At 37.9% G+C, this 72,089-nt stretch overlaps 2 protein-coding genes, 1 long non-coding RNA gene and 2 pseudogenes across 5 annotated transcripts; 1 reads left to right on the forward strand and 4 right to left on the reverse strand.

Annotated features, from left to right (window-relative positions):
* Window positions 1–10,750, reverse strand: part of LOC131327708 (brefeldin A-inhibited guanine nucleotide-exchange protein 5-like) — an 11,389-nt pseudogene extending 639 nt beyond the window's left edge.
* A 31-nt stretch (window positions 10,751–10,781) lies between these two features.
* LOC131326554 (uncharacterized) lies at window positions 10,782–23,722 on the reverse strand. The gene is made up of 9 exons (XR_009200048.1): window positions 23,448–23,722; window positions 22,936–23,016; window positions 21,216–21,247; window positions 19,852–20,033; window positions 17,081–18,792; window positions 14,243–15,447; window positions 11,261–11,380; window positions 11,093–11,177; window positions 10,782–10,983 (listed from the first exon to the last, which is right to left on the reverse strand). It is a non-coding gene; the product is annotated as an uncharacterized LOC131326554 (long non-coding RNA).
* Window positions 23,723–35,496: 11,774 nt separating this feature from the next.
* On the reverse strand, window positions 35,497–37,207 carry LOC131327709 (zinc finger BED domain-containing protein RICESLEEPER 2-like). Its single transcript, XM_058360849.1, has 3 exons — window positions 36,666–37,207; window positions 36,055–36,475; window positions 35,497–35,916 (listed from the first exon to the last, which is right to left on the reverse strand). The coding sequence occupies exons 1-3, from the start codon at window positions 37,205–37,207 to the stop codon at window positions 35,497–35,499; spliced, it is 1,383 nt and encodes a 460-aa protein (XP_058216832.1).
* Window positions 37,208–46,915: 9,708 nt separating this feature from the next.
* On the forward strand, window positions 46,916–55,676 carry LOC131327710 (membrane-bound O-acyltransferase gup1-like; annotated as a pseudogene).
* Window positions 55,677–60,270: 4,594 nt separating this feature from the next.
* On the reverse strand, window positions 60,271–69,995 carry LOC131326555 (flap endonuclease 1). Of its 3 annotated transcripts, XM_058359374.1 has the most exons (19): window positions 69,791–69,995; window positions 69,584–69,700; window positions 69,417–69,475; window positions 68,758–68,817; window positions 68,602–68,655; window positions 68,435–68,483; window positions 68,292–68,339; window positions 67,616–67,681; window positions 67,348–67,398; window positions 67,049–67,168; window positions 66,396–66,480; window positions 64,068–64,149; window positions 62,829–62,943; window positions 62,673–62,729; window positions 62,516–62,562; window positions 62,365–62,419; window positions 61,491–61,678; window positions 60,794–61,161; window positions 60,271–60,497 (listed from the first exon to the last, which is right to left on the reverse strand). In XM_058359374.1, the coding sequence occupies exons 1-17, from the start codon at window positions 69,800–69,802 to the stop codon at window positions 61,499–61,501; spliced, it is 1,257 nt and encodes a 418-aa protein (XP_058215357.1). In that variant the 5' UTR covers window positions 69,803–69,995; the 3' UTR covers window positions 60,271–60,497; window positions 60,794–61,161; window positions 61,491–61,498. The 3 variants fall into 3 exon arrangements, with proteins under 3 accessions (XP_058215357.1, XP_058215358.1, XP_058215359.1); XM_058359375.1 differs by lacking the exon at window positions 61,491–61,678 and having other exon boundaries at window positions 61,031–61,161; XM_058359376.1 differs by lacking the exon at window positions 61,491–61,678.
* Window positions 69,996–72,089: the final 2,094 nt, after the last annotated feature.

Consider the following 72,089-nt stretch of genomic DNA (forward strand, 5'->3'; position numbering starts at 1 on the left):
ACTTTAGATTTTATCATCTGCAAGCAAATGATTTTTCCCAGGGAAAACTAGAACTTCACACGGGAACGAGTACCTCAGCGAGCCGATACTCACATATGCGCAGGAGAGCAATAGCCTTCAGGCTTATCCGGTGGGAACTTTTATTGTTGGCAAACCCAATAAGACAATTGACACAATCCATAAAGCAGTCCCCAACGACCTGCTCAAAATGTTCCAAGATAACTGCATAGTTTTTTGGCAATTAGTAGTTGTTGAAGTGACAAGAGGAAGGAAAACACCAAATTCATAAAAAGATTAAGGTCTCAATCTCCTATTAAAGATACTCATTTTCGAGCCTCCATGACTTACCAACCAAATGACACTCTTAAACGATAGCTAGAAACTCTCAAGGAGGACAAAGTTAAAGAAGAAAACTTGGTTCTCACCCAGTTCAACATTTTCAAATGCGCTTTCCACAATTGGTTCCAAGCCATCATTTGCAGCATCTGTAAAAATCATAAAAACACTTCACCAGCCTGACTTTATGCTTCCAACTTTAGATTTTATCATCTGGAATTACAGCAACAAACTTGATTTCGCAAACATCTAATGCATATGACAATTGACTACCAGCAAATCCGATCACGAGACATACTTGAATAATGCAATCAACAATCAGTTTCCGTACGGTTTCACTGCGACTACTCCGCATAAGAACGACAAATGGTTTTAGGATGTCATTTTGAAGTGTGAAATTGGCGAGTTCAGCACACTCCAAGTACGTCATACCAAGTTATCTCAGAGAATCAATAGCATACATAGCAATTTTCTCATCATGATGACTACCAGCAAAAATAAAATGATTCGCCAGGACACACCATATTCTTGCCCATACCTGAAAAGAGTATTAAGTTATTGGTAGAAAGAAACGTCAAGATTGTTAACAAGTCTATCTTTACTGCACAAGCACATCATACATGTCGTCACTTAATCAAATGCATGGGAGATAATTAATGTTGTAAACAAAGGGAACTTTCTCGGAGATCATTTACAGGTTTTCATCACTCCAATAAACAATGTCTAAACACATAAATAAAACTCAGACAAAAATCTGGCCGAACACAGCCATGCACTGACATTTTTCTTCGAATGTTCGCTTGTTGATGCAAAAGTGTTGGATTATTTTCTCTCATCAGGGAAAATTTTGGTCAAAGACAAGATACAGAACTAACAATAGATTTATATAGTGACAGCGTTACGGTAACAGTCCTAGTCTAACAATAGCGGGAGTATTGTGCGATAAGTATGCAAAAGTGGATATCAGGCAAGGCAATTTCTGAAATCATCACCAACATGTTTAAACTCAATGACACACATGTTTCAACTCTCTTAATCTTAATTTGCCACATCTTAATGCTATCTTCACATGTAGAAGCATATTTTTTACACAATGGAAGTATATTAACAAATATTAGCACTTGCATGGATATGGATATATTTTGTGAGGTCAGGAAAGCATTTAGATTATTTCTAAACATAGATCTGAAAGGATGCAACAAGTGCTTCTCCTACATCTTTTATTCAGTTATGCTTCTCTTTTGTCCTTTGCATTTGAACAAGGGGCTACCATTTGATTTTAGCACCCTCTCTTGGGATCTCACAGTGACAAGGTAGCAATTTCTCTTAGCACTCTTGTAAACTCTAACTCTATGCTTCAGTCTAAATCAGTTGGCCCTAGAAATCATTTGGCCTACCCCTCTGGAGTAGGCCTGCTGCACGAATGGAGGCCCGTACCCCAGCGTTTCCGGTAAGAATACTAAGGGACTCGACCAAGTAATAATAAATCGTCTTGTTTTTGCCAATGAAGACGGTACAAGGGCATCTACAACCCAGCTTTAACATTAAAAACCCATTGTGTCAATAACATAGACTCATCAGATTCACCACCGAATCATAAAATATTTTTGATTCGCACCATTTTGAAGGCCGAAGCAGCCCGTTCAGTGGTGATTCAACAGTCACCAAGTACACGGGGTCTCAAAACCTAATTCGAACTAGCCGACATGCACCTAATTGGCTGGTTTAAAACAATGGCAATTACTTAAGAAGCAACAAATTTGCAAAAGCTTCAAGTACTGGAAGGCAACTATTTCATATAACCATGTTATGTCCAAAATTAAACACAACATAGATGCACAAATAGCGGCATACAAAAAAGCAAACTGAAGGATCACATAATCAACAGTACCAGTTTGTTTACTTTTATTTTTTGTTGAAGTCTTTAGTCTTTTTTATGTGTTACAGCTTCTAGGGTGGGGTTGAGCTGCTTGGGGATATTTGTTTACTTTTGAAATTGTTAACAAGAAGGATAAGTAGATGGTAAGGACATGCCCCAAGAACCAAAGTCTCAAGCTCGAATCCATGTAAGGCTCAACCCAATGAATTTATCCCTGCAACCAAGCGGGCATGAGATTCGGCAACAGAGCTTCCCTATGGATAAGTAGGCCACTGTAAGAGGCCCAAACACCTCATTACCGTGTTTCAAAATAAAAAGAAATGGACAAAAAATGGAAAGAAAGGAAATAAGTTTGCCTATTAGCAAACAAAGGACACATCGGTAATCAGCTTTTCACACTAACAGATCAGTTCCATAATTGTACGGACTACAAACCTCGACTAATAGTTTTGCACATAATGAATGTTGGAAAACCAAGGCAAACCATTTTTAGAATTCAAAATTCCTTTTTTATGCCTCAAGAACACATGAGAAATACATTCATATGCTACTCCATATACTTTTTTATAGTTCTGCAAAATCAACCCCACCGTACAAAACAGGTCAACCTAGCAGACCTAAAGCTACAGTCCAACAATTAGATGCCTAATTTAGTGGAAAATTAACGCTGCACAAAGCTACTATCCAAGTAATATTATGTGTAGAACTAACTAAATGTGGACGGTAAGAAAATTACCAAGTGTATATGTGCAAGCTAAGAACACGAGCTGGAGTCTGTTTCAGTTCTTCGGCTGACAAATTACACAAAGCAGTGAAAAACTCCACTACCGCTTCACTGGGCAATTTAATACTATTCACAAACACTTGTTCTGTTGGTTTACCGGCCAACTCTCTCAGAGATTGAATAATATCATCCCTGGAGATTTGATTTGATCTTTGCACGAAAGTTCCAGTAATAGCGGGAGTTGACATGATGTATTCAAGCCGAGAATTGCACTCCAGAACTGCATTCCATGTGTCTTGAAGGGCATCAGTCTCGGAGTCACACAAAGCAAGTAGAGTCCTCAATGCTTCCACATTTTTACCACACATGTCCTTTGGTGCATGCAGGAAATTAAATCTGATATGTAAAAATCAACAGCCTGAGTGAATGTCACAGGTGGTATCACATTTAGGTAGAAAGAGAAGCAATGAACACCTTGTTCCCATGAGTTTGCTATACTTTCCAAACAAGAAAAAACAGAAAATTACTTTAACATCTTCAAGCACAAAAGAAATGTAATACAAATATCAACAACAAAACATAAGGAAATGTTATATAGTAATTTAAAGAGAGGAAACTTACCTAACTAGAGATGTTAAAAAAGTATTGCACATGGTATCCATTCTCTAAATCCTTCCATACAGAGAACTTGGCTCATTGTCTCCTTCTTCCATAGTAACAGACAAAGTTGCGAGCAAAGGCCATCCTACAGCTTCAACCATCAGCCTTACAAGTTCAATCTGATATGAAGTATGAAAGATTCCTCTCTTCATTCCTTGACTGCGAAAAATAGCCTGTGTTTGTTTAATGACAGCTTCGCTTTCAGACTTTGTGTCCATTGCTGAATTCCTCCTCGGTAGAGCCAGATTAAGAATGTTAACAAAGCGACCTCTCTTCTGCTTCTGGCTTCTGTCTACTACTTTTTCCAAGAGCAACCAAGTGATCTTTTATTTTTATCTCTTCTTCAAAACGATGGAATCATAGATGTCCTCCAGAAGTTCCATCGAAGCACACTCTTCAGCATCATTCGTGGCATTCATGCGTATCAAATCAGCCTTGGACATTTTAGCCCATACCATTGGATTATGCGCATCAGTATTCAACATTACAACTACACATATAAGGACATATGCGGTATCTGAATTCTTAAAAAGACCTGGATTATCTGCACAGTAACTGCAAGAGGTAAAATAAAGTTTATATTAAATTACTAGCTGGCAACAAGAATGGGTTTATCATGGGTTCTTCGGTAAGTACTATTTGGGGTATGAGTAAAATTTACCTACACAAGCATTCAATGGGATAAGACCTGATTCTAAAAGGTTCCCTTTTCCCTGCAATCAATATTGTCAATGAATATCAAAAGTTTATTATCCTCAGATTATGTGCATCGGTATTCAAAATTACAACTGCATATGCAAGGACATATAAGGTATCTGCATTCTTAAAAAGACCTGGATTATCTGCACAGTAACTGCAAGAGGTAAAACAAAGTTTATATTAAATTACTAGCTGACAACAAGAATGGGTTCTTCGGTAAGTACCATTTGGGGTATATTAAATTACCATTTGGGATAAGACCTGATTCCAAAAGTTTCCCTTCTCCCCGCAATCAATATTGTCAATGAATATCAAAGGTTTATTATCCTTGAATTATCAGAGCATGTAATGGCCCTGGGCCGCTAGCTATGAAATCATAGAGACAGACGAAAGTGCTTGGAACCCTACTGGTTTCCAAATAATGCACAGTAACACCAGTCAGCGAAACCCACGCCCCAGTATATATGAAGAATAGAAGCACAAAATTAAAAGGTTCTTTGGCAGGCCGCTAAACGTTAACTTAAGAAGAGTCAAAGTTTAAAAGCAAGTGTTTGGGTCTTTTATTCGTGCACCTTACATGGTCAACTGAACCATCTAGGTAGAAAGTTTTAAGTATTAAGTTAGGTTTTTAAGTGCATCTCGTAACATAAATTACTTGGTCAAACTGCATTGGTAGATCTTGACTAAAAAAAGAAGCAGCCAGAGTTCCACTTAAAAAAGAAGTGCACTTAAAAATCAAAATAGGCGAGATCTTACCACTTAGTATCAGAAATTAAAAGTCCTTACCCACTGACGGGAAAACAAAGCATATGAAGAAATAACACTTCATAGCTAATATACTTGCCACCTTCCCAAAGTCACTATAGTTATCCGTGATTTAAATTGCAGTAGGTGTCAATATATTCGTCTTTTTTGCCTTTAGGGATCTACATAATTATCTTCTCTCTTTTTCATTATTGTATTTTCTCTTCACGTCATCCGTCTTCCTTTAAAGTAGGGAATTGATAATGCCAAAATCCTTTTTGTTCCTACTAAAACTCATTCATTGCATGACTTAATTGCCCTCCATTACATCACTTATTTTACGAAAATACCCTTTAAAATCCCATAAGCGCAATGCGTTTTCCAGTTCCACGTTTCAAGCAAAAATGCAAGGATTCATGAGCAAATTCTAGAGCTAATTTTGGAAGAGAAGCAAACAAAAATTAAACATCAAGCAAAAATGCAATTCATGAGCAAAACTAGTGGTAATTTGAGAAGAGACGTAAACAAAAATAATCCTCTGGATTTGAAGGGGCATTTTCGTAAAGTAAGTGGTGTAGTGAAGGGCAATTAAGTCATGAAATAAATGAGTTTTGGCATAAACAAAAATGATTTTGGCATTATCAGCTCCCTTAAAGTAAGCTATATTTTTAAGAAATTGATTTTGCCACTCCCCTTCTATCACAAAACAAATTATCCACTAAAGAGACAAAGGGGAGTGGCAAAACCACTCCCCTATTTTTACTTCATAACTCCTTTTACTACTAAAGTTGTTGATGAGTCTAATCTTGCCAACAATAACAAATACAAGTACACAATCAAATGAGAATTAGGATGTGGCATCTATACACTTCACTACACACACAAAAATGCACCCTACAAGCGGTTGACTTGTATTACTATTGACGACGTTCACGTGAAAAGACAAGTCCAATTGCAGGAGTGACTTCACTTTCAATGTAGTAGTAGACAAGTCACAAGTGTTCATGAAATACCAAAAGCTGTATACTTAGGCCCCGTTCCGGAATGATAAATAAGTACTTATTTTTTAAGAAGGTAATTTCAAGCTCAAAAATCACGTGCTTACGCAAATAATTTTCCGATCACTATGGATCTTGTTTGATAGATCTCATTGAGATCTTTACTACGGTGCAAAAAAAAATTGAAAATTTATTTTTCATTTACATTATTTTTAAGTTTGAAAATGTGAAATAAGTACTTATTTTTTAAGAAGGTGTTCTGGAACGGGGCCTTACTTTCATCTATTATATTCCAGATATTCAAACGCATAAAAATTTCTTAATTGAGCCGTTGGTGTGCAAAGTACCAATCCATCAGAATTTTTGGGTAAATTGGGATTAAATCTATTTTTTTAGCGTGTATCCAGCCAAATGGAGCCTGCCTTCCAATAGGTGAAGGGCCCAATTAAAGCAAGGGCATAGCCGAAAGGCTTGCATCCATATGCCCACACACATGAGAACATAATTGTATACACTTACTAGTCAGCAAATTTCTCCCCGATTCGATCTTTCGTGCTTCTCCTGGAAGCCGGAATCCTCCAAGGAACTCATAGATTGCAAACTCAAACTTCATACCAGAGAACTTCATGGAATCTACATAAGCATGCATCACAGCAAGGGGAAACTCTTCATGTTGGCCCAAGTAGTCTCCAATCATAGCCTGCAAACCAAGGGGATAAAACAAATCGATTCAAACAAACTAAATTGGGAAATATACAAACACCCCCTGAGATTTCTAAAAATCCAATAACAACCATTGTTGGGTTTCTGAACTAGTGGTTCTTCAAGAGGCAAATGTTTTACCCTTTGCCATTTCTTATCATGCTTTTACAAGATTGGTTTTGGGCCTTATGGCTATTATTTTTACAAATACGATGTCAACATTTTTTTATGGGACTTTTACCACTAGGTACAGAAAATCACATCTTAATTCCCATTAAGGTAAGATGGAATACTTAATTACCACTAGGTCCACTTTTTACAAAATACATTTACCATTAATGAAAGTGCCACCCTAGGGTTTTAGGGTACCCTAGGGTTTTAGGTTTAGAATACCCTTGGGTTTAGGCCCACTTTAGGGTACCTTAGGGTTTAGGTTTAGGCGCCTTCCATAGAGCTCTAGGGTTTAGGTTTAGGCACTTTCATAGGGGTTTTAGGGTGCACTTTCCTATCATAGGTTTTTAGCGGTTTAGACACTTTAATAGGGTACCCTAGGGTTTAGACACTTTCATAAGGTTTTAGCGTTTCATTAATTGGAGGTGACTTGGTGGGAATTACTTTTTATTTTCTGTATCTACACATAAATAGCCCCATTTTTATCCGGTCAAAACTCAAACAAGATGATGTCAGCATTTACCATCCCGTTATCAGGTAAATTTTGGGGCATTACTGTAATTTTAGAAAAGTAAGGGGGGTTGGTGTAATTTATTTTTTAGCAAAACAAATAGATCAATAGAAAGAGGACTGCCTATAGAACAGATTCTCCCTTATGTTCTGCATAATTTTTGCCCACTCTTCAATTGAGGTCGTAAGCCTATGAAATTTTACTGAAAGAACAGTTCTACCTTGTCCAGACTCAGAGTATTCCTCAAAAAATGAGCAACTAAAGCAAGTGTATTTTCCACCAACCAATTTGATAACATTTGCTCTACACCTTTCGCTGGTTTCCGGTTGAACTGAAACATACTTGGCACCACACGTCAATACCTTAACACAGCCTGACATCTAGTGGATAAAGTCCTGCTTTTTAGTGCAAAACTAAAATGTTTCGTAGGAGATGCCCACATCCAAATAAGCAGGAAAAAAATCATCAGCTTCTATGTCCATTTAACAAACATAAAAAATCTGACAAACATTCTCTCCAACATCCCAAGAATAAGGGGAACTGTGATATTAGAGTTTGATAAATTACCTCAGCTATAACAGCCTCCATGGTAGACTTATGAGCCTTGGCCTTCTCTAAGTTATTGTGCAAATCTTCCCTAATTGTACTCTCATCAAATTCTCTAGATGAAACTTCTCCATCGGTAGGGTGTTTATCATAACTGGGGTTCTCTAATTCCCTCCTCATCTTCTCCCAGTCAACCAATGATTTTAGCACATTCACCAAACACTATAAAGGTCAAGGAATAGAGGTAATCATCAGTTTCTTCTAAGTTCTAGCAAAACAGTAATTCAAATTTGGAATCAGCATGACATAGCTTATGCCCATGTTGTGCAAAGAGGCAAACCAATAAATCCCATCTGGTATACAGTAACTGAGTTAGGATCAACATGTTGATTCCCATGACCTCAATAGAGTGATAGCCTGTATGAGAAGATTATGATGTAATGGAAAACAGGGAAGAACCTCAAAAGATAACAAAAGGGGAATGAAAACATTATAAAAAAAGTCATCCTAATTTGTACCATGCGTTCAAACAAGTTACGTGCCTCAAGATCACAATCATAGTTCACATACAGGTCAACAAGCATTTCAGAGTCCTTGCACACTTTCTCTACCATTCTGCAGAATAATGCGAAAGTATGGTTATAAAATAACCCGACATCCCCTAAAAAAATAAATGACCAACAGCAGTTTCACTACCATTAGCAAAAGATGAAGCAATTTAATCATAGTCAAGAGTATCGTAAACCTGTACTAGAGAGTGCTTATCTTTTGATTAAGGGAGCATTCTGAGCTATCCAATGATCGTAGAACAATCAAGGGAAAGAAAATGCCAATTTCACCCTGAAATAATTATAAGGCAGATACCACGAAGGACAGATAAAAAAAGTTTTCAACCAAAACAAATAAACTAAAGAGGAATATAGAAAAAAGAAAGAAAGCAGTACGGAAACATGGCACATACCTTGAGACTTTCCCTAAATCGCAATAAAAGCACTGAGAAGATTCCCATTCAGTACTGCCAAAAAGTAAATTAAGAATCACCATTATCAAGACCTATAGAGAAGAAGCTCATGTACGAAACAAAGGGGACCCAAAGGCATGCTACTAAACCTGGAAAATCATCAGGGAATGAGAAACTGAAGCTCGCAACAAAGCGTATGAAAGGTAAGCTTTCACCAAGTCGATAAAATGGAAGTTCTTAGTGAATGAATGACTGACCCCTTCCAACAAACCCTGGAAATACAATAGCTTGAAGTATGTCTCAAAACATCGTAGCAATCGAAAATGCTATGAAGCAAATAAGCACCAAATTTGTATAAGAAGCCAAATGAAGGAGAAACCAGTATAAAGACATTTGAAAATTAGTCATTCTTGTTTGCTCTCCGCATGCTACGAGGATGAACAATCTCTGGTACTATTATCTAATAAATAGTGGAATGAGGTTAAAAGCTTGAGATGAAGATGAAAATCTGCTATATGGTAGAAAGCAAAAAATGTCCGCAGAAAGGAAATAATCCCAAAAGCTCAATTGTTTTCTGACCAAATGAATCTGTCCATGCTCTGCAACCTTGCTAAACCATCAAGTTGAAACACAAAATGATTTCTCATATCATCTCCAATTTTTCCATGAATCACACCCTATACATGGTTTAAGATCATAGGCCAACTTCAAATACACCAATCAAAACCATAAAAATGAATTAATGCCCAACTATCTTACAACAATAGGGGTCTACTAGAAATAAGGTCTATGCAGAAATAAGGTCTATGCGGCTGAGACCAAGAAACTCATAAACTCTCTAATTAAGTTAAATTGAGCCAATGCCGATTCAAATCAAGAGGATGCATAGAGTCAGTCCATGGAATTAACCTGCAGAAGCTCGAGAGACAAAATACGGGTCTTGGATGTCACTTCATCATTGTCCTCCAAGGATGGCAATTTGAACAATGGGTACCCGAACCGTAACCGAAGTTATTCCCCGAACCATAACCGAAATTTTCCCCGCGGGTACGGGTTTGGTTGAGGCATTGGATGTCACTTCATCATTGTCCTCTAGGGATGGCAATTTGAACCATGGGTACCCGAACCGTAACCGAAGTTATTCCCCGAACCATAACCGAAATTTTCCCCACGGGTACAGGTTTGGTTGAGGCATTGAATAACCAAACAGGTATCGGTTCGGTTATGGTTTAGCTAATACCCGAACCGAACCGAAACTTGTAATTACAAAAATACCCTTCTATATATGTAGATGTGTACGGGCAGTAACTCTCTCTCTCTCTCTCTCTCAGATTTCTACCAATCATCCTCAGATCCTACGATCCCTACCAATCATCCTCACTCCTCTCGTCATTGATCATCATCACTCCAGGCACTCTCTCGCCATCCATCATCATCACTTCGAAGAGGTGAAGGAGCTGATGCTGTCTCATAGATCATCATCTCTCAGACCAAGCGTGAGAACCAAGGTCCACCGCACCAGGACTACAAAGTTCTATTTCTGTTCCATTTTGCCATCTAATATACGTTCATTTCATTTAATCGATGTTGGTGTTTGTGTTGCTCGATGAGTTGTGTTATTTACACAAATCTCTCTCTCTCTCTCTCAGAATGTTGTTTTACCTTACCATCTTTTCACCATCTTCAAGATGCACCGCCCTGTCGAGAACAGCTTCGAAGCCCTACAAAACACAAAGAAATGAAATGGCATAGCAACGCATCATAGCAAATTACACCTGCCCCAAATTGGAACCATATTAACTGGCTTGACAATGTGCATGGCATATGAATGGTGAAGAGTATCACCTTTTTATGTCAGCACCCCCAGCAAGATTCTAAAGTTCCTCCACAGAGGAAAGAGACATCGCTTTCACTTGATTCAGAGAAAGTGCATGACCCAAAGTCATTCCTCTGTCTCATCTAAAAAGCCTCTTCCACTGTTGAGTCTGAAGTATTTTCTGAAGCAGGTTCTTTATGTGGGACAGAACTAGATGTGGTAGAGACCTGAACTGCCTGAGATGAATAAGACTCTAAGAATACAGTGGAAGCAACTATAGTGTGTACATGCTCATGCATCAGACAGGAAACAAAAATAATGTAAGATATGTTTTGAATTCCCAACCAGATCAGTTTCCGTTCGCCTGAATATGATGCTGATCATTTGGGTCAACGTCGCCTTTGACGTTGCTTGGTTCACAGGACTCTTGCTAAAACCCAAAAGAGTTCCTATCAGTTTTCACATAAAGTTGACAAATTGACATTACACTAACAGTGCAAAAGTTATAACCACCACCTGTTAGGAGCAATATTATAACAAACTCTGATTACTCCTAGCAATGGTTCTCCGTGAACTGCACATCAAGAAGGTGAATAGCAAGTTAATCCTTCGTCAGTTCAATCCAGATTGTTCCTGAAATTTAATAAAACTACTGGTAAAAATAAGTTCATTATAAATCTGATTTCAGAAGCAACTGCAATGTGATTGTTTTGTCATCTTGGATTGCCCATCCGTAAGATAACTGGAAAAGTGAAGGCAGCCTAATGCAATCTATCTCACGAACCTTCCACTAGGAGGACCACACCGGAAGGAAAGGTATTTATAGTTACTTAGCCCTTTGTTGTTAAAAGCAATCTGTTGGGCTCTAGGCACAAGGAGCAAGGCAAGGAGCAAGCTTCATTGAAGCGAGTGGATCGAGTAGAGCAAAAATAGAAAATATAACATAGAGTCATAGTTAACTATAGGAAATCAGACCCAATCACCAATTCAAATGGCAATTTGCAGAGAAAAAGAAAAAAAAATCCAACAACAGTACAAAAAAGTTGACCTGAGAGGCAACAAAAGAAAACCTAGAGGCAGAGACATAAACAACAAAAAAAGGCGGAGGAGTGGACTCGATCGACCAATGTAAAACCTGTCGATTGTGACTACTAGAGACTTCAATCGAGCTTTGTCGATTGGTGGTATGGAGTCTGGATTGTACCAAAAAAAAGTTTTCGTTCTTTTTTATTATTATTTAGGGTTAAAAATTTTGCCTTTCTTTTAATTTTTTAAAGCAACTAGAAAGAGGTGTGCACCTCTTGCGCCTTACGGTAGGTTTCTTTCACGTTGCTTTGCCCCACCATCCGTAAGGCGCACAACTTGTCGAGCCTCGGGTCTAGCTGTCTAGGTGCACGCCTAGGCATGCCCTTTCTGTGGGACAAATTCTAACACTCTACATGCATGTGCGATCCCCAACCGGCAACCGCACGTAAATAGACGAACAAAAAGATCCAAAATACTGAGAGAACAACCAAATAAAGTGCACTTATGGAGGAAACAATAGGGAGCTTAATCATTAACGAAATAGAGTCTTCCCCAATAACCTTTGAATAACTAGATCTCATTCATGTTCAAACATCCAATTCTGAACCAATTAACAATGAGTAAGAGGCTGCACGTCTCACAAACTAATTTCGCGGATCATAATTAATTTCTGCAACCAACACTATTTATGGCATTGACTTCTTCTAATTGTATATAATAATGGTAAGGTGGCCCCAACTTTTAGTTACCAAGTGCTATTCATCATGAACCGAAGAAGGTAGAGGGGTCAACTTGTTCTTGACAGGAAAATAAAACTCAAATGCAGTAAAATTCTTATAAAAAGCCCCATCGTAGCGGGATAAACCGGGTTACCAAGTGCTATTCATCATTGGGAACTTCTTTAGAATTGCCAATTCTGGTAGTTTTGACAAATTTCGGTTGAACAGAGATGAGAGACAAGGTTGACTTGGCAGTGAACAAATAACAAATTACAGTACTTGAAGGTAAAGAAGAGAATAACGTGGTCAAGAGACAAGTCAACTTTGTTCTTCTACTTGTGTTTGTACACTGGTGTTTCACAAGTTACGGAATGCAACAAGAAAGCAAAAGCTTTGTGAAAAAATGTTTTCTTTTCCATTTTTGGTTTACTTGTTAGGAGTGCAATGCAATGTTTCTTTACGACAAGTTTGATGATATTGATTCTTTTTGGAATACAGTTTATCATTTTCGCAATTTATTGAGCAGAAGTTTTGGGGTCACCAGTAAACCACTAAACCTTAAGTTCTATTTGAATCAAGTAACAAACTTTATCTTATTTGGTTTTGGTTGGTTTAGAACAGTCTATCAGCAAAGCTTTTATTACTGTCTCATTTGTTAATCAAAATCATTGCAGGAACTCGGAAGAGTCTAAAACAAAAACAACAGTACCCATGTAATCCCCGATCGATGTGTGTATCGGCGGGGGACAAACCCAACCTTTGGCAAATATATGCCCAAAGTGGCTGCTCCCAAAAAGTTTTAGCAAACATCCCCCTACACCTTCAAAATCGAGGAATGGACGTTATTGCCATGGAACCATGCCCCAAATTCAAGTTGGAAGGCATTATTGAAGGCAAGCCTAGAGACCAGATTCAACTCCTGAGCTAATTACCTTGCTTCCTTCATTCAAAATCCAGAACATAGTAAATGGATATGCACTCCTCATTTTCAGTAAAAAAGTTGGATTTATGATAAATGGAAAATGTGTTTGCCCAAATCTGTCAACCATTGTCAGGTGACTCAGGTTGAACACCATTATAGGCCCTAGTTATTTACTCTTTTGGCCCTCAAATAGCCTAAGTTCCAAAAAGCCAGCTCGCAAAACCAAGCTTAACTTTTGCAATTTTTCATTATTCAGACCCAGGAATGTAACTTCTATTCAAACCCCAACTAAGAATCTATTCCTAAGACAAACCCACCACAAAGGCAAAACCCAAATTATTTGCGGTTTGGTCATTAGTTTTTCCAGAGTATCATACATGATAAACAAATTTCTTGCAAGAAGTGTGGAAAGCTTCTATGCTAATTTGCTCACAACAATAAAAAGGGAACTGTGGGGACTCAAAATTCCATAGTTAACTTCAAAAGTGAAGCACCCAAATCTCTTCCAATGAAAACCAATACCGTCAGGAAACCAACAGACTTGAATACTTCTTGAACATTATTCCAGAAAAATATTATTGTACAGGAGATGGACCACAGAGTCCTAAAGAGACAAAAACCAAAGAGTCAGCAGTTCAAAATAAAAGTAGTGAAAGCATAATGGATCCGCATCAAAATTGGCAAAACACAACATTACATCTTCCATTTCTAACAAAATATGATCTATCCCTCTAATATATAGCACATATCACAGATTTAGTTCCAAGATTAAACAGATCGCCAATAAAAAAAATGTAACAAAAAGCTATCATAACCATTGTGACATACCTCCGAACTTGGTGGACGATACAGCAGTAAGAAGCACCTTCAACACTTCATAACCAAAGGCAGTACCTGCCAGATGATGAATTCTCCACACAACTGCAAACTATGTTAAGAATGTCTATAAACAGTGGCACATTTTTACCCCCATCTAGCCCAGGATCACCCTCAAAATGGTCATATGCTATGAGTTTCTGTGCTCATGGAATTTAATCAGAATAAGTTGGACCATGAATCTGCTATATGCATTGAAAGTTTAGACAACTATAGAATGTGGTGGATCTTTGTTTTCTAATTTCTGCTGAGATTTCACAGATATGTCAACTTCCACTCTATCAACTAAAACAGATAATAACAAAGATGACTCATTAAACTAAAACTTCTCAAAATCAAGTACGCAATCAAAACAAGCACGTACATGTAGACAATCCAACACAAGCTGTGGACTTTCACATTATTGGATTCAAATCCAAGTCGGATCGGATTCAAAACAAGCTCCGTCTCAGCTCCTTCCAAAGGGTTCCCAGCATTTGCTAAGGCTGTGGTAATAGTTGCTCTTTTTCCCACTACCTTGCTAATTTGTTCTGTCTCATCAGCTGCTTGTGGAACTGTAGTTGTTTGATCCGACTCAATTCCATTCTTAACAACTACAGCATCAATTTCAGGTAAACTACCAAAATTGATTCAATAAACACCAAGAACACTTCATCAAAATTTTCAAAGAGAACTACAAACCAAAAAACACTCATCATTCAAGAACCTATCGACTAGCATTGAATTCCCATGGCTATTGGACTAGTACGGGAACTTCAGTGTGATTGTGGATTGATTCTTCAGCATCTATTTTCTGGTCCCTATTGAAGATTCAGAAGGCAAGATGGGTTAATAATTCTGTACATAAACTGGGTCATTCTCACCATTGACCATTTGGGCAAGCGGTGAGAGTTCTTGTTGTATAGATGCTTTATGTGTAAAAAGTGTAGAGTTGGAATTTGCTGCTTAATATTTTTGCCGTTGCTTGGGTCATGCTTGCCTTGGTGAAGGCTATTTTTTATTGTTGGCAAAGGATGCCAGATGAGAGGTGACTGTCAATTTTAGGACGTGATGCCACATTACGGTTTATGATCCATTTGCAATTGGTAAGAGCAGAACTGTAGATCTGTTGATGCTCCACTCTGGCCTTGAAAAGGATGCTACTCTCTACACTGTTTCTGGGGTTTAGACAACATTTTCCTTCAGTCTAAAAGTTGGGCACACGATGCATGTGCAATTTTTATTGAAGTAACACAACAATAAAATTATCTCAATCTCTTGCGCATGCAATTGGTTATGTAAAATATTTCTTCATGCCAGCGTTCTAAAAATATCACCAACACACACACACACACACACACACACACACATACTTGTATGAGTAGGACCATTCTCAACTAGAAATACTTAATATGACATGAACATAGAAGCAACTTCATTCTTAATTACAATTTCTGATAAAAAGATATGATTTCAAAAGATGTCTTGCAATGCACATCAAGACTCCATGCTACGAACCTTTTATTTGGTACCTGAAAATGGAAGGGTTGAGCAAACACATGCCCAATAAAAAAATCTCCAACAAACTCTATATGCATATCAGATGAGATGTGCTTAGGGAATCCTAACATGAGCAATGATATTTTGAGTAAAATAAGAACATACAGCACAACCATAAATTTAAAACCAAGGAACTCACACGCACACACCGTTATTTCTAAATCTCAATTTCCCATCAACCATATCCCTTTTTATCAAGGTTCCGTTTCAACACCAACACATCATGAGTGATTCCTAGCGACAAACCCGTAGGTGGGACCTAGTGATATTACATGCGTTTGGGACCATGTGCATCCCCCTTTGTCCAAAGGTTAGAGCTTGTAAAGCCCACTCCTCATCCTCTCCATGTATTGGTATCCACATTCCAATTTCTTAAAATCAACCATTATCCTTCACTTGTTCTCATTCCTCCATAAATTTATCATCTAAATCAATTTCCCCTTATAAGGGCCAATATTAACCTTCATCAATTTATCGAACCACAGCGTATCAAATATGCATTTATGAACTCAATTCCATGAATGTAATAAAATAAACAGTAAGTCTACACACACAGATATTTCGTGCACAAATCGTCCACAGATCACGGTGTAGGGCCCACTACAAGTCCCACACAGACGATCCGAGCCATTCATTAAATGTAAAACATTTCTTTCTTCAAGGGCTCCCTCAAAAAATCAGCTCAACCCAATACCTATAAGTGCTCGATCCAATCATCCAACTTTTCATTATCTGAAAATCTTAATGAAAAATTAGATGATTGGATTGAGCACCTATAGGTATCGGATTGAGCAAATTTTTCGCACGGGCCCTTGAAAAAATGTTTTACATTTTAATAAACAGCTCGGATTGATCCCACAGTGATCTGTGGACGATTTGTGCGTGAAATTTATGTGTGTGTAGACTTACTGTAAAATAAAATAAAAAATCCAAAGCCTCAATTTGCTCATGTAGTAAAAAAAAAAATCAATTTTTATCTAAACCATGGCCTTAAAATCTACAAAACTAGAAACCATGAAGAAAATGAGGAAAATAGGAAGACAACACTTTCAATAGGTTCAATTTGAAGCAAGAACACTTGGGCATTTGGGACTCCAAAACCAAAGTTTAGGGTTTATAGAAAGAAGAGAGATAGGGAATTAATTTGCTCAATCAAGGCTAGAATCAACACAATAGTCAACAAATGCAAGGAATACGAAGACGAAACACATGAACAATACATAGGCATGTAGAGAGAAGATAAATTCCCACCTCAAAGAGAAAAATCCCAAAAAACTACAAGCAAATCCTAGGTCCTCCAAGTTGATTTGGTGTAGCCCACCAAGATTACTCTTGCTCCTAGCCTTGCCACAAGATTCCCCAAGTCTAAATTGCTAAATGGGAAAGAAACGGTGTGGGGAGAGAGAGAGAGAGCGCATGCAAGACCAAAATGTGAACTCTTGTTATTTTTTCCTTACGTTTAAACTGCAAGTATTACGTTCCAGAAACCTTCTTAAAAAATAAGCAGCTTATTTCACATTTTCAAACTCAAAAATAAAGTAAATAAAAAATAATTTTTTAATTTTTTTTGCATCGTATAAAAGATCTCATCGAGATCTTCCAAACAAGATCCATATTGCATATTTTTAGATTTCAATAAGCCCATAATTTTTAAGCTAGAAATTGCCTTCTCAAAAAATAAGGACTTATTTTTGGTTCCGGGACGGAGCCTTAGGCCCTCCAAGTAGTTTGTTATATCTCCACCACCTAATATGCTATGAGCCATTACATTAACGCCCCTAAAGCTAACAAATAAAAATAATAAATTTAAAGGTTATAACAATCCCGATACAGCAATACCCGGTCCAGGCACAAACTCAAGCCCAATAAACCAAACACACTTATACAAAAAAAAATCCATTACTCACCAAATTATTTGTTATATAATAACAAGTAATCATTGTACTAAATTAATTAATTAAATTAAGCACGGGTCTCTACAATCTCTTCTCCCTGAGGAATTTCGTCCCCGAAAATTTTCCACCCACCTCAAGAAGAAAACAAGCTAGATAGTTCAAACAGAATTCAGATACCTACACTCACATGGCTTCTTTGACTCCATGACAATGCCACAAGACTTAAACAAATGAACTTTGTTGCCCAGCAAGACAAGCTCTCTAGTCTCCAGAATATTCACCAGTTGCTCTTCGTAAGAATCGTGACAAATGTCATGATCAAAATCGAGTCTGGCACAATCAAATACTCGTGAAGGATTCGTAGCGTAGGGTACAAGAAACATTGTGAACTTTCAATGACCGTGAGGCCCGTGACGGTAATGCAAGACAAACTTTACCTCCTCAATCTTCTCAAGTATCTTAAATGACCTAATGAAACGCTGTAGTAACTTTCCACTATAGCCAAACATCATCCAATCTCTTTATGGTGTAATTCTCCGAGAAATCATGGTCTCTGACATGAAACGTCAACTGCTGTCGCAAGCCAAACCCACTAGACTCTATAAAAACTCAAAAAGAGAGGGGGTTGTACACACCTCTGCTATAATTTCCAAGCCACTTCAGTGTTTTTGCATGATTTCTTTGTTCTATTTTTTCAGGTGCAAGAAAATTAAGTTTAAAGTAGGTAAAGACGTAGTCTAGACCTACACAAATTGATTTAGAAGTTCAAACACGAACTTTGGTATGCTACAGAAAAGAGAGTCACTCCCAACTGATTTACTGAAATACATACCGGAGAATTCTTCTAAGTAATTCAAGAAATCAACTTGTGTAAACAAAAATGCCCTTGTTCTAATGGTTGATAGATAAAGAAGACCCCTCTAGTCTCTTGCCTGAAGCAAGTATGAAAGAAGTCAAACGTTGATTCTTCCAGGAGTGCCCTTCAACCAAAGTCGGGAATTTAGCAAGGACCTTAATGTATTGCTGGAAAAACTCATGAACAGACATCTAAGATCCCATGATCCAAACCTGCACAAGCAACCAATCCTAATTCCTAAAGATACTGTAATGCACTGGTCTTGTCAACATAGTAACATACTACACAGATCTTAATGACCAAGTGTGCTTTAATTTTTTCCATTTTCTTTGATGAGACGATCAATCCAAATGACCAATCTGGCCACAACTTTCTCTTACAAAACATAGAATTATTGACTTCTTATCAGTATAAAATTACGATCTTCAACATACACTAATAACAAACAGAAAATTAGAAGCGTGAAGTCTAGATGTTATTCATAAATCCCTTAACAGGGTCAACCAAGATAACAATACAATTGATTCCTCTTATGTAGTGTTTAGTTAGTATTTAGTATGCACACATCTCTCTCTTCCCCCCTCCCTCTCAAACACATACACAAAAATATTGAAATCCTAAATTTGAGAGGAACACATTTTTCAAATTTATGAGCAACACATTTCTCGCAAACCAAAAATCAACAAAGAAAATTTTGACCTAAAATCCAACAATGGATCAGAAATCCTTAAATCCTTAACAGCCTAAAACATAAAACCAAAAATAAAACAAACAGAATCTTGACCAAGAGACACTAAGCACTTGTTTTCTTATTGATTCCCGGGGCGACGGGCGTTCTTGAATGAAGTCTATCCAAACCGAAGATGCACTTCTCAGATCAGGCTAGGCCTCTCAAGCTGAGCTAGACATGTAAAGACCTTATATTTTTTTCTGTCAAAACACCAAAGGAGGGCAAGTGTTTCTACAATGAGCTAAATGAGTACTGTTAATGTTTATAAGTTTTAACCAATACAAGGGCTCTCCGGCTATGGAGTGTTCAAAACTGATCCTGAGTCATCTGTACTTACCCCTCCTCATTTTGAACTCCCCTAGAATTAATATAGAGAAGAGCAAGAAACCATTAGAATAATTCATATGGGTATTCCTAAATCTTTCAAAAATCATCATAACCACCTCAAACTGCTTGTTTTGTTGCTATTTCAGAATCCGTATCAGTATTTTAAAACACTTCTACAATAATTATTTTTGAAACATGAACAGAGAAGGCTTACATGCTTTAGCTTTATTCGATCACCTTCCTATGTCATCGTCGCACCTTCCAGCATCACGGTGTATGGAGAGAAACATGGATTATGGCCGAGACCAGATCGGTTTAGGCTTGCCTTGCGATTTTCAGACACTGATTCCATCATTGCCAACACTTGAATATTGCAGAGGTGATGGATCTACAAAACTACACAAAAGACAGACACATGAAATTAAAATAAGAAGCCCAGTGCATAATAGGTTGATATTGCAAAAAGGAAAACAAAAGAACAGTACGTAACCTTTTAAGTATTATAATGTAGGTAAAGAGGAGAAGTCATATGACTGAAAGAACGATGATACTTTAGACTAGTCAAAAAGGGGTGTGAGAAAGGAAAGATAGATCTTATAGGTTAAGAAAAGTGAGATTTCTTGGTGAGAGAGCATTGGGTCTATCAACTGCAGAAGAGAGTTGTGACACATTTGTTGCCGAAAACCCAAGAACAATGATATGATGGAGAAGGCAAATAACTGCAAAAAACAATTATATGCTGCAGAAAACCCGAGCATTGGGTCTCTCTCTCTCTCTCTCAAACAACACGAACAGCCACAAGACCACATGTTTTTGTAATAATAAAAAAAATGCAATCATTACCATTCTTAATCCTACTTTCTCTCACCTTATCATGCAGTCAAATCCGTGTCTAAATTGGGTAACGAAGAAGGAAACTAGTATAGCCAAGCCTCATGCAAACTAAAATAAATTTGACTAAGCCTAAAAACAGCCAAAAATGGCGCATGAACAAAGAGGATGCTATAGAGAGATGACACGTGAACAATTAAATGTCAATCTTCGCAGGTCAATCGAGCATGTAATAAGTTTCCGTAGTTGTCACAATCTTTCCCGGTTCTTCATCAACAACTCTCACAACTTTATCAAAAACTTTTCTATGGAGATCGAAAAGAGAAAGAAAACTAAATCTGTTGAACTTTGATGGTTCCAATATTGCTGATGCTGAAATGAATCTGATCGTAGGAGGTAACGAACCCGCAAAAATCTGAAGGTAGTGGGAAATTAATAAATATTCCACAGATTCTTCAAGATGCAAGAGAAGAGTTGGCAACCGTAACACATAAAAGTATGCTCTACTGACTAAACAAAGACTAGATATGATTTGATAGCCTACAATGACGGCCCTGTTTCGCATCCACTAGATAACCAAAAAAAAAAAATCTTAACAAATTAAATTTAGCTGGTGCATCACTTAGACAAGCCAATGCAACACGCCACACTAGATCTTCGCAAAGATTGTGTTTAACCATGCTAGCAGTATCACATAAGATGTTTCAGGTACCTCCAATTAAAATAATGAAGATTACGTTGACTAACCAGCATAAAGATGTAGACATCCTCTTGAAGAACTACAAATTATAAAAGTGCACATGTTACATTAGAAAAGAAGAAAGCATAAAGGGACATAGAAATACATGAAAACCCAGGGGGGAAAGTGACTATGCATCACCTTTTAAAACAAGAATCAAAAAACCTAGAAGTGGACAAATTTGTGAAGAAAAAAAAGTATCAAAGAAACTAAAGAGAGTGATCCATTCTCAGCTCGATCCAAATCACATATATTTTTAATGTGCTTTTGCTTTTATAACAGCCCTTATTAGGCAATTTGGTATGGTCTCAACCAATAAAGAGAAACATTAAAAAAACATAAATGAGGTATCCCACGATTCTATTATGAGCACCCAAAGACACTGACATCACATAAACAATGTTTGTGAGCATGATCTATCGAGGAGTATATGCAATATATTCCCTTTCCCAACAACCCAAAGATGCACTACTGAAAGAAAACTTCAAATTTGGATACCTAGCTATAACTTGCATTTCTTACTAATGATAGTCATTGAGAAATTAGCACAAAAACTTAGATGCCTTGGACTCCATACTCACTAAGATGTCACCATTCATAGAGGATCCAAGAGAGGTTACACATGAAAAGTTATATTTCAATCAGGTTACAAGTGAACAATTAAATTTCAATCATTTTTCAAAGCCTTGTTGCATGCTCACTAAGATGTCAGCACAAGCAGCTATGCCACTAAGAAAATAGTTCAACCGATTTTCATAACAAACTTAGAGGAAAAAAAAAACTCCACAAGCAGCTGCTAAAAAACAAGGGTAATGCATTAGTAAAAGACAAAAACACTCCACAAACTATGATATGCCCAAAAGGAGAGGGAGAGAGAGAGAGGGGGGGTTAGGTTTACAGAGGGAGAAAAGGACGGTGATCGGGAAAAAGTGCTGACATAAAACAACAGAGTTTCTTCATATTCATATATTTCTTCTGATTTGGCATTGCATAGTTATGAAAAAACAAAATTAACAAGCCCATACAGCTAAAATTTTGATAGAAAGGAGCAGGGAAAACCTAAAGAGAAATAAAGTATAACCATTTTCAGTTTTTTTTTCGGTAATTTTAAACGTAAACGTTTAGTTGTTTTAGTTCTTCATGCTCGCATACACAGTGATAGATCCAAATGCCATTCACTCCAAGACCATTTTTAGCTACCCATGTCATCATGATGTCCCAATAAGTCAGATTGTGCAATGGCATTTTATCGAGCACAATGTATGCATTACCCGTGGAACCACGCTTTCACTGAAAAAAAGGGAGACGCGAAGTTGTGCTCTCCATTCTATAATACAAGAGATATCCCAATGATGGGGAACACTATTATATGATCACGAAAACAAAATAAGATCTAAAAATCGCATGTTACTTTGGAAACAAATAGAGTACAAAAAATGATATCCCTAGAAGCCTTGGCCTCTAGGTTTGCATAACTGGGCCTCAAGGAAGTATAGAATTTGACTAAACGTTTTACTGGGACAAACAGTCATTTGTATAGAAATATTAGATTTGCCAAGAATTAGAGAGTTACTGTAGCCTCACTTCCATAATACAAAAATAAAAAATAAAATTCAATAACGAAGAACGTAATACAATTCCAAATTTAACATTCTAATAGAGCCATTTGGATGAAAGGGCAGAATTGGCACATTTGGAATGAACACAGCAAGCTCAGAAAAGATTTACCATTCTAGGTGTGCCATTTGGAAGCAACTCCATAATTTGTTGCCGGAGGACCCCAACAATATCATCACCATCATTGGCTTCCTAACAACATAAAAGAGTAAAGTCGGGGAAGTTAAAAAACGGAAAAAGAAACAAATTAAGCCAGTATGGATGAAGGGTTGATCATGACTTGTGAAACTCTCTTACAACAGGAGAAAAAACGGATTGAGAACAGAAGAAATAAGAAACTTCAAAAAATAAAAAAATCAAACAGGAGCAGGAAGATTCAAAACAAACAAATCAAAATCTTCGGAAACTCAGTATGTTCAATGCTCTTCCCCTCTAATTATTTACATGTAGATACTCTCTGTTTACGCATCAAACTCCATCAAGAATTGGAATTTTAAGCAGAAAGTAAACATTCCCAAATGATTATTAGAGCAGCAGGTAATCAGGCTTTTCAAAACTAATTAAACATAAACGAAATAATATTAGCCATAATGGAACTTCTAAAATTAAAATATTCAAGGTACCGAGGGCTTTCAAAAAAAGCTTTGTATAGGCCTTTCGATCCCTTATTGTGGGCTAGCTATCAATCTAAGCATCGGCACAGAGAGCGAGAGGCGTTCTGCCTAAAAGGAAATCGCAGCGCTGGGATGTGAGAGAGGGAGGGAGCCTGATGTAGAGGAGAATGGAGAGAGAACGTAGGGGGCTAGGGTTTTCCCTGAGAGCCGAGAGGACTCGTGGAGCAGTAGTGATTTAAGTTACAGTTTCCGCAGTCAACTTGATTAGCTTCGTATTCAAGGGAAAATAGTTCGCAATGTGCTAGGGAATTTTTTGCATTTGGGGGTGAGTCTCATTTAGCAAAACTACGTCGTTTGGAAGGATTAGGGAGTCCCACCAGTCCACCACTATAGGCTCCTCGATTCTCACGTTTTCCTGAGATGGGAACTAGGACGTGCGGGAGAGAGTTAGAATGGAAGGAGGGCAGCTATTGGACCAAACCAATCTCCGACCCTCCATAAAAAACCGTTTGGCCCAAACGATCATGAAAAAATAGTACAAGAAAAAAATACAATCAGACCATAAAGTCCATGAAAAATGAAGGCAATGAGAAGAATTTTAGACGAAACCATAAGTTCATGGATTCCAACCAAATCATTTATGCATACCAACCAAGTCTTTACTAATCAGGCACTCCCAATAAAATTATACCACAAATTATGTTTATCTTATTTCAGTAAATACATGATTGGCAAACGTGAAAATTATAGAAAAATAAAATTTGGGTTGCGATTCAATGTGTTTTTTGATCCATTTTTTGTTTTTCTTCAATTTTTATGTGTGCTGGTTATGTATTTACTAAAATCCGATGACCACATTTTTTGGTGTAATATATGTTCTCGCCAAGATCTACAAAATAAACAGAACCGATCATCAAAATGAGCTCGAAAAATGGCCAAAAAATTTAAACAGAACGGAGGGGGACACCACCACCACTCCTATATCGGTATATTTAAAAGTTTCTCTGTATCACGAAGTTATGGGGACCATATCACGAAGTTATGGGGACCATATGAGGACTAGGTTGGAGACCTGGGTTTGACAATCACAAGGCCCACCAAGCCCAGAACCCCCCACGCACCCAACCGAAAACATGGAGCTTAACCCATTTTTAGCTTAGCCTAGAATAGGCCCAGCTCACATAATGGTGGAATTCTTATGGAATATTATTTTATTAGGGAAAATAACAGCTCAGAACGTGTTTTGATAATTAATACCTGCTAAGGGCATACTGAGAACATTTGTTAACACTAAAAATGTCCTTGGCAGGTATTAATTATCCAAACACGTCCTAAACCGTCATTTTCCCATATTATTATTATTGAAATTTTTTTGCGGTTATTGTGTTTTACCTTCCTGTCCAAGGAATAGTTTTTTCAAAAACTATTCATCCCCTTCATGGATCCTCTAAACCCTAGATTCATCCCCTTCATTGATCGAAACTCTAAAACTAAGAGAGAGAGAGAGATGTGCTTGAATTCAACTCATTAAAGGAAACTCAAATGGGGAAACATCAGATGCACACACCCAACCAAACAAAACCCACCTCCCCCTGGTTTCAACACCTAGGCCTTCTCCTCGGTCTGCACCTCACCCTCCCCCCAGCTTCCATTCTGTCGGCATTCTCTCATTTACCTTAACCCTAAACCCCATATCCATTTTCCCAATCCAAACGACATAACCCTTCTTTGCAGTTGGTCCTCCATTTGTTGTTTTTAGTGATTGAAAACACAAATCTGAATCAAATTGGAGACTTACCATCGCTAATTAACCTCATCCTACTTATGGATACAAAACACTTCACCCACCAAAAAGACCACAACCCTCTAAGAAGAAGAACAACAACGGGGGAAAACTAGTCGTATTGTTTGGTGGTTTGCCGCCTCTGTTCTCTCTACCTCATATCATCAACAACACCATCAACCATAGAAGAACAATGGGTTAAGCTCCATGTTCTTGGGGGGGGGGGGGGGGTGGTCTGGGGCCTTTTGATTGTCAAACCCAGGTCCCCAACCTAGTCCTCGTATGGTCCCCATAACTTCTGGATACATTCTAGAGTGTCCCGAGTTTTTGACACTCACCACTACAATATATTTGACAAAATAATACTATCACCACACACAAAAGCTAGAAAGAAGAATAAATCAATTAATAGAACTCTTGACTTCAACAAGTGATGCAGCTCCTCCTTTAGTTATGAAAAACATGCTGAGCTAGAATTTTTCCCTAAAGAGACCGACTTAATAGATGTATATTTATCTAAACGTGTATTTTCTAGGGTTGTCCACGATCTGGATTGGATCGGATTCCTATGAATCCCAATCCTAATCCGTATCTCACGGTTTTTAGAAAAATGTAATCCAATCCTAATCCAAAAGTCTCGCGGTTCGGTTCCAATCCGAACCATGAGTCACGGTTTGGTCCCGGTTTTATCCACGGATTTCCTTCCATAAAAATAAAATAACACTATTGCCAACTAAAATGCAAAGTGCAAATAATTATTAGTTACATGCCATAACATTACACTATTAGTCCAGATACCAGCGCAGTAAGGCAGCACCCAAAAAAATTTATGGCTTGTTCGGTTAGGGATAGGGATTTTGGACTCAAATTTACTACCCTACTTCAACATCCACTCATTACCCCTATCGCCAACCACTATTTTCATTTTTATCTCTATTTTTCTCCAATCATTACTCTATCTCCCTACTCTAATCATTACAAATTCAAATCCAAAATCCAATCCAAATCCAAAAACCTTCAACTGAATCTGTGTTTTACTCCAACATCCACTCATTACCTCTATCGCTAACCACTATTTTCATTTTTTCCTTTTTACAAAATACTAATAGTTTACCCCTTAAGTTTTAGATATTGTCACATTAATGTAAAATTGTTAAAAAAAATCATAACAATTAGTAAATTTATAATTATTTATAAATATTACACACACATATTTTTTATTTTTTAAATATTTCACGGTCTGGTTCGGTTAATCCATGGTTTGAAATGAAAATCCAATCCTGATCCGTATCTCACGGTTTTTTAATTTTCGAATCCGTATCCGGACCATTAATCCACGGACAAAATCCAAAAGACACGGATCAGTTCAGTCCAGATCGGTTTCACGGTTCTCGGTTTTTCTTGGACAACCTTACTATTTTCTATATCATAAAATTTCTGCTTTGCAATCTAAAACATTTGTTCTATATTGTTCTAGGATACTACAACACTCACATTCTTATTTTTTATTTGTGAAAGAAATTAAAAATGTAAAATAACTTCTTCTTTTTTTGATAACCGAGGAACAGTCCTACAACTGAGCCACAATTGGAGCAGACTGCGCAACCCAAACCTTGGGGGAACTAGCGCGGCCACACCAATCACGGCCCCCCACTTACTATAAGGGTACTCACCCAATGGGGAATCGAACCTCTAACCGAGAGGAGTACTCCCAAAGTCAGTCATTCGCCATTATTACTGGGATAACCCTTGGGTGTTAAATGTAAACAGATCAAAAACTAAAACAAAATTGTTAAGATAGTAAAAAGCTAGCTATTATACTAATACTATCAAGAATACTCAAAATTAGATCTCATATCAATCGAATTTATTTTTTCCTTTTTTTTTAATAATTCGGGGTCAACATGTACAGGTCTGCTTTTGGTTACTTTTTATTTATTTATAACTAGTGCTTACCCGTGCCTACGGCACTACCCACCCCGTCTCGTGCCTACAGCACTACCAACGATGGTGCAAATCACATAAACACCAAGTTGCATTGAAAAGATCCAAATCCAACTATTCCCTTTTTCTCTAAATAAATGTCCAGTCCGTAAACGTAGGCCCTTAATTTAAAACATGCAATTTTTTCGTTACACACCAAGTTGCATTGAAAGGATCCAAATCCAACTAATACCATGTTACATTTATAGGAGCTAGGTTCAAGCATGACACGAAAAAAAGACTCAATAAGAGGCAAACTCACACACAAATGTAACAAAAACGGGTTGTCGGAAAAAAGGCTCCATAAGAGGCAAACTCACATACAAATGTAACAAAAATGGGTTGTCTACAAAGGATGTAATCTACAAAATGATCATTGTCCCAAAAGTGTTTCCTCATTACTCTTCTAACTATCTTGAAATTTTCTTGTCATCACTCTCCCAATAGTTCGTCCTTTTTGGGAGACAAACCAGCCTTGGTGGCAGCCAAATGGAAATCCCTCGCAAGTTCATTGAACTCTGGCAAGAGGAACCCATCTTTATCTCCACTGCATCTACTGCTAGGGGAGAGACCAGCTATGGAACTATCAGGGGGAAGCCTTATGGTTAGTCCAGTCTTCCTACAGATGAGCAAAAAAGATATAGTAAGTACACACACACAATAAATTCAGCAAGATAACAATCAACTAATTCGGCTTCGTTGTGCAGGAAAAAAAAAGTGATTCAGGCTAATTAAACGTTCATTAACAGTCTTAACTAACATTCAAGCCAAGGCGCCATTGAGGAATAAAAATAGAATGAACAAAAGCAGTTAGCATCGTTTGATTAAACATTTAAACTTGCGTTCCTTAATTGTCTAATGTTAAAGCAATTCAATTGATTCAATGCTCCACGAACATTTTTGATTTTAAAGATCACAAACAGCATCGACCACTTTGATCATACATCCCAAATGGTTCGTATAGTTGCTACGGTGATACCTAAGATAAGTCGAAAAAGGTGCCTTACAGTTTTCCTCATTTTCCCATTGGAGTACTTTTGAACAAAAATTTCCCACATATATTCATACGTTCCTTCACCGTCACATGAACGGAATATATCCTACATCAGTTTCTTAAATTGCAAACTTCAACATTAATCTTGAATCGAAAATCTTAATCCCCACACTTTCTGGGCCAGCAACACCCCAAAATCAAAATGATGAATTTATGTGGATCAAAAATACAAACAGAATATTTAGCAAAACCAACAAAGTTAAACCGGAAAAAAGATAGTTCAAATATTCTATTGACTCTGCCAAGAAAATTAAAAGTCTGAATCAATCGATTATAAAAAATTAAGACAAAAATTGGAACAAAAGGGTGCTGCTACCTCTAACAAAGGGTGATCATTTCTAATCATAGTGTTTTCCCCTCCTGCATCAACTATACATGATTAATAACAAAATTAAATACCCGTAACCTAGATCAATTTTGACGACAGAGAAGATGTGATTAAATAAATAAAGCCAAATCTGGAGGAGGAGGCCATGGTGGAGATTGAGAAGGTTTGTTTATTTGTCTGGGCATTCTGTTCAAGATTCCAAGAATTAAGTGAATAAGCTCCAAATTGATTTGGCTCAATTGATAATCAAAGTAGCAACTCAATACATGCAAACAGTGTAGTGGAGAAATTAACAACTCAGGAGTAAGTGAATACTCGATGTTCAAGTTCTAGTCATATACGCCGTTCAAAATACCTCTCATAAGCAAAATAGAAGAGAGGTACGAATTTTGCCAAACACATGATGGGCAACAAAAAATACCTCTCAAAAGCAAGTTTAAGCTGCAAAATCCCAGGCACTCTTCTCCTCCACAAAGCCAATTTTTTTTTGTAAACTATTTTTGAGAGTTCATTCAATTGATCAAATCAAATACCTATGTCTCCAATCATGGAAATACGCTAATTTCCGTATGTGAAACTTTCATGCCCTTATATTTTTAAGTGTTTGTGATTTTGGTTGTGCCATAAACATGGGTGATGCTCTAGTTGAAAAAAAGAGTCTCCCTTTCCCTTTTTTTTCACGTGCAATTTTCATGTGCATGTTGACAGAAACAGACATGTTCCAAAAAAATAAAAAATAACTAACACCAAAAACTGCCAATGATGATCCCAATAGAGCATTGCCTTTGCATTCAGACACCAAAACTCCCAAAAAAAAAAAAATAGAGACAAAAAATCCAAAAAAATTTCAATCCCAATAAACTCAAAAAAATTCCAAATACCTTTGCTTTCAGGGAGCTTTCTTGGCCCACCATCCACGCAGCTCGCAGGCTTTCTTTATTCAGCTAAAATTCCAAATGGATATCGTTTCTTTGTTAGACCCCCTTTGCTGACACCAAAACTCCAAAAAAACATAGACCAAAAATGCAAAAAATTCCAAATACCTTTGCTTTTACCGTCCACGAAACTCGAAAGATTTCGTTTGTTGGGTAAGGAACTTTCCACGCAGCTTTGTTGGCCCAGATTTGAAAGATTTCGCCGGAGATTCGAAAGAGTAGTGTTGAGAGAGAAAGAGAGTTGTTGGCCTAGATTTGAAAGATTTCACCAGAGATTCGAAAGAGCCGTGTCGATCGATCGATCGATCAAGAGAGAGAGAGAGAGAGAGAGAGAGAGAGAGAGACCCAAATGCCAACAGAAGCAGGGTTTTTATTTATTTATTTATGCTTCCTGCAGAATTTGATTTGGGTAAAAAGAATCAATGGTATTTTTGTAATATATTTGTAAACGTGTGGGTATTTTCTTAAGAGAGTTGGAGAGCACACCTTAACCCTTCGATCAAATGAATCTCTACCCTTGGATCAACTTGTCTTGTGTGGAGGCCCACACCCTTGTGTTTTATTAGGTAGATTTAAGATGTTCGAGCTAGCTTACACGCCTAAACAACCCAATGGATGTGACCCAATTAAAGCACATCGAGTGGGTGGGGGTTGGGTGCAGTCATTCCTTCTTTGTATTTAGAATAGAGAAGATCATATTATGGGATCAAATTAATATCCAAAGGATGAGGATAAATAAATTAGTCTGCACAAAGATTTAATTAGTATTTTTTTTATTACCAAGATTTAACTAGTATGGTACTATTGTTTTCGGGTTTTTTTTGAAATTATACAATAATCCTGGAATTAAGTTACCCAACGATGTATATTTTTATTTACGTTCTCGTCATTTTCCTTTCATGCATGCGGTAAATTTCTTTACGATTCCGTGATCCAAATACTGACTAAGTTGATTATCGACTTTCTTAAACATCACATAAAAAATGTTGTTTGATCACTAGCCCACCAAAAAAAAACAGAGCCTTTTTCTTTAATACGCTTGCTTGTATCATTCATTCCCGGTTCCAAAATATTGAACATTATACACTAACAAAGCATTAGTCCTCCATTAGAAGGGGAAGCAAAACAATTAGCTAGCCCTGTTAATTGGGTATATATGGTAGTAAGTTTTTTTTTTTTCCCTTTGTTATACGAATACGAAAGAGAAAGGAAGCAAGTGGTATTGAATCTGAATACCTCAAAATCTACATATATTTTAGTGATAACTTGTTCCAATTAGTATTGGTTGGTTGATCTTTGGTCAGCATATATCCCAATTAAATTGTTCATTTCACTTTGAAACTTATCTTCTTGTTGGTTGTTATTTACTAGCTAACTTTACTTTTAAGACCCAAATTTGAATTGACAGAAAAAAAAAAAAACACACACACACACACACACACTCTCTCTCTCTCTCTCTCTCTCTCTCTCTCTCTCTCTCTCTCTCTCTCTCTCTCTCTCAAAAACAACGCTGGCCCAAAAATTTTATTCATCTCTTCATACATTACAGCAGCAAAAGTGATGATTGTTCATGTATAATCAATTTTCTCTTAATTATTTGATGGGTTCATTCTGAATGAATTTAACTGTATAGACTTCTACTAACAAAGACTACAATTTTTGCTCACCATTGCTCAGAGCCGGTACTGACAAGAAAACCTAACTAAGTGGTGATAAAATGCCCATAAAAATCAGAGAGCAATTTTGTTCACCCTCGTGAGGGTATGCTCATTCCGTGTTTCACTACCATAATCAAAACCGTTTCATGTAGTCTAAATTCATTTGTTAGGAGACTATGCAAAAATTCATCTTAATAGGCCGTTTGATCTACAAGTTCAATTTTCCAGTCAAAAAATTTAAAGAAAATAAATAAACTCCTAAATGAAGCACTTATCGATATTTGATTGAGTTAAATTTTGTCAAGGTATCCTAGAAAATGAATCTAAAAAAACTGCCCGATTTCAATTAGAAAAGTGAGACACAGAATGAGCATATCCTCGCTGAGGGTGAACAAATTTGCTCTCAAGTGACATATGTCTATATTCACGAGGTGGATGATCCATCTGATGATTTCTCCGTTTTGGTGAGATGGGCAGTAGGCTTATTTGTTATTCCAAACCAAAATGAAAAATCCATAAAATAAATGGCGGGAATAAAAAAGTTAGGAATCTCTACGACGTATGCAGCGGTTCCATATTCAATCACGAAGGTATTGTTGACTTGCATCACTATAAAACTTCAAAGTGGAGCCCTTAACTATATGTCAAAACTTCGCTTCACACTACATCCTTACATCATGTGTCGTGGCTACAAATTACGTGAAGAGACGGTTATTCTTTCATGTGAAAATAGATAAGTCTAAGCAATAGCTTTTCTAAACTTTGATGAAGTTCATTGCTTGCTTTCTAGTTTGGACTATTCTTATCTTAAATCTTAAGCTTACCTCGGCCGAATGTTGGTACAAAGAGCAATGTTAAAAGTTACAAAGAGAAAACTCTTTTGACTGACTTATATCCGTTTATTATTTTCATTTGGACTATGCTTTATAACATTTTTTCCGCTACAAACCAAAATGGAGTTTTACTTTATTTAAAAGTATTGGCATTTTCTAGTGTCTTGATGTGAATGGAAGTGATGCCATGAAGTGGTTTGGAATAACATTCTTTGGATTTTTTGCACCCACATTTGTTGTTGGGGATAACATTTTGATGCTCCTTGCTGCCTAGTTCCATTTTTTTTTATAACTCCGATGCAGTTTACAGCGCTACGTAGTTGATTAGATTTATGTATTTAACAGTTTGAAAGCGACATTACCAATACCAAGCCTTTGGCTCTAATTTGCATAGTGCAAGAGATCATTTTAATCGCATCTCTGAAGCGAATGGTAATGGGAGTATGCTATAGAGCCTAGGGCTGCAAATGAGCCGAGCCGAGCCGAGTTTTAGAGTGTTCGAGCTCAGCTCGCCAAAAATTTAGTTGGCTCGAGCTCGTGACGAGCTGCAGAACTCGAGCTCGAGCTCGGCTCGAGATGTATTTACAGAGCTCGAGCTCGGCTCGCTCGGCTCGTTTATGAAACAAATATATATATATATATATATATATTACTTACAGAGCTCAAGCTCGGCTCGCTCGAGCTTGTTTATGAAACATATTTTACTTACAGAGCTCGAGCTCGGCTCGTTTATGAAACAAATATATATATATATATATATATATATATATATATATATATATAATATAGTTGGGCTCGCGAGCCAATTTGAGCCGAGTTTCGACTAGCTCGAGCTCGGCTCGTTTATGAAACGAGCCGAACATTTTAGCTCGAGCTCGTTCGTTTGTGTCTCGAACCGAACCAAGCCGAGCCGAGCCGTTGTCGAGCCGCTCGCGGATCGTTTGCAGCCCTATATAGAGGTATAGTGTTTTTGGTAGAAGGTGACTCAAATATGGTTTGGATGTAGGTGACTACTCCTAACACGGTTTGGGGTTTTTTTTTTTTTTTTTTTTCCGGGGGGGGGGGGGGGGGGGGGGGGGTGACTAGACTCCTAACAAGGTTTGGGGTTTTTTTTTTTTTTCGGGGGGGGGGGGGAGGGAGATTGCACTGGGTTGCTACGAAGAGGTAGGAATGTGGAAGCAATCATGAAAAGATGGTCATTCTTGTGACGTATGCCATTGACTTTGTGGTGGAGCTACTGCATGTGGTGGTCTTGGTGGCGGAGTCTGTGGACCCTTGGGTGCTAGCTTTAATGAAGATGTTGATGTTGGGTTCTATTACAAGACCTTTATGGTGCTAGTTTAGGTTCTAGTTCTGGAGTGCAATGCATGAGCAAATACACGTTGCTTCATTTACATGTGGCATATACATACTGGATGTACAGATTCAGTGAATCAGCGATGCGGATAGATACAAAAAACAATCCACTATTTTTATCAAAAATGTAAGATAACCACTAGACAACCTCTTCTATTAGCTTTAATTGATTGCATGTAGGGGGGGGGGGGGGGGGGGGGGGGGGGGGGGGGGGGGGGGGGGGGGCGCGCTCCCTACTGATTTCAATCAAGTGGAGGCAGATCAATATTTTTGCAAACTTATTGTCAGGGTGAGCCATGCAAGATTGGTTAATGCCAGACTCTTTTGGACTTCTTACACATAAAACTATCTCATTATTTTCACTTGTTGCAACAATTGATTTGCATTTCTCTAAGTGTGAAGTATGCTTTTCACCACTTTGAAGCTCTATTTGGTGGTTTCTTCATTACTCCCAATACCAAATATATTATTTTATAGTCTATACTATTTGTTGATGGTCGAAACAGTACATGTTCTTGGCAGTGTTTTAATAAGCTTTTCTACTTATTATGATACCTGATTGCACTAGTTTGAGTACATTATCTGTGTGAGCATCAAACATACGTTTTCTAACTAATAAACCTTCCATCTTATCTTTTTCCCCTTTTTTACTTTTATAGGATGTCTCTGATGCACAATGGAGAAATTTTCGTGCAAATTTACCCATCCTTACGGTCGTTTTTGGTATTTTTATGATGGTGGTCAATATGTTGAGGGCATTCTATCATCTAAAAGCAAAGGGAATGTCAATTGTTTGGCTTTTGATATCTTTGGCTTATTTATTGTACCTGCACGGAGCTTGGTATGTGCCCTATCCATAGTTGCACTAAATTTGTCATAATCTGGTCTTGATTCATTTTTCACTAAGTTTCTTTTTCTCTTTCTTCTTCCATGCAGCATCATCTTTGTCCTTTATATTGCTGTAATTAATTTTCTCCTCGTAAAGGTGCATATTTTGCTCATTTTGCATGCACTCTTGTTGTCATTAATTGTTTTGTTCACACTTGTTCCTTTGTAACATTTCTGGTTTCAAGTTATTTATGAGGAACATGACATAGAACATCACAGCATGGCCATGTGCAACACAGGCATGGTAACATGTCTGAAAGTAGGGATGGCATTCGGCGCGTTCACGGCGGATATAGGGATTTCCGTCCCTGATCCCTGAAATCGATATACCACCCATATCCGCCCCGATAACCGAACGGGGAGGAAAGTGGGTAACCATATCCGAACCGAACAGATATCGGGTATTTGCTGAACCAAACAAATAACTGAATCTGGCAGAATTAATTAAAACACCAAAACAAAGGCAGCTTAACCATTTCATTTTCTTTTTTCTTTTTCTTTTTTTGTAAAACCTCAATTCACAATAGCTACCAACATTCACAGTAAAACAGGTGCAAAGCAAACTCAAGGAATCTCATGTTTTTTAGACATACAAAGGCAGATTAAGAAACAAAGTTGAGGCCATCCCTCATACACACCAGTGTCCAATCACCACATCACAAATCTTGAAATAATACAAAGTTCCATTTGCAGAATTAAGAGATGGAAAAACATAATAATAGAATCAAGTTTGATTTCCATCTTCAAATGCAAACTTCCATTTGCTGAGTTCATATCTGTTAAATTGAAGGGAAGAAAAAGTGAATCAATATCAACAAAAAAAAAAATCAATTAATATGAACAATATGTAATGTTAAAATCACGATAGACGTAAGACAAATGCCAATTACCTCACGAGTCACGCACGAATCCCCTGTTTTCACATCATCTAATATAGTGGCGTACCCTGATGTTGATTCCTAACAAATATAAAGTAAAAAATTCATAAGTAATAGTTTTAGTATACTAAAGTAGAAAAATACAAGATACTAAGTTCATTACCTTTCATTTCGGCAGTCCACAACCAACTTTGAGCACACATCAAGTCTTCCATCGTATCGGGATGAAGTCTACTACGATGTGGACTCACCAACCTACCACTCATGCTAAATGCGGACTTAGAAGCAACCGTCAATACCGGAATAGCTAACATAACCCTAGACATGGCTTGTAAAATTGGATACTTGGGTTGATGTGATTTTCACCTATTCAAGACATCAAATCCTATGAATTTTGGCAAGCCAGCTTCCGACAAATAATGATCCAACTCTAATTTTGGAGTATCGATTGTCCTACTTCTCTTCGACTCCCTAAGCATATAGACATCATACTTTGATAGTGACTCTTCATCAATGGAACTTAATTGGGAAGAAGAGTCGCCAATACCCTCCATCATTGAACTAGGACTTTGGTACTCCTTAAGCAATTTATAACAAAATGCACGAACTTTCTCAACTTCTTCCTTATAAGTTGTTGGAAACAATAATTTAAAGTAAAACTCCAACACGTTGATCTTGTACCTAGGATCCAACACAGATAAAATCCCCACAACAACACCATGTACCATAGACCAATACTTGTCAAAAATTTCCACCATTCTTTTGGCCATTTCCCTAATCAACTGATTCTCAAAATTGAGCCAATCTCTCAATTCAAGTCTAATCTCATAAATATTTGGAAAGCATTGATTAGTAGTGGGGTATTTAGTTCAAGAAAACAACTTTGTCATCTTAAAAAAAATTTTGAGCTTATGACAAACATCTCTAGCAAACCCCCACTCACATTCACTTGGTAAGGAATTATATTGAGCATCCCGTTTGCTTAAGCAATTGAACACATCCTTATAAAGTAGGGCTGTTTGAAGCATCAAGAATGTTGAATTCCACCTAGACATACAATCAAGTCCTAATTTCTTAGTACTAGTCACATTCAATTGGCGGACTGTTTCTCCAAAATTGTCCTCTCTTTTTTGTGATGCTGTCCAATAAGCTACGCTATCCTGGATTTTCTCAATACCCACCTTGATAACATCTAACCCATCTTCAACAATAAGATTAAGAATGTGCGAACAACAACGCATATGAAACAAATCCCCACCCAACATGAGTGATGTACTATCAAGTTTGTCCCACAAAAGATCAACCATGGCATAATTGGTAGAGCAATTATCAACCGTTATGCTTCAAATCTTCCTATCAATGTTCCAATCCATCAAACAATTCAACAATTGGTCACATAGAACTTCTTTTGTATGTGACATGGCACATATATAAGAACCTAACATGCAACATTGATATTTAGTTAAAAATGGAAAAAATGAAGATTTATATTGCATAAAGGAATAAAGATAGCGATGTAATTTAGAAATACCTTAAAATGCGACTTTGCAAAGTCCAAGAATCATCAATAAAGTGCACTATGATAGCCATGAAGCCTTCCTTTTGATTACTCAAAGTCCACATGTTCGTTGTGATAGCCGATCTACTTGCATTACTCACCACCAAACTCATTGTCTTCCCCCTCTGGTACTCATAAATCTTGAATATTTCAGCCTTCATTGTGTTCCTACATGGCACCTTAAATAAAGGTTGAAGAGCATTTAAATACCTCCTAAATCCAACATGGTCCACAATTGAGAGAGGATACTCATGCATGATTATGGCACTTACAAGTTCTTTTCGTGCCGTCTCAGGATCAAAACTATATGAAGTTAGTAGCGGATGACGGTCTTTGTTCATGAAATTGTTTGTTAGAACTTGTTGCCTCATGTTATCCTTCTTTTGGTGTTTCCGAATATAGTGTTCTTTCAAATGCGAAGTTCCATTCCTTGTTTCTCTAGAAATTTTTGCTCCACAATACTTGCAAATTGTTAGGCGTGTGATATCATAGATATAAGCGCCTAAGTAGGGCATATTAGCGCATTAGAGGCGCGGTTTATTCCATTTTCTATTTGATGCCGTGCTTTGTCTTGTTTTTTATTTTCGCAGGAAATAAGGCGGTTTTTGTGCCAAGTTTGGATCGCAAGGCCTTGAGGCTGTGTTGGACGTCGCTGTGGGAAGTCGTGACGGGTGTGTGAGGCGTCGGGTGACATGATGGAGACATCGGGTGCCAAAGTTGCATGCAAAGCACGAAAATCTCTCTAACGTAGGCGGTAGGGCTACAACTCAAAAGTGTAGCCCTACAGAGTGCTTCACCTGCGGAACAGGTTAAAACCATAGCCCTACAAGGATCTGCCGTAGGGCTACCGAAGGCTTTAACAGGGAAAAAAATTGTATTTCGATTATTTTTAATTTCAGGCTTCAAGGATTAATATAAATACCTCCCCGAACTTTGTTTTTAGGGTTCGAACATTTCGTAGCAGCTTTTTCTTGCGTTGTTTCTTCCAAAGCTCTTTTCCTTTGAAGTTTTCAAGTTTTGTTCAAGAACACACCTTTTGGTAACTCGTTTCAACTTTTGTTCTTAATTAAAGTAATTCGTTTGTGCGTGCTTAGTTTAAATCTTTCGTTTATTTTCTCCATCTCAAGAAAAAAAAAGCATGATTAATTCTAGGGTTTTATTCCTTTTATTTTTAATAATGAGTGAGTAGTTTTTCTGAGGTTTGGTCGCTGGGTAAAGGCGCGCCGCGACCCAATTAGGATTCGTCTCGCAATTTTCCGCACATTAATTTAATTAAATAATTTAGTTGGTGAAAACTACGTCCGTTGGACGAATCCGAGGCATTGCCAGGACTCATGTGAGCAGGAACGCGGGACCAAAACCTGTTTGCTGCTGTGTACGAGATTGACAACTTTAGGATTCACATCCTTTGGAGTTTCCAATTCTCCCTAAATTTAACCGTTTTTAGAATTTTGAAAAGCGAGCGGATTCTAATTGGGTTGCAAGCGCTGGATTCCCTACGACCGCGCGCCTCTTTTTAATCATTTGAGCAAGTTATTTATTTTTATTAGTTAATTAATTGACTAAAAGACAAGGGGTGGCTACCTAAGAGCTATTTTTAATACTACAACTCGAGGTTCCATAGCACACACATTACCGTCCTTAGTGGATTCGACTCCGGTCTTACCGGGTATTATGCTACATCGGTCTCCGCCCTACGCTTGGGGCAACCCATTAATTTAGGACTAGGATTCCGTTAAGCATTTTTGGCTCCGTTGCTGGGGATGGTAACGTGTGTTAAGCATTCAGATAGTTATTTTTCTTTTTGTTTTCTTTTTTTTAGTTCCTTTAGTTGTTTCGAGTCAAGATAGGTAGAGGTAAGCAATCCTCCATCGTAGGAAAGCAATCATCTCTAAAGCCTAAGTACTACCGAGACAATACCAGGCATCTCGTAGCCATTGAGAAAGTTCTGAGAGTAACTGTGGAGGATGAGTTCTTTAGCGGCGAGTCGTTTGATATCGGTGGTTTATTCGTTGATTTATTAATTGAGCCATTAATGGCAGAGCCACCGATGTCAATGCGTGCACACATGCATCCTGAGAGGACCACTCCTCTCGGTCCAATAGTTTTGCCGATCGAGACGGTGGAAGCACGTAATGCTTTCACCATAAAGCTTGGTACACATAATGCCCTTCCTCTGTTTTATAGGAAGGAGAATGAGAATCCGTATGAGCATGTCCATTATTTCGAGGGGTTGGTGCGCACCCTTGCCACCATTCCTCAGTGGGAGAATGCTTGCTTTAAGCTTTTTCCAGCATCGCTCAAGGACAATGCGGATAAGTGGCTGTGGATGCAGAAGCCACAGTTTCTCAGGACGTGGGTTGCTGTCCGAGATTTATTTTACAAGAAATATTACTCAAAAAGTAAATCGAAGTACCTGACTCGCCAAGTCCAATCGTATAAGCAGAAAGAGGGCGAATCGTTTTTAAGGTGCTGGGAGCGGTTCAAGGACTTGTTATTGTCCTTACCGCATCATGGGTTCGTGAAACACTAGTTGGTGTCATTTTTCTATTTGGGCCTGAATATTGCGACGGCCCAGCAGATTGAGTACCTCTGTAAGGAGGAAGATTATCTAGATAAGTCCTCGGACGAAGCGTGAGACTTCCTAGATGAGTTGGCCGAGAAACACCGAAGTTGGGAACCTTCCGACCTCGCTGATAGAGCCATGGCTGCTCAGGGACCCGGTGGGTTTGGCATTCTCCCATCAAGTGTGCGAGAGCATAATGTCCAGTCTCAGCTAGACAAGATGGCTAAACAGTTAGAGGACTTGAAGCTTAAGCAAGTCCATCAAGCGAATGAAGTGAGAGTCGAGGAGGTGTGTGCGTTATGTGAGTGTCCGGGGCATCTTGTCATTGCTTGCCTTGCGTTTCTCATTGTTAAAGATGCATACCTGAGTAATCAGGTTGAGGTGAACGCGATTAGCCAGCGTTGGGACCCGTATTCAAATACCTACAATCCAGGGTGGGCCCAAAACTCACTTCTAAGTTAGAGGGATCAAAAAGCCCTGGTGCAACCCCAGGCACCACCTCAGCAGCAAATCCAACAGTTCCGGCCTCCTCAAGGCCAAATGACCCAGTTTCGTTACCCACCTCAACAACAGCACGGGTTTGGTCCTTCATCTTTTGGACCACCCCTTGGCATTAACCATCCCCCGTGAGATAAGCAAACTGATGAGATGATGAAGGCTCTTATGCAGCCTCAAATTAGCTTTACTTGAGCAGACCAAGCAAGCAATTGGTTCCAATTGACGGCGGTAGTTAGACAAGTCCAGCAGGGGAAGGGAAGGTTTCCTTCTCAACCTCAAGTTAATGCCGCCGTTACTCATTTTTTGGCCTATTCTTCTAGCCCAAGTAATTTGAACCCTAGGCTGGAAGAAGCTAATGTGATCACCACTCACAGAAGTGGTAAAGTGATCGACAAGATATTCCTCCAAAGCAGAAATTGGTTCCACCCCCGGTGCCAGTAGCTGCACCAGCAGTCGTCCCAGACTTGGGAAGTGTTCTCGAGGAAGAGAAAGAGGCGGAGTCTCCTAAAGTGGTGGTGTCTGCTCTTGCAGCCCCCATGCCTCCAACGCCACTTGTTGCTCCTTATCCAAATCGCTTGGTGGCGAGACCTAAGGTCAATGTGAACTTTCAAATGCTTGAATTATTCAAGAAAGTTTAGTTTCCTATCTCTTTGATGGAAGCCATTGATGCAATTCCTCAATTTGTAAAGGTCTTGAAGGATCTGTGCACGTCAAAGCGGAGAACCAAGAGTTAGGACAAAGTGCTGCTGACGGAGCAAGTGAGCTCCATTCTCCAAGCTGAGATCCCCACCAAGTGTAAGGACCCTGGCTATCCCACCATCCCTATAGCGATCGCAAGTCAAAAGTTCGATAAGGCTTTGCTGGATTTAGGAGCAAGTGTCAACTTGCTCCCATATTCGGTATACTTGAAGCTTGGCTTAGGCGATCTGAGAGCCACATCGGTCATGCTACAGTTGGCTAACTGGAGTGTGAGAATTCTAAAGGGGGTGGTGGAGGATGTTTTAGTTCAAGTGGGCGAGTTTCTTTTTCCTGCCGACTTTATTGTCCTGGATACTTGCCCAATGCCGGAGGCCTTTGAAAAGACTCCCATCATCCTTGGCCACCCTTTTCTAGCCATCTCTAGTGCTGTCATGGATTGCAAAACTGGACAAGTCCAATTGTCGTTTAGGGACTTGAAAATGGAGGTGAAAGTGTTTAATGTGGATAGCCGAGTCAAGGATGACGAGGAAGTGTATGAGGTGAGTTTGATCGACATGCTAGTGTAGGAGCATGTCAATAATATTTTGTATAAGGATCGTCTGGAGATAGCCTTAACAGCCAAGGAGACGTTATTCTTAAATTCTCCAGAATTAGGTAGTTTAATGGAGGTGCTTGCAGTAGAGGATATGTATGGTGCCGCTTGGGACCCATTTCTTAAGCCACTAGCGCCCTATTGTCTACAACTCTCCCATCGTCGGTCCAGCCAGACGACCCTGTTGAGGTGTTGGTCGATCCTGGATGAAGTAGGTGAACCGGATGAGGTGTTGGTCGATCCTGTTTATTCGAACGACCCTGTTGTGTAGCCATTGGGCTACATTTTGACGGGTAGCTTTAGCGTACCACTCTCTTCACTGAGAAGTGAACCCGACCTCTAGCAATAGGGGTACCCATCAATGACTTGGGTTTTATAGCTTCGCATGCCGCTATTAAAATAAGGATCGTGTGCCCAGCTCCGGTTAGTAAGGGCAATTTTGTGTCGGTGACATTGAATTTTACTAAGTTATTTTGTTTTTGGCACAGTCTATGTATCGTTGTCTTTTATTTTGTTGTTCTTTTTTTTTTCTTGTCTTCTATTTAGTTGTTCTTGCTTTTCTCATTAAAAAGAAAAAGGAAAAACTAGAAATTTGGAAAAAGCTAAACAAATTAGCATAATGGTCTTGTATAGCCACCCGTTCTTTGCCCCCGGCAAGGGATGGGGAGAAAAGTATGACACATTGATCGCGTGAAGATTTGGTGGAGTATTTTTCTTTTTCTTTTTGTTTTGGGAGCCCGAATAACACGAGCTGGGCGGTACTAATGTCATTCGCATTTTTCGGTAGTTGGTGCCTAATTCTTTTGCAGGATGCGACGCTACACACGGCGGCAGGAGCGGTGACAACAAATTCCTCGAACATCGGCCGAGGTCATGGTGGTTGGCTGCCACCCGTAGGTCCATTTCTTCTGCCTTGTGCTTTATTTTGCTGTGTCTCCATGCTCTGGGGACATAGCATGTTTCTAGTTGGGGGGAGGGTGTACTATGTACATGTTCTTGTTGCGTTGCTAGGGTAAAATTTTTAATTTTTCAGGAATACATTTGTTATGCTTGATTGTCTTGTTAGGTGAGCATGTTAGAATTAGCCGAGTTATTGTGCCTGTTTAATTCAAGTTTATGCATATATTTGGCATCCTTTTTGAACATGTTTGTGTGGTAGATGACGTTGATTAGGTATCCCCACATTGTTAATAGTGCATTCTGATAAACATTCCCATGTTATTTATTATCTTTTTCTCGCATTTGCGAAAAATAGTAGGCTTTTGTTTCATAATTGAGTAGCAAGATATTTTGCATGCATTTGTGAGAGTTGGTAAAGTGCATAGGAGATGAGACAAGGCATTTTTGCATGATTAGACCACATACGAGTCCCATTGACCAATCTTAAACCAGTTCGAGTCAATTCCTGAGTCTAGCCTAGGAAATTGGTGTGTGGGTTGGATTGTAGTTGGGGGGTCTAGCTTTGTGCATCATGGATGTCTTGTTGCATTGGATTTGGAGCATCGTTGTCATCGGAAGTGAAAGTGAAGAAGTCTCGATGTGTGTCATATTTTGGAACCAAACCTAACCTTCAAGCAATAAAGCTATGTCAAGAAAAAAAAAAGAAGGAAAAACAAAAAAAAAAAAAGAAAAAAAAATTGGAATAGAAAATGAGTTGAGGCAAGTTGATCGGGCCCAACACATGCTGGCACATCAGAACAGGTGGTTGCATGGTCATATTACATGACAGTCTTCGGCCCTCTATCAGAATTTCGAGTTTTCAGAGTTGGAGATTAGCAATGACTTTGCCGAGAGCGGTTCGGATTGATTTTGAACTTCTGTGATGCATGGAGTTAGGGTGGTGGTGTTATCGTTATTTTATGTGTCATTTTGAGCTTTTAGTGTTGGTGAACTATTTTATTTTTGTTATTTTATGTGGGTTTGTAAGAATTATCGTGTATGTTGTTTTTCTTTCATGTTAGACATGGTTTGGTTGGCACAAGTGAGTGCATGGTTGGTAGCTAAGGGTAAGGTGGCGGTCAGTCTGGGTAGATGACCTTGCGCTATTATAGGCCACCGCCTAATTTTGCAGTTTCCCTTTCGTTTGGAACCATGGTCATTATAAACCTAATTAAGTCCTTAGTGGATCTTGTGCACATTGTTAAACTCTCATTCATGCATGTTTTATATTAATGTTGCTCATTTTGTGGAATCGTGATTGCATATATTGTGCTTTCATTTTTCTTGAGAGTTATTTTTGATTGGCGTGTGGAGGCCTTTATTTTGGTCCCACGTAGTTCACCAAGCGCTTTTTCATGGGATTTTAGAGTGTTCTGGTGAGCGAGTGTAGCATCATTGCCTTCGTGGGGCATTTTATCTCTACTTTTATTTCGGCGCTAATTTTGTTCATTTTTGCCAAAGCATGGATGTAGTTGAGTTGCAGGTGAGTGAGAAGGTGAAAATCTTTTGCCTCGCCTAACTATTGTATAGTAAGCATAACCTTCGTATCCCCATTCGTGTCTTGTTAGTCTTTGTTTCGTTATTTTTCTTTTCGTTCGTTACTAAGGACTAGCAACGCTCAAGTTGGGGGGTATGATAGGCGTGTGATATCGTAGATATAAGCACCTAAGTAGGGCATATTAGTGCATTAGAGGCGCGGTTTATTCCATTTTCTACTTGATGCCGTGCTTTGTCTTGTTTTTATGTTTTTTATATTTTCGCAGGAAATAAGGTGATTTTTGTGCCAAGTTTGGATCACGAGGCCTAGAGGCCGTGTTGGACATCGCTGTGGGAAGTCGTGACGGCCGTGTGAGGCGTCGGGTGCCAAAGTTGCATGCAAAGCACGAAAATCTCACTAACGTAGGCAGTAGGGCCACAACTTAGAAGTGTAGTCCTACAGATTGCATCACCTGCGAAACAGGTTAAAACTGTTGCCCTACAAGGATCTGCCGTAGGGCTACCGAAGGCTTTAACGGGGAAAAAAATTATATTTCGATTATTTTTAATTTCAGACTTTGTGGATTAATATAAATACCTCCCCGAACTTCGTTTTTAGGGTTCGAACATTACGTAGCAGTTTTTTCTTGCATTGTTTCTTCTAGAGCTCTTTTCCTTTGAAGTTTTCAAGTTTTGTTCAAGAACGCACCTTTCGGTAACTCGTTTCAACTTTTGTTCTTAATTAAAGTTATTCGTTTGTGCGTGCTTAGTTTATATCTTTCGTTTATTTTCTCCATCTCAAGAAAAAAAAAAGCATGATTAATTCTAGGGTTTTATTCCTTTTATTTTTAATAATGAGTGAGTAGTTTTTCTGAGGTTTGGTCGCTGGGTAAAGGCGTGCCACGACCCAATTAGGATTCGTCTCGCAATTTTCTGCATATTAATTTAATTAAATAATTTAGTTGGTGAAAACTACGTCTGTTGGACGAATCCGAGGCATTGCTAGGACTCATGTGAGCAGGAACGGGGGACCAAAACCTGTTTGCTGCTATGTACGAGACCGACAACCTTAGGATTTGCATCCTTTGGAGTTTCCAATTCTCCCTAAATTTAACCGTTTTTAGAATTTTGAAAAGCGAGCAGATTCTGATTGGGTAGCAAGCGCTGGATTCCCTACGACCGCGCCTATCTTTTTAATCATTTGAGCAAGTTATTTGTTTTTATTAGTTAATTAATCGACTAAAAGACAAGGGGTGGCTACCTAAGAGCTATTTTTAATACTACAACCTGAGGTTCCACAACACACACATCACCATCCTTAGTGGATTCGACTCCGGTCTTACCCAGTATTGTGCTACATCGGTCTTCGCCCTACGCTTGGGGCAACCCATTAATTTAGGACTAGGATTCCGTCAAGCACAAATGGCCTTGAAAACCATGCCAATTTTCAACCTATTATAATGACCCCAATAAGGACTCCTTAACCTTTTTCCACCATCATCGTCGGATTGATCTGATAAAACTTTAGCTTCATCAGTAGGATTGTCACTTGGATGAGTAGGATTGTCACTTGGATGGTTATCAAGAGGGGATGATGATGGTAAGGGGCTACCACTTGGTTGTGATGGACCAGAACCATCAACCGGATTTGTTGACTGAGCACTCGAACTGACAGGTGATTCCGACATGATTAATCTAATCCTAAGAAAAAACCAGCACATTCAAATATGATTCAAGCTACAATTACATATTCAAGCTACAATTAGTCTACTAACCATCATCTACCACAGATTCAAACACAAACAATACTTCCCTAATTTTTGTGGAGTTCCAGTTTCTTTTTCTTCAAAACTTTTTCCCACAATAGAATCTTCATTAACATTCTTAGTTATGTAATCGTCTCTTACATAGTAGACTTCCAACCAAAACAAGAAAATACTACAAATAAGAAAACGTTAACATTAAACTTAAAAAAGGGAGAGGAGTTAACACATTTCACACCACATTCCATTTCAAAAAATTGTCACAAACCAGAGATGAACACACACACACACACACATAGAGAGAGAGAGATAAACCAGAGACATGAATCGATTGCGGACTGTAGATTGCGAAGTGCTTGAATTGATTGCCGGCAAAAATCGAGAGAGAGAGAGAGAGAGAGAGAGAGAGAGAGAGAGAGAGATTCGCCTACCTGATGTGTCTGAAGAGCAGGAGAGGAGTGGAGACTCTGCGGGCTGCGAGGAAAATGAAATGAAATGTGGACCTCCCGTAAGGACCACCTTAACTTAATAAAATGTGGACCTCCCTTTCCTGATAGAATTTTGATGATCCGAGCCGCTCAATCTGTTTAGAACATGATTTTAAGGGTACCCACGAGAAATCAGAAAAAAAATGACCGGGAAGGGCTTCATCCGAGCAGTTTTTGTTTGTTTTTTTATCGAACGGCTCAAACAAAAACTGCTCGGATGAAGCCCTTCCCGGTCATTTTTTTTGCTGATTTTTCTCAAGTACTGTTAAAATTACGTTCTGAACACATTGAGCGGCACAGATCATTGAAATTCGAACGAAAAATGGGAGAAATGGGGACCTCCTCATTTTAACTAAAATAAGGACCTCCTCATTTGAAAATGACTGTATGTGTGTGTGTGTGTGTGTGTGTGTGTATATATATATATTTGTAAATAACCTATTTCGGTTTGAAGAACAGTTCGGTTCGGGGAATGGTTCGGTTATAGCTGAACCTTAACCGAACCGAACCCGTTCGGTTATCTCCCACAACGTGGAATTTTTCGGTTATGGTTCGGAGAAGAAAAGCTATTATGGTTCAAGTATTGATTCGGTCCGGTCGAGATTGCCATCCCTACCTGAAAGTAGGAGTTCAGTTCTTTGACGAACAGTTAAAGACTACAAGTACAAGGAAAGACATGGTTGCCTTAAACTTTAGTTGAAGATATTACTTCCAATGGAACCTATTGGAGGAATGTATTGTTTAAATTGAAGAGAAACAGAGGAGAGAAGAGGAAGAGGAAGAAAAAGAAAAGTGATAACAAATATACAAATGGGCACCTTCTTATCAATGTAGTAATGCACTTGTATTAAATAGTCTGAGAAATTCAACAAGTACCCTTTTTCTAATGACAATAAACTCTAGCACTTCACTTCAACTTGGTGCAGATATGTCTCTCATGCCCAAGCTGTCTAGAAAATAATGTACAAATCAGATCGCTACCCCATTTTCCTAGATGTAATGCCTCTCAACCCCAATATGCTTGGTCCTGTCATATTTCACAAGATTATGAGCAATGCCCACATCACGCACATTACAAATTCATGGGACCGTCACAAATTTTTACTATGACAGAATTGTGTTCTTTTATTCTTTGTGGCCATTTTTACTTTGAAGTTCCACTAATTTCATGATTTCCCTATTTTTCGGCCAATTGAGAGGCCATGGATTGGGGGAGGGTGGAAGTGGTAAGACTCAAAAACTTGACCCACCCAATGAGGTGGGACTGGGAGAGTTTAGCCATGTTGACTAGACCCAGCTGGATAACTTCTGAATTTTTTATTGCAAGTCAATGTAAAGTGAGTAGGTTGTATACTCGTTCTAGTTCGGAAGTTGGAAGGAGTACTTGTTACTCCTTTAGAAAGACTGTAGTCTTTAAATTAAAGCTTTTAGCATCCACATCTAATTGTTGTCGTATTTTACCAGATTTTTGTTTCTGCAAATATTTGGAAAGAAAAAGTACTTCCCATTTGTACTTTGGGGTTTCAACATATCTGTTCTTATATGTAATCGTGTTTTTAAGGGTTATTGGTTCTCCAATATTGGGTGAGTAATATGTTCTTTATTGGCTGGTTGCTTCAGTTCTTATAATACGTTGAGAAATCGTTTAGTGTGATTCTTTGGGAAAACAATTGCCCTATTGAGTTTCTCTACTTGGTCGTGATTATGTTTTCTTCTTGTGCCTAGGCAGCATTGGGCTTATTTGGACAACTTCCGAGGTACCTTTAGATGGCATATATGCTTTAAGTTTGGTATTTTCTTTGCCTCTTTCATTTTGTGAAATTTCAATGGAATTATGTTTGTACGATTCTCGCCTTATGGATGTGAACTTTTTTCATCTTATAGTTTTGCTCCTTCTTCTGCTATAATTTGTCATTAAGATGTTCAAATTAGTTAAATTTCTCACTTCACTCTACATGCACGTCGTGCTGGCATATATTGCCATGTAGAAGTGTTTCATTTTCTCCAGAATAAAAGTACCCCCATAATGTCATTCTTCTCATATTTGAAACACATATTAGAAAAGGTTTCCACATCTTAATGACATGATGCTTTGTTGTTATCACCACTACACTTGGTAATGGGGTGCGGGAGGGCTAGATGGGCACAGACCTCGCCTTTGGCATTATTTTGACAATTGTTATCATGGAAATTTTCTTGGATAGATCTCTCTGTAACCTTAATTGGTATCACTGCATGTTACGGAATTCTTGTATCTGTGCTTAGCTATCAGATGTGGCGACTTTGCAAATGGTGTTTTGTTGTTATAACAAAGATGAAACGGTTTTGGACTATTGAGAATTCTTGTGCATATTATTGGGATAGCAAATACATAGATGGACAGATCATAGTTGCCATTTCCTTTTCCCCCCCTCCTTTTATGTATTCTGCCAAAGATTGGATTTGGAAATCAGTTCAATTGGCAAAAACGTGATATTGTGGGATCATGTTTAAAGTGACCTTACATATCGTAGCTATGAAATCTTTCTCGTGACTTAAGAAAGAGTTTAATAGAATTATCAAACTCGTAATTATCAAAGTCTCCCGAGAATTGTTTGTCTCCCCAACATGGTTGTTAAAATCTTATGATACGGGATACGTATAGCGTATCCCGATTCGGAACATATCCTATGATTTTTTGTTGAGAAGAAATCATACCATATTTTAAGAATTGGAACACAAATGCATTCTGAATCATTTGATCTAATTATGACGGTATACAAACCATTTAGAGAAAACCAAAATTCAAAGTTCGAATAAAAGAAAGAACATATTTTGATCATGTATTGCACGACTCACGCACGAAAAAACCTCATTATGATAGACCCTGCATGGGAGACTTGAAATATTTCATCCTATAAGCCTATTTTTCATACATTAAACACTTATTTTCATATATACAACAGATTTTTAGATTATAATCAAGTTTAAATATTATTTTATATTATATTTGTTTTTGTTAACGTATCTTACTATACATAATACATATTCTGATTTGAAAACATTGCTCCCCAATTTTGTAGGACTTTTCTCATTTCAAAACATTCAGCGAACCATAAGAAAATTGATTGACCTATTGAAAAAATGGGTAGGTAATTGGTTTAATCCTAGAAAGATACATCATAAAATATAGATGGGGAAAATCGTAGTTGTAGTTGCCTTTTGAACTTTGCAAGGCACTTCCCGGTCAGTAAATCTGTTAACTCCTTAGTTTTCGGTTGTCATTTTCCAGCAAATAGGCTGGTCATATCATATCTAATTTGCTCATAACATAATATTGCTTTTATATTAATCCCACTAATGGTATCATATCCGATTGCTTAAACCCATTTGTTTTACTCGGATTTTTCTCCCTTTTGCAGAAGCAAAACTCATATATCTTTTATGATTTTCATGTCCGTATCTTATTTTGGTTTATCTTGTTGATAGTTACTTTGCGCCAGATAAGCTTTGGGTATGTTTATCATTGGGCATGTTGTAGTTCTCGGTTGGATCAAAAGGTATGTTAGGAGTTATATATAGGTTTTAGTATTAGTATGTGAGGGTATTATGGTCATTGTATTCTGTACTCTCCACTATATACATGCGCATTAGGGAACACTTTTTTCTTATCTCTATGAACAATACTTGTTCGTCTAAAGGTTTTTGTTGGTGTATCTTACCAAGTTGCTTGTGTTTGCCCAAACTTCAAACTAGCTTAATCTTGAGATTGTCTTGTAAACTGATTCAAAGAAATTGTGTTTCATAGTAGTTCGTGTATTAGTTACTTACATTTCTTTCTCTGGGTTTTCTTTACCTATCCTCATGATCAATTTCTTGTTGTTCGAACATTTGCAGTTGCAATAAATGAATTGATTGTGTCTCTAATTTGATTACTACTCATATAAATATCTTAATTTTGATGTTTTCACCTTTCTTTGATTGCAGAAGCGTATTCAAAGTTGCCCGAAATGTTCATCAGGACAAACATGCTACCTGCTATTACAGGTTGTCTTTTAGGTTCTAGTATCACTGTAATTGCTAAATTGTTTTCTTGCTATCATCTGAACTAATATCTTCTTTTGTATGAACTTCTATTTTCCTCAGGAGAGAAACCTCCAGAACAATAATTTCTCCTTGGCTGTATACCTATGTTATTTGGTATATGCTCTGCTCTAGATTGCTAGACCAGTTCTAAGCTTAAATTCATTTGCATCACAATTATATTTTCTATATTTTTCTGTTTTTTGGTCTTTTATAGTAATAGTATAACACTCTTGTAATTTTTTTGAAATTTTACCATGGTGTTTCGTTTATCCCTTTACATGCTTCAAGTTCCATGCATTTGTGGCCACTTTTTTTATTTTTATTTTTTTATAATAGGTTCTGAACATTTACAGTTTATGTTGCTGAAACATTTTGCAATTGCCTTGACTTTTGGTTCGAATTTTCTTAAGCTTCCATATTGGTCTAATTATTTTCTTTATTAAACTGTTTTTGCCCGCCCTTATTGCTTTAGTGTATGCCTTTCGGTACGTTGTAAATGATCTAATCAAAGCGAAGTAATACTCTGTTTTGCAGTTAGATATGCCTCAGAAAAACTATTTTCTAAGAGAAGTGGATTGGTATGGGTTGCGCTGGGTTTTTAGTCTCTTACTAATGGAACTAATGAAACATTTATTTTACTACAATGCCTTTGCCATGAGGTGTGCCTCTTTTGAACTCCAAGTTACACGTGTTTCCTAAAAGTTTTCGTGTATTGAGTGTTGTTTTCTGACCAAATCATCTTAATGCACCATCAGCGGCTTGTGGAAACAGTTATCTCCCACGGACATTTTCATCATTGGATATGGGGTAAGAGTTGATTTGTAGGTTGTTATTTTATCGTTGATTTGTAGTTAATGCCAAGTACCTTTGTTTTACTACTCACGCTCAGACAAACTATTCACTAAGCTTTGCTTCATGCCAAAAATCTTGACTCTCTAAAAGTACTGGAATTACATCGCCTTCACAATTACATCTATCCTTTACAATGCAACAGGTTCTTAACTTTGTATGGCTCAAGTTTTTTCTAATCTGGAGCTACTTTCGCTTCTGGTCGCTGGTATGTTTTTTGCTTTTATGCTTCCCCTTTCACTTGTTTCCTCATTGCAACCATATTTAAGCTATCCAATAGGACCAAACCTGATCTTAGCTCGAATCGATTTGATTTTGACAGAATAAGTTTAGCTATATTATGTTAGGAAGAAAGTCATTTATAAACTTAATCTGCAGATCAGTGGCATTGAGGCACTTGAGAATATGCCTAAGTGTATAAATAATTGCTACAACTTAGATACTTTTTGGAAAAGTTGGCATGCTTCTTTGAACAAATGGCTTGTCAGGTGAAGCTTTTAGATTTTATCTTAAAGTTCTCTCACATTTATAGTTCTATCTGCCATATTGGTTGTGAATGACTATAATTTCAGGTACATGTACATTCCTCTTGGTGGTTCTCAACGAAAGCTGCTCAATGTATGGGTTATCTTCACATTTGTCGCCATGTGGGATGATTTAGAATGATACTTTTAGCTTTCGTTATGCTTTCCATCGTCCACAAATAGTTTTGTATCTAAGGGACATACTATTTTAAATCGACTTGGCATGATTGCTTTGGCTTCAGGAAGCTTCTTTTGTGGGCATCGTTAACATGCGTATTCTTTGTCCCAGAAATGATTGTGAAATCAACAGCAACTTCTTTTTAGGTGATACTCTTCTTGTGTAGTCTATCTCCATGCTTTACAGTATGCTCTGAGTTAATGCTCCTCCAATCCTGACACAGATCGTAAAGCTATTGAATTTATGACTAATATGAATACGGAAATCAATAGAATTTCAAATAAATTTGCAGGACTATTTTGTTGAACTCCTTAGATCGATCGTTCTCGCACCCCTAGGTATTCTCTACCTAGCCACTTGTGTCAGTCTAGGACTCTAGGGTACAGGTACCCTTTTGTTGATTTTAGAACATAACAGTAGAAATTGATTTGCGATATGATCTGTTATGATATAGACCTTTTATTTTGTTACTTTTCCGAGTCCTCTGATAACAGTGAGATGGGAATTACTACCAGACAGCTCTTATTTTCAATTTTAAAATCATCAAAGTTTTTATTACACTTTGATATTTTAATTGATTTGGAATTTTTTATTAATACTTCCTGTTGAAATGCAAAAATTTCCCCAAAAAAAAAAAAAATTAAGCCTAACGGTGATTTAAATAGCATTGTCTTTTTGTCTTACAATGAGAATTGTTGCATGAAAAATGCCATGGTAATCTTTATGACAATATTGATTAAACCATCATAAGAAAAAGAAAAAGGAACGCGGCAGCCCTATATTTGCCGCAAAGTTAATTCCATTTGAACCTATGGAAACATAAGAACTACATTGGATGGACACATGTATGGAACGTTAACGGCAATTTTCAACTGCCCAGCCACCATGTGATGGCAGTTCCATTTTGCTCCCACTTCCCACAATCCCTTTATAAGGACAACGTGGGGTTTATCCATGTTCTTGGCATCTCTCTATAAACCAAGAATAGGAGTGCTCGGAGAACTCAAATACAGGGGAGAGAAAGTTCAGGAGAAAAACAGGAGATTCGGGAGAGGAAAAAAAGGCAAAGAGAAGTGAGAGAGAATTATCATTCAAGAGAAGGAGAAAAGAGCACCATTTCAAAACAACTCCGCAATTGCCCTCTCAGAATCTGTTTCACAAAATCTGCCCTCTCGTGAATTCCATCGAGTTTTGTTCTCCACAATTGAAGATGCCACTTGTTTAACCCACAAAATATTTGTTCATTACGCCCCCATGTGGCCATATGATGAATGGTATTTTGTGGTCTAAAACGAAGGCATCCGGCCCAAGTACCGCTTGCTTAACCCATAAAATACTCATTCATTACGCCCCCAAGTGGCCATATGATGAACAAGATTTTGTGGCTTTAAAAAACTCATTTATTACGCCCCCATGTGGCGATATGATGAATGGTGCAAATGATCAAATTTTTGCCTAACACTTCCATGTTTGGTCCATGCATGAGGATCAGCCAAAACATAGTTTCAATCAGCTTTCTATCGGGCTCCATTTCTCATCCCAAAGACTTCTTAAATGAGCTGGTTGGGTTTGGCTTGTGCTCAGGTTGGATATGCTTTGGTTTGCAACACTTATTTTTTTGGTAAAGCTTTTGTCAAGGCAACACAGAGCTTTATGCCTACATTAAATCTCACCAGGAAGGTTCAAAGAATTTTCTATATCAACCAAACTGATGAAGAAGCACTACTTTCTGAGTGTGGTTTTGAGTTGGTAGCATAATTGCATGCTTGGGGCAGCAGTCCTTTATCGTTTTAGTCACTTCTTAACAGTAGGGATTCAGCTTATCAACTACTTGCGTGTGGGATTTGCAATTAGGTCTAGGCGATTCCTTGGGAAACCATGAAATGAGCAAACCCCAAATTTGAGTTCGATTAGGCTCTATTGGGCGCGCACTTTCTCATGGCAAAGTGTTTGCATACCCAATGTGCCAACAGATGTGTGCTCTCGACCACCCCACTATTAGGGTCAAGATGATTAAGCTGTAGTTAATTTGCACAACATGGAGTTAATAAGTCAAGTTTTAGGTGTCTTGGTGGTTGGGACTTGGGCGATTGACTTTAAATCAATATTCCCTGTGATTATTTAATGCTCTGTTGGCCTAGGAGTGCATGGAATTGAAGTGCCTGAAATCATATGATGTTCCACTCAGACCACTCCTGAGTCAGAATTGGCTTGTAATTCTTTAGCCAAGGCATTCAAAGCTTTCCTCTGCCTTTTAGAGTCACTTTTTTAGGAATGGAGCCCTTGGTACTAAATTTTGAGAATTGATAACATGGTATGTGGATTAGTAGCTCCTAAAAAACTGCATTTTGCGTAGAAATTTTGAGGAGTGGTTATTCGTCGCATCATTACTCCTTTCCCAGTGTACCATACACATCTAAAAAGATGACTATGGGACAAGTCTACTCAGTATCTGTATTTCCCTTAGAATAAGAGTTTGTTTTGGAACTGGCCAGCCTGGTGGTTAATGAGTAGGCCAATTTTTTGGTTGGATTACGATAACCACATAAATCTTCCAAATCAGGCAACCCCATATCATCTGCTGGCCTACATTTTATCAAGATAATATCTGGATTACGATAACCACATGTTAACTGCTGGCCCAAGCTTTGCTACATTAGGTAAACCATGGTGTAGGATGAAAACTATGTTCTTTCTCTGCTTTCATCCAACATCGTAGTTTATCTAGTGTCTAAGTATATCTATTATTGCACTTTCTGTTTGAAAGGTTTATTCAGCTAGTACTCAGGTTTTTCTTTTTTGAACAAGTGTGCTAATTAGTTTGAACAAGTGTGCTAATCAGGCCTGCAGTGCTTTTGGCGAGTTTGTTTTTCGTGAACTTAGTGCACTTGCTGGTGCTATCACAATAACTTGTCTCATGGTATTTTTACTCCACTCTTTTTGCGCCGCTAAGAACAGTTTGATGTCGAATGCCTACAATTCTGCTAATAATGTCATGTCGTTAATAGATTGTGATAATGCGATGCTAGATTATTTCGTGGTTGTTTTGTTGGGCATCAATCTCAAGTTGATAAATGTGCCAATGCCTAGTATAATACTTGGTAATTTAAAGTCAAGTGGCTTGTAATTGCAGCTAAGCTCATTGGATAAAGCTTTCAACTTGGAATTTGAGAAAAAAGTTTGTGTGACATTTTAGTTAATAGTCGTCACTGCGGAAAACAATGCCTTGCATTTATTGCTTGAAATATCATTCTGAAAGATTAAACCACAGTAGCAGCTTGTTTCCCCTCAGCTAAGCAATATTTCGGGTTTTCAGCTTATTTCCTAATTTTCTGTCACTTAAAGCAAACCTAGAAGTTGAATTTGGTCATTGTTGAAAGATTAAATCAGGCAGCTGTTGGATTGTGTAATATCTATTCTCTCACAGTTCATGCTAGTGTGATCACAACTTCTGTGCGAAACAACTATTTGTGCATAGAATTAGAAATCCAAAATAATTTACGTTACTCTAAATGCTACGCATCGGAAATGATTCCTTACACGGCTTCGTAAGATTCTACATTTATCTCAGATTTTGCTTTTTACGTGGTTAGCTTTGAGGAAGTTTACACTAGAATAATTGCGGAGTAATTCTGAACTTTCATTGTTGTAGGTGGGTAACCTTGTTGGTTATGTTATTGGACCGTCAGGCATAAACTGGTTGATTTCTCAATTTCTCTGAAAAGAAGGTTCATGCTCTTACCTATCCCTGTTCTTTGGTGAAACAAATCTACTGGAGACTAACGTGCTTTTTTATGTTTTTTTTAGGCCTACCTACTCTTGGAGGCATGTTTCTTACATTTTATGTTGGTACAAAGGTAGAAAGATAAATCCCATCTATTTCGCAGTTGCCTTGTGAGTTTTAGAAATTAACTCGAGGGGCTGGTCAATTTTTCAGCTTATGTTCCATATCCGTGATGCCGAGCAAAGGAAAGACTTAATTTGGAGTAGAAAAAGCATGTTTGAAACATTTACATAGCAAATTTTGTTTTGATATAACTTCACAAATGGTGGTTAGAATCTGCGTTCAACGTTGTGCAAAAAATAGGGTATGAACTAAACTAAATTGAATAGTGGTAGACTATTCGATTCAGTTTCGATGTTTGCCTCGGTTCCTTTTTCCACAATTTTTGCAGATCTCTATATACTTTTCTAGTTAAAGCTCTGGCAACTTGGTTTTTCGCGCCATTGCACAATGTTTGAATTTGAACCCACCACCGATTGTCCAATCCATTCATCGTGCTAGTGTGCAGATTATGAACGAAATTAATTTGGTCTACTAGCAGTCACCACAAAAGAAAAAAATTCATATAGACCCTATTGATTAGGACTAAATTTTTTATTTTGGACAAAAGAAGAACATCATTTTATATATAAGAAAAAGAAATACAAAGAGTTAATAATGTACAAACCAACAAAAAGCAATATATGACAAAGCACATAGACTGCATAGTCTAAAAGCCTAAATGTAGAAGAACCATCCAAATTCGTAGCATGTGGATGTATCTGAGGTTGTGAAACCAGCCAACACCGAAACACCAATAGAAGAAGTTGGGAAGAGATCTGGATAGAAAGAGATCAAACTTAGGCACCACTCCAACAAAGCCATCTATCAAAAGCAAACACCTGAAGCGTTGTGAGGAATTATAGAGGGACTAGAATCAAGAGCAATTCCCAGCAAGAAACAAACACCTGCAAAAAGAGCTTTAAAAGCCAAGTCAAATATAAAAACACATATCAAAGAGAAAGTGTTTGCCGTTTGAGGAACCCGGCCGGTAAAGCATGGGTTCATTGTAGTTGTCTTCTATTCGAGTTTTCGGTTTCGTTTTTTCTGGGCAGGCGGCTTAGAGTAAGTACACTAGTGTTTAGGTAAATTACCTTGTGAATAGTTCACAAATCTAGTTTAGCTACCAACTTTTTCTTTCACAACTACACTAATATTATCTATTTTACCTACCATCTATTAAAATATTTTTTTTATTTTTTTCTTCTTCTTCTTCCCCATTCCATTTTTGGGTTTGAGGCTAGGCTAGCACAATCCATGCCCCATTCTCCAGCTCTCCTCTAACCAATCCCCCCCCCCCCACCCAAGATTGAGAACCCAACAACTGTAATTCTCCCTATACTTCGCATCGCAAGTTGGATTTGAAGTTATTGAATCAAAACCCTTGTTGGATAATGTGTATTAGGTACTGTCAAATGTATTTTTACCACTCTCGTCATCTGAGGTGGCGGAGACGGCGTTGTTTTGGTGAGGTTGGGCGGCATATAAGCGGTAAAGAAGGGTTTTGGTGGGTTTGGAAGGAGAAGAAAGGAGGGTGAGTGTTCTAGGGATCTCATTGCTTTCATTTTGAAAAACTCAGAAAGGCTTTAATTGTTCAGAGCTTTCATTTCACAACCCAACAACTGTAATCCTTGGGAAAGAGTTATAGCAACAAATTAAATCCCATGAATGCTCTCTTCAAATCGAAATAAGAGATTCCATAGAACTATAGAGAGAGAGGGGGGAGAAGAAATAATAAAATAATGACTACCTTGTGAATAGTGATTTGGTAGAAGTAGCTAAGAACTATAGCAAAAGGTTTTTTACAGACCACTTTACCTACTCTGCTGTATGAGGGTTTTGTCACTTTCCATAGATAAAGTAGCTAAGATTGGGTGTTTATCTAATATGATATAATTGCTATTATGAGTTGTTCTACTATAACATTAGTACTCTTTGTAATGCGCCGTGGTACTTGTATACGCTTAGAACATCTGATACGGTGAGCCTTGGTACTTGTATACGCTTTGAACATCTGATACGGTGAGTCAAGATCTACTCGGGAAACTGGGTCAACTGTTGGTTTGAAACTTTATCTGACATCACGACATCCTCTAAACCTTGCGATTGTAGTTCCATAGGTCTACCCAAGTAACAACTAGCATCATCAGCATTTGTCACAGGATTGACAGGTTTAGGAATATAGTAAATTAGAGGCCGGTCCTGGTTTTTAGGCTCGGTTTGATCCCAACCCTGAATATTATTTCCAAACCTGCTTAGGCTCGGATATGTTATCTCATGACTTTTTTGCCCTTTCTATTCCACATCGTCAACTGCATCTCGCCATTCCTCCTCTCTCTCTGCAGCCCAAATCGACTCCTCCTGTGATAATTTCCTCTGCTCCATTTTCTCTCTACAATGGAATCTGCTCCGATCCCCTCTCTCTCTCCTCTCCCATTCGTAACTCTCATTGTTCACACACGCCTTCAACCAAGCGGTCCAAGCCCCCGATGAGGTGTCCGCCATGATCTAGGAGGTTGACGGCGACGACAACGGCCATGGCGACTTTGACAAGGTCCTCGAGAACCTGAAGGAGGCCTTCTCCTTGAATCAAGATCAATTTTCAAGATTTCGTCGACAATCGCAATGGTAAAAATTGTGAAGTTGCACCGCTCAAACCCAGCCGCTTCGTACCACCATCATGCACAATTTCCGAGTCAAGATCTGAATCTGCCGCCGCCCTCAGTGGCAACAACGACAACTATTTTTAGAGGATGTTCGTCATCAACAGTGGTAGCAGGTTTTGAAAGTGTCGCCAGCGTCAACAACGACAACTATTTGTAGAGGATGTTCGTCATCAACAGTGGTAGCAGGTTTTGAAAGGGTCGCCAGCGTCGTAAAAGAGCCAAATGGCTATGAATTCAAATTACTCCAGAGATAGCCCACTCCTCAACCACTTTCTCGAGTAATGCTTCACGTCGGTGATAATAAACTTTTGTATTTTCTGTAATTGTTAAGAAGTATTTCATATAAGATCTGGCTGTGAGAACATTGATAACTATATTTAATTTTGAATTTTTTTTGTTGTTTTTGTTCAATTTTTGTTTGTGTGTATATTTTCTTTGAAAATTGTGTATTTTCCTACTAGAACTATGTATTTTCTACCAGAACTGTATATTTTTTAATGAGAACTGTGCATTTTCTATGAGAATTGTCTATGAGAACTAGTTCACCTAGCCAGTTCACATAGTCCAGTTCACAAAGCTAATTCTTTATGAGAACAGTCAGTTCTCATAGCTAATTCTCATAAAATTGACTATGAAAACTAGCAGTTCTCATAGAACTGACTATGAGAATTGGCAGTTCACATAACCAGTTCTCATAGCTTAGTTCACATAGCCAATTATCTATGAGAACTGAGCAGTTCTCATAGAACTGATTATGAGACTTGGCAGTTAAAAATTCAATTCTAAATCAATTTATTTCCTATGTGAACTATTATTTTTTTCCTTTGATTACTTTTTTTAAGACATGGCGGTAAAAACATTTATGACTATATTTGATTTTGATTACCTTTTTATTTTTTGTTCAATTTTTGTTCGTGTGTGTATTTTCTATGAGAACTGTGTATTTTTCTATGAGAACTGTGTGTTGTTCATGAGAACTGTCTATGAGAACTGTGTATTTTTCTATGAGAATTGCGTATTTTTTTATGAGAATTGTATATGGTCCATGAGAACTGTCTATTAGAATCGTGTATTTTTTAGCAGTTCACATAGCCAGCTCTCATAATTCAGTTCACATAGCCAGATTTCTATGAGAATTGCGCGGTTCTTATAGAAATGACTATGGGAATTGACAGTTCTCATAGCCCACATAGCCAATGGTATTTTTGTCCGAAATAATATGGGTCACATAGCCAGTTTTCTATGAGAACTGAGCAGTTCCTCATAGTACTGAGTATGAGAATTGGCAGTTCTCATAGCCAACATAGCCAAGGGTATTTTTGTCCGAAATAATATGAGTCAAGAATTAATTCTAAAAATATAAATTTTACTAAAAATGGATATGTACACAAAAAATTAAGAAGAATGGGTAAAATAGTAAAATTGCATGGAAAGTCAAGAAAAAGGACTGAAAGTAAGAAGAAATATTTTTGACAGGACTATTTGAAGTCCGAACCTAGAAAACAGGGCCGGCCTCTAAATTCCCCTTAGGAATATTATCCATTGGAATGGGCTCGGATTTGACATGGCTTTCTTCATTAGCCTGCATTTCTTCACGAGAGTGCTCAATATGTTGAACCTCAACAACTGATTGGCTAGACCGATGGAAAAATTGAAACTTCCCATCAACTGGGACTAGCTCAGTTGATCAAGACTCTTGCATCTCATTAGGAGGTTAGGAATTCGAGTCTCCTCACCTGCGTATGGGTGTTCTTCCCTTATAGAGCTTTTCCTTTCTTTCTTTGTTTTTACCCTATAATAGGTTTATTTCTTATATTAGTTGAGTTATTGGGCTTGATTATCTCGTAAACTCTTACAATTGATGTAATATCCTGGATTTGTACTCTATACTTTATATCTGATGTGAAATAAACTTTTCTCTCGATTGACCAAAAAAAAAAAAAAAATGATTGTTGGAGATCACGATCAATGAAAAGGAAATTCCTTCCCATGAAGACTCGTTTTTTCCCTTTCAAAAGCTTTATGGGCTTGGAGTAACCCTCTTGATTAGGACCGACTTAAGGCTCTATTTAGTATGGTTTGATTTAGTCGCACAAAATTTTATTTTATAAGATGATATATTATCATATCCCATCATTTTGATGACAATTGATGTCCTATTTTCATTTTTACTCAAGCATACAAAATGAGGAAATTGGTCATAAAATTAGGCCCGTAGGCTCACGAGCCTGAAATGGACGTTCTTGTTTAAAGCTGGATGATTCATCATATCCTTCATTCTAATTTCATTTCATGACAGATTCCAAGTCAAAGATACTCTCTTTACCCCTGCAATTACAAGTTTTTGCCCCTGATCTCTCCAATTTCGAAGTGACAAGTAAATCCAACATGAATATGGTCGTTTAACTAAACTGCAAGTAATCAAAGACTAAAGCTTGCTAAGGGAGAAAAGTAAACAGAGAAGTGTTTCGTTTTGTTGGTTGAAGGTTAAAGATCAAGATTTATGGTTATTTTACATACCATTCGGTTCATAACAAGCCCAAGTAAAACGAAGAAACAAAAGCTAGGAGATCACATAAAACAGACATTAAACAAATGGGTTTATCCAAATCCATGGAACTCGAAAACTTCCACACGTAAGACAAGGCAGGCAAAATTGTGAATCTGGGACTCGCCAACCTGAGAAAAAAACAGTGGCAGTTCAATCGATAAATCAATCACAGCAACTCATCCAATCGTAGATATAACCATATCCTTTCAAGAAAATTTCAATCTGATTGAAGAACCGAAGATCAAGATCAGGTCCGAACCGCCCAAACTAACTCAAGCATCACTACAAACTAGGTCAAACTACAACATTAACCCTACATGACATATGAAGCATGAAGTTATCCTGCAGGGGAATTCACATTTAAAACAAAGAACACTTAACCTTGTAAAATGCTATGATATTCTAAAATCGGTTTTATGCATACCTAAAATCGGTTTCATTGAACCCATCCAAAGTAGGTTTTATGCATACCTAAAATCGCACACCAGACAAAGTTGGTATACTAATTGACAATCCACTGATAACAAAATTGAAGATTCACTAATTTCAGTATAATGTAATTGTAGAGATATGACACCAATCTGGAATTTTGGGTAACTATGCCGCAGCCTGCAGCATACCCCATAAATACACAAAAAGATGCATCAATTATGACATTTACCTGGTAAGGGTGCAATTAGATCCATCAGTGTATTCAAGGCTTCAATGCTAACTCAACTATTTCTTCTTCCTACCACCACCAGCTTTAGACTTTTTGTTACTAGTTTCCTTGTCCTTCTTCTCTGTTGTCTCCTGTCATTTGGGAAAGCAAAAAAGGTTGGCATCGTCAATGAGACATAATGCTGCAACTAAAAGCACGAACTAGTTGCAGGACTTGCAAGAATCTAAAGCACTGCTAGTTGCACGTCTTCTCTCTGTTTACGTTTCTCCCTTAACAAGCTTCAGTCTTGATTACATGAAGTTACTGATGTCATTAAACGAGACAATTAACATGATTAGTTGCACGTGATAACCATTATGTTCTCATTCTCCCATTTCATTGGAATATTCAATTTCTGTCACAAAATCTGGTGTTATGACATGATACAACACAATAAAACCAATCCACTTGGAAGGTTCACCAGGATTTTCAGCCTCGTATGCTGAAGCAGACACCTCTGGGTAATGGTGTAGAGCATGTGGGACCCAAAGCTAGAGTTGGCAGGCTCAGGTTGCCAATCATGTTGGGCCTGGAGGGCACACATGCTTGCAGAGAGAACCTCTTAGGCTTGATTATTGATTTTGGAGATCCAAGCATGCATTTAGTTTCCTGTCAGTCAGTGCATCGAAAATTATGGTAGCCAGCAAATTGGCATAAGCATCTTACAAGGTTTCTTCTCTAGGTTTGATATATCTTTTTGTTTCTAAAAGATTAATAATAGGAGAAACAGTATGCTGTAGAAATGAAGAAAGGGTTAAAAATAAATAGGCAGCAGTGCAGAACTTCTGGAAAGTTGTTAAGATCTCTACACACTTGTTGCCGCATAAAGTTCCGGGAGCAAAGGAAGCCATTGAAATATTGGCATGAAGAAATAGGACATGGACAGGTACTAAAAGCTGCGCATACAATCCAGCCAATTGTGAAGCTGCTAACAGTCTAACACCCAATAAAAAAAGATCTGAAGGAAACCATTCGTAAGAATTTACAGCACATAATGATGGTTCTATTTTTTTTTTTCCAAGGGTTCAACAGAGGGGATTCAACTAGAAACACCAGGTGGCAGTTTCCAAACAGTGAGAACAAATAAGGAGCCAACAAAGGTTGGTATGCAATATCTAAAAATTGAGGAGTGCTGATCCTGTAGACCTGTTATTTTTTACAAGATTTTTCCAAGCGTTTATTTACACTCCACATTTATATTTTTGTCAGTCTGGCCAAATAAAAACTTTGAATGCATCATCTTGTATTTTTAGAACCATAGATAACTATGCTTTAATTGCCAAAGAGAAACATACCTTTCTTTTAATGGGTGCAGACATGCTAGCAGCTGGTTTAAAGAAGGATTCTAATCTGTTTTGGGAGAAAAAAAAGACAAATTAACTGAGATAAAAATATCAAAAAATAAACAAATTTACAACTCATTTTCTCCTTTTAAGCATTTCATACCGGCCCTGACTTGACTTGTTCTTGGCTGCTTTGATTTTTTCTATCGCCTAGGAGAATCAAATACATATTCAGTAATCAGTATACACATCATGGCTAACCAATGAATCGAACATGTCCAGTATACTTAAGAGATTAGGATAACAATTTGCAACAATACCTTTGTAATTCTGTCACTGTTGAACCCATTTTCAGTGACAAGAAAAGTTATCAGCCCCTGAGAGTAAACAATGGAAAGCACTGTTAACATGCCAAAAGGGAAGAAAAAAAGAAAAAGAAATAAAACTATTGAATATAAGTATATAACAGTGATTACTTCTTCATCTGGAGCACTCCATTTAATCTCAGGATGCTCTTCATCAGAAAATACTGCTGGTTCTTTAAATAGGATTCGAGCTTCTTGATACGGCCAGTCATCAGGTATTTGGTACCTGGATATAAACAACACTAAATGAGAAAATGGCATATGCGTGCAAAATGATGTTAAGTAACAAATAGACTGCCACGAAAGTAAGAAATAATCCCTCATAAGAAATCAAAATTCGTTGGAGGCAGATTTGGCCATGATAGTACTTATTAAACTGAATACTTACATCAAGAAATTTAGCAAATGCTTTTGAATGATTAACTTGTTATTGCAACGCGGTCAATGAAGTACACTTAATTAACGAATTAAAAAGACCAAGATTTACGCAATTGTCAGGGTCATCACTGGAGGATGGCAAGTTTTAAATGCGCCAATACTATGGGCCTACAGCATGGCTTGGAGTCATTGTAATTAGCCTTCCTACCACCACTCAGACCCTGGCACAAGCTATATATAGGAGCCTTGTGTAATAGGTACTGCCTTTGAAATCATCCATCCCCGTTCATCATGTCGTCATCCCAGATAAAATTTGTAGTTTGGGCCCCCCCAATTAAAACACGTGACAAATGTACAGAAAATTGAAATTTTTATCACTACGCCTCATGGATCACGAAATGAAGATTATGTAACTCAACATCAACAAAAATATGGAACAGAGACGACCATAAAACCATTATTGAGAAGAACAGTCTCCACCCCCCCCACCCACCCACCCCTCGCCCTCTCTCCCTCTCTCTCTCTCTCTCGCACTCTCTCTCCCTCTTCATACTTTTTCTAATTCCAGTCCAGTTAACAAAATCAGCACCAACTTAGAAAAACCCTCACTGATTACTGCCACACGTTATGCATAACTAGGTTATTCAAACAAACAAAAGGAGAAAAGGAAGTATTGGAGTACACTAACTATGCAAGTTCGGGAAGACAACAATGTCATTTTCAGTGTATACCAACTGAAAAATTGCTTCTTTGTTTTTCCTTGTATTATAACTCAGAGCATCATCCGACAGCTAAGCTCAAGGAGAAGTTTCTAGCAATTATTATATGCCTTAATATTCACTCCGGAAACTCAATTCCAGTCTTGCAGAATATTGGACTCAGAAAATCACACTAAATATCTTCAGAGCATTTCCAGTATGTTTCTGATTTTTCAAAACAAATTGAACAGATATCCAGCAATAAAACAAGCACCTCTCTTTGTTTATATTCTCCAGTATATTCTCTATTGAGCCATGTTGCCGGATCAGCTTTAATGCAGTCTGGCCCCCAATACCTGGAAAGCAGATTAGAGTTTAAGAAAAGAACCAAACAAACTATTTTTATAAACAGCATAAAAATGATTAAATCTCCTGGTTTAGATGATGTTTAGGGCAACAAAAAAGGGTGATCCAACGCACAAGCCTCCAGCCAGACTTGGCTCTGGGGAGAGTATTGTTGGCACAATTCCTAACATCCCAAGATTTTGGGAAAATTGGTGATTTTCAAACTATGAGTGAATCGAATGTGGTATTAGACTTTCAGTTCGTAATAGGTCTTGGGTTCAAATATTTGTCTCCGTCCCTATTTGCATTCTGCTTCTGTAGATGTATGGATATTGCAACTCCACCTACAGCACAGGTCGCAGTGTGCAAGGGTGTGGACCGCTTATATAATAATATAACAGTTTAGCTTTTGGGACAACCGTGAGCTAACATAACCACCATTCCTCTGCCAAATGAAAAGCAAAGAACATCAAAAGCTTGGACAAACTACAATTGCAAACAAAAATAATCCTACTAAAAACCAATGAAGGTAATCAGAATTAAATCATAAAGCAAACACAGGTGGTGAATTTGAGTAAGGCATGGCACACATGGTTATGGCCGCTCGAGGAAAAGCAAGTTGAGGACAAACTAAGCCCCCATAGGGACCAAACCCCAATTGACTGCATGGCAAATTGATACTTTTCCTTGCTTTACCATTGTTGTGGTGGCTTTTTCTGGAAATGATATGCAATTTTGGGCCACTTCCTAGTTAGAAGTTTTTTTCTATCAGATATTTCATCGGACCGAAAATTCCTTGGGACATTTGAAGAAAATTCGTGGCGAACTTTGATACCAATACACAGTTGGGCATCAATTAGCTTCTAAAGCTTTTGTGCGGGATGTTCGGAAGAATCGTGATAAAGAAGCAAGGCAAACCGATAGACACCCATAAAAAGGAGGAAATCAGAGATATTCTATGACGAATCATACAACAGTAGCTGTTACCAACAGACAGTTTAGCATTTTCCTCTGCTTCTCATCACTGACGAGAGACTAAACAGTAAAAAACACAGTATCCAGCCAACAAGGAATGAATAAGTAAAAATAGAGGATTATCAATTGCACAAATCAAAAGTAAACTAAACAAGAAAAAAACAGTTACCATACAACATTCAGCCAACAAGGAATGAAAAAAGTTAAAACGGAGGATTATCAACTGCACAAATAAATAATCCCTGTAAAATGAGGGAATTGGTCAACTCACAAAGTCATGTGTATTAGTACATAGAAGCCCTATATAAAATTAAGCACAAACTCTACTACAAAGGATGTGTTCCAGTCCACATCAGATGGACGTTCACAGACAATGTCCAATACATCTTGGACATGTCAACAATTTACAAATTTATCATAAATTCACCAAATTACAACATTGTTATGCATAGTGGTAGTAGGAGCACTCTTGGAGAATAGTGTACACAAGTTGAAGGGTCCTACCTTTTCTTTCCCATAGAAAAAGAGAAAGAAAAAATAAAGTAAGTTTTAAATTTCTTCTGACATTTGTCAAGAGTAATACATTTTACCTTTTCAGTCCTACCACAATATAGGGATTTAGGAAATGTATCAAGGTCATAGATACCTCCTACAATGACTATAGCACACAAGAAAATTGATATTAGTATTAACCTCGTCAGTATTCTTGCTTCTATGCCTGATTGCAGATTTAATCCATGGGATACGTCTTTTCACAGTAACACCATGTAGTCCCATGTTTGACATGCAACCCTTATAGTGGGATTGTATTACATGCAACTAACTTGACGCCCCTCAATCACCCATATAGAGGTCTATCCTTGCACCACGGGGGATTGGACTATTTTGCATACAGTCCACCATAGCCCTTTCTATCCATCTCTACTCCCATGACCAGTAATCCCAAGAGATAGTATCCATCACCTAATAAGTCTCCCAATCAAACATGGTTATGTCTTGTCTTGTGGTTGTGGCATGTCAATATCTTGGCTATTCTACGATATTTGGACTATTTCATGCTTTCCAAGTTACTGAACTGAATCATTAGTAGCCCAAAATCAAAGGATCCATTGAAAGAGATTTGTCCAAACGAAAACTAACAATAGTTACTATTCTCTCACGGTAATTTCCTCCAACAAAACAACTAAATGAAGCATGCATCGTTATGTTTCTACCAATATCAATATGTAGACAGAAGCGTCACAGATCTTTCATGATAACGATAATGGTAAAATTGTATTACCCCGAATGCTATCACAATAATCACACCCACAAAGAATGCACAAGTCAATAAATTGATCCATGCTCAGATTCAGCTCCTCCAAAACCTGAAAACCCGCAGAGGAAAAGAATTTATCATCGTTAAGCTTCTACATTTGTGATCAACTACACTGCATGGATACGGGACAGGGTACATAAGGCAATACACCAGAGTCTAAAAAACTAGGATATGACCACGGGGTGATACATTAATACAGAAATACAGGTTTGCCTTTTTATAGTACAATGACTTAAAATTATATTATACTCATTTAGTTATACAAAATCTTGCTGAAAAGATTCACTAAATTTCAAAAGACAACATGAATCACATGGCCACATAAAATGCTGCACTCATACAACATGCATTCTTCTACAGAACATGGACTGGGTCCTTCCTACATGTAACATCAAGTAATTCTACCAATCTTACTGCCGTTGGAAAACATTACCGAGGATGCATATCCAAAAGTATACAAGCTTGTTCTATACATACTGTTGAGGATGTGTATGGGACACCTACATACATATCCAATGCGTATTGGCATCTACTACGTATTGGCTACAGATATGGAAACAGATACTCAACCTATTGGAAGTAACCATGCTTCCTAGGTGTTCAATGTTCTTACGCACCTTTGAAACTTCAAATTCCATGACAGGGACTTTCTTTGAGCTTGGGTCCATTAAATGGCGTAAAAATCTAGGGGCTCCAAAAGTTAAAGAATCCATGTCTTCAGATGCGACCGCATAAACCTAATAGACAAACACTGTGGGTAAAAATTTTGAAATCACAAAGCCTTCTCCTGGAATGAATTCCTTGTGATGATGACAACAAAATTGCAATGATAACATCTTTGTACAAGATAACAATTTTACAGGACATATAAAGACACCCAAATGAAACAATTTATCGTGAAAGTTAAGATCCTTGCCTTTCCAGATTTGCACAGCGCAGCACACTGTGCCTCAGCTTCTGAAGGAGCCTAAGAAACCATACAACCAAAAAAATTGTAAGAAGTTTTGGTTCAACGTTTGTCTGTCAAGTAAAGGATAAGTACCGAACCAACACAATTAAAAATGAAAACACCAGTACAGCTGACCCAAAAAAAAGGAAAAACCAGAACAGCAAAAGAATCAAACCCTTCGCTCTGCAAAAACTATATCCAACACATGTCGCCAAAAATAGATATTTGTTATCACCTCAATTATAGGCACTCCCATGAGTCTTAAAAGTTTTTGACAGTCTTCATTATGCTGCTTTGTCACCTGCAAAACCAGGGAGGACGGAGCCTCAGCAGCATTCAAACATTAACACATTTTCCTTACCCTGGCGAAAACTCTTCCATGCGAACAGGAATCAAGGATGTTGACAAATGTGGAGTGGATAGAGGTTAAGCCGTTGCATAGGTTAAGAAGAAAAATCCTCCTCAGAGCAGTTATTCACAGGAAAGTGCAACAAAATTTCCTATACAAGGACTGCATTTAAATAGTTATCTTCTGTTCTTGAATTTTGACATATATAAATTCATCCACAAACCTAAAGAATTAAAACAAAAAAATACTGAGAGAATGGTCATATTCGGTGTAACAAGAGGGCCACACAGCACCATGGTCTAAGGTTTCCACATTAGGGAAGGGCAGGCTATATATGACCGTGATTAGATTCAGAAAGGATGAATCAACTGGCTCATTAACTTCAAGGTTTTCATTGGTTAAATTTTATAACTTGCTTAGGAAAAAAGAGCCAGATGCTACACCTTGCAAGCCCCCGAGCTCATTAACATCATTTTGAAAATAACGACAGCTCACCAAATGTCATTGGTCCTTAATAATTATAGTAACAAATTGGAGGAGAGGGGAATGTGCAAGAACCCACCTTCACTGTTCGTTTACTGAATTTCTCAATGTCTTCCTTGTTGCCCGTCTACAATGACAAGGAACACACCATTGGACAAAAGATCTCATGGTACGATTCAAACAAGAGCCAACAAGTAATCTTACAAGGACTATCAATTTTACCTCTAATGCCTGGTTCAAGTCCTCGGTAGCATCTGCTCTTTTTGAGTAACTGCATAAAAAAGTTCCATGTGATAATCATAGTAAGGAGATATCTATGGCCTTCTACAGTTTTTCTCTGTTTGAAAGGAGAAATAAATAAAAAATCTAAAACAGAAGACACTAAATACCGTTTTGCAAGCTCTTGTTTTTTCAAATCTGGAGGCTTTCCATCGAAAACATATCTATTGAAAGGACAAGATGATTTAGAAGTTCACAAAAGAGTGCAGGAGACTTGTGCGCAGATAAAATAAACTAAAGCAAAGAGAGGTAATGAAACAAATTACATTGGCTTCAATCCAGCTTCAAGCAGCCTAATTGTCCGAGTAAACATCCCTTGCAAATGACTTGAACGAGACAATAACACAAACTCAGATTAATAAAACAACAATAATAGGGTCAATCATATACGAAAACCTCAGTTATCTGAAGGAATTTAACTTTTTGGGCTTGTTTGATTGGCTGGATTAAACACGAGCTTTGACTACAAATCCTTGGAAACCACATTTCCAGCATTCAAATCCAACAAATTAGAGTAGGGACCACATTTCTTGGGAATATTGAACACCTTGGGGATGTATTACTCCTTCTCCGCTCACAATCAATCCGTTGGGATAACATATTCACTCATTACTAGTCCAACCTTAATGGGGGTAGACTATTGTCATTTTAACAATAGTGTGGAGGGTTACACACTCCCATGGTGTGGTATATCCCACTATATTGTGGGATATGAAGCCAATGCATATTAAATCCGCACCGCAAAATGTTTAACCAAACATTGGATGTGTGATCGTGTGATCGCTTGGATACAGGATATGTAGTCCAATCCAATGAAAACATGCCCCACCGCAATTCTAGAATTCTCACAAACATCACATAGGCGTTTGCAGTCCACTAGTTTCCAAATCTGATCTGCTCAAAAAATTTCCTCGTTAAAGTTTACCTAGTGACTTCACCAGCTTCATTGGTAAGCATTTCAGTGCCCGTTCGACCCACAACAATCTACAACACAGAGCAAAACCCAAATTGAATTAAATTCAACGAATATACAGTACTACAACTGAAATGGAAAAAAATTGCGCGGGCAAGAGAGAGGGAGAGAGTACAGACTAGGAACTGGTAGATGCTCATGCTGGCATCAATGGCGATTTTGCGGCCAAAATAGCTCTCGAATTTCTGCTCTTTCATGGACTTGGGAGCGCTGTCGGCAAGAAGCTTCGTTAAACCCTAGCCAAAGGGAGGAAGAACAGACGATGTCAGGGTTTGACATTATTGCAAATACAAAATATGCATAACTCGAAAAATTGCGATGAATACCTTGATACCCATGGGAACAGAGAGAGAGAGAGAGAGAGAGAGAAGAAGAAGCAGAAGAAGATGGGAGGGAAAGTTTCTCGGCAGGTAGGGTTCCCAGTTTCCCGCCTCGTACGATGTACTGCGTGACTGTATGTAGCAGTGTAGGGGCTGCGATTCTCTGGTTGAGGACTCACCGTACACTAAAATCAGCCACTAGTAACCTGTTCCGACGCCTTCGTTTTTTCGAAAATTCTATCATATCCACTTACACACTCCCACTCACAATAGGAGTGAGTTCCAAATACATTAGGTGTGTAGTGTGTGAAGGCTTCACACCTATTATGAGTTGAGGTATGTAAATGAGTGTGAAAGTAGAATGATTGTTGTTTTTTTTTTTTTTTTAACTAGCTCCATTGCCTCTATGACATGATGGCCTGTTTGGATGCCTGATGTGTGCCATGATATGCGATTCGGCCAGGAAGAAATTCAGGTTTTCAATTCCTCTCCTCTGGTCTTTGGAAGTGAAAAAACCTTCCTTGATTTGCACCCGGATTTGGGGACTTTGAACTTTGGGGTTCATGAATTACTTGGTTGCCCCTGCTATTCCCTTTACTCACGTTTTTTGGTCCATTTCTGTCACCCCACAAATGAGACCGAAAAAAAGAGAGAGAACAGAAAAAAGAGAGGAGGAGATCACCGATTCAAATTCTGGCGACTCCACCGCCATACACGGTACACCAACGGTGATAAGCTCTCTACCTCGTCTTCCTCCATTTTGGTCAGGTAATTTTTAAGCTCCATTGTAGTATGGTACCATCGTTGTACGGTTTGCGATCTGAGTTAGCCCCAAATTGTGATTTAAAGTGGTTATGGTTTTGCGATTTGGTTTTAGATTTGTGCCCTGGTTTCAGTTTTATGCCCTAAATCGTGATTTGGTTTGCCCTAACGTCATATTTCTGCCCTAATTTCATATTTTTCCTAATTTCATATTTGTGCCCTAATTTTACATTGTCCCTAATTTTTGATTTATGCCCTAATTTTAAATTTGCCCTAATTTTTGAGTTGTGCCGTAATTTCAAATTATCCCTAATTCAGTTGTGCATAAGATTTCGGATTTTGGCCTAACTAGTTGTTAGCTCTACCTTATCATTTTTCCCTAATTTCAATGTTTGCCCTTATTTCATATTTTCCCTAATAAGTTCTGCCCTAATATCATATATATTTGCCCTAATTTGTGAGTTGTGCCCTAAAACATATGGCAAGAATAACGAAACGTAAACGAAGAAAGAAGCCAAAGTGTGAGGCATTGTTAGCACTTATATGTGTCATGAGATTAGTCAATACGGCTTTGAGCATTTACATGTTAATTATGGACTTGATTGCCGAAAAGGTTCGACAAAGGCCTTGTATTCGTGTGAATCCTAATGTTTATCTACACCAAATAGACTCACTTAATAGGTTGGTACACGAGAGTGACACAAACTGTTACAACCAATTGAGGGTAAATAGGTATACATTCATGAGTTTGTGCATTTACTTTTGCAAAATGGACTAGAGAACTCTAGGAATGTTACTGTTGTGAAAAAAATGGTGATTTTTTGTGTGGATTCCCTCGTACCATACAAAGAATAGGCATACTTTCCAATTTTGGAAATCGGGGGAAACAATAAGTAAGCATTTCAACGCAAATTTGCTAGTGGTGTTACGCCTTCACAATGTCTTGTGGCATCATTCCCAAGTTGTTCCTGCTAATGAGCCAGATGTTAGATGGAAGTGGTTTGAGGTTCATATTTGTAAAGTGTTAAATTATTGTAATGCAGTTATTCATTATAAAATACCAATTGTAATAAAACAATTTGCTAATCTCTCGTAGAATTGTCTTGGGACTTTAAAAGATAACTTCATACATGTCCTCTCCCCAACCAACTTGCTATAGGTTAAGGAAGGGTAAAATATGTTAGGAGAGAAAGCGATAGCATTATAAGGTCGCAATTGAACAGATCAAGAAAGTTCGGATTGACATAACATGAAACCTATTAGTAGTAGCCGACCCAGAAATTCTATATATTGGGGGCACCTATTATTCACAATCTTAAAAAATATTTCTCTGTATGTATACCACTAAATTATCGTTTAATCATTAAATATTGATCACTCATTCTATTCTGTAACCAATTTTTCACAATATTCATGGCTGAAAATACCCTTTCAACTGTCGCGGTGGCAACCGTAAGATTAATGCCAAAGTTAAGAGCAAGTAAACTAAAAGATATAATAATTTAGTAATTTAATTTTCATAATATTGTGGATTGGGAGGAAA

This window comes from Rhododendron vialii, chromosome 5a (assembly GCF_030253575.1).
Source record: "Rhododendron vialii isolate Sample 1 chromosome 5a, ASM3025357v1".
NCBI classification, from domain to species: Eukaryota; Viridiplantae; Streptophyta; class Magnoliopsida; order Ericales; family Ericaceae; genus Rhododendron; species Rhododendron vialii.

What these genes read in the sequence shown, in the direction of transcription:
- LOC131327709 (XM_058360849.1), bottom strand. Translation starts at nt 37,207, where the DNA reads ATGCCCTACTTAGGCGCTTATATCTATGATATCACACGCCTAACAATT. An exon ending in TTGCAAAGTCGCATTTTAAG is followed by an intron (nt 36,476 to 36,665) that starts GTATTTCTAAAT and finishes GAAGATTTGAAG; the next exon opens with CATAACGGTTGATAATTGCT. An exon ending in AGTGGGGGTTTGCTAGAGAT is followed by an intron (nt 35,917 to 36,054) that starts GTTTGTCATAAG and finishes TTTGAGAATCAG; the next exon opens with TTGATTAGGGAAATGGCCAA.
- LOC131326555 (XM_058359374.1), bottom strand. An exon ending in TGGAATTTGAAGTTTCAAAG is followed by an intron (nt 66,481 to 67,048) that starts GTGCGTAAGAAC and finishes GCGGGTTTTCAG; the next exon opens with GTTTTGGAGGAGCTGAATCT. An exon ending in GAGAATATAAACAAAGAGAG is followed by an intron (nt 62,944 to 64,067) that starts GTGCTTGTTTTA and finishes GTTTATATCCAG; the next exon opens with GTACCAAATACCTGATGACT.